This window comes from Larus michahellis, unplaced genomic scaffold (genome assembly GCF_964199755.1).
Source record: "Larus michahellis unplaced genomic scaffold, bLarMic1.1 SCAFFOLD_34, whole genome shotgun sequence".
Classification (NCBI taxonomy): Eukaryota; Metazoa; Chordata; class Aves; order Charadriiformes; family Laridae; genus Larus; species Larus michahellis.
This window is the reverse complement of record NW_027436399.1, coordinates 354,373-424,589: the sequence shown is the minus strand read 5'-3', so window position 1 is coordinate 424,589 and position 70,217 is coordinate 354,373. Positions and strand designations below refer to the sequence as shown.

Sequence of the window (70,217 nt, the reverse complement as noted above, 5' to 3'; positions counted from 1 at the left end):
ACATCCAGCGATGGGGAGGAGATGGAGGGGGGCTTGAGGTAGGCAAACACGGCAGTGCTGAGAAACAGGGAGATGACAGACAGATGAGGGAGGCACGTGGAAAAGGCTTTACGTCGTCCCTGCTCAGAGGGGATCCTCAGCACGGCCCTGAAGATCTGCAAATACGACAGCACGATGAACACAAAACAACCAAAGCCTAAACAGACACTAACCACAAGAAGCCCAGCTTTCCTGAAGTAGTAGTCTGTGCAGGAGAGCTTGAGGATCTGGGGGATTTCACAGAAGAACTGGTCCAGGGCATTGCCCTGGCAGAGGGGTAGGGAAAATGTATTGGCCGTGTGCAGGAGAGCATAGAGAAACCCACTGCCCCAGGCAGCTGCTGCCATGTGGACACAAGCTCTGCTGCCCAGGAGGGTCCCGTAGTGCAGGGGTTTGCAGATGGCAACGTAGCGGTCATAGGACATGACAGTGAGAAGATAAAACTCTGCTGAAATGAAAAAGACAAACAGAAAGACCTGGGCAACACATCCTGCATAGGAGATGTCCCTGGTGTCCCACAGGGAATTGGCCAGAGATTTTGGGACAGTAGTGGAGATGGAGCCCAGGTCGAGGAGGGAGAGGTTGAGGAGGAAGAAGTACATGGGGGTGTGGAGGCGGTGGTCACAGGCGATGGCGGTGATGATGAGGCCATTGGCCAGGAGGGCAGCCAGGTAGATGCCCAGGAAGAGCCCGAAGTGCAAGAGCTGCAGCTCCCGTGTGTCTGCGAATGCCAGGAGGAGGAACTGGGTGATGGAGCTGCTGTTGGACATTTTTGTCCTCTGGACATGGGGACCTGTTCAAGGAGGAGACCAAAGTCTATTCAGTTTCTCAGAAAAACTTCTGAAAGTTCCTCTCCCCTTTCAAGCAGACCTTTGGCAGGTCCCTTTCATGAGCTGTGGTTGGTGCTGGCTGAGGGTGCCACTGGGAGCAGGGGGCTCTGCAGGATTCAGTCCTGCCTACAGCAATTGGTCGATAGGAAGACGGGGTGATCTTAGCCTATATCCACTTTTGATATCGAAGAGCTTTCCAGCATTGTCACTCCTAATTCACCCGACGGCAGAGCAAAGTTGAGGGGAATTTGCTTTGTGGACTTTGTTCCAGTTGTCACACAAGAGCTGAGGAGTTTTGGAGCATTCCTGCTGCACTCCAAGTGAAATCCTGTGGGTGTTGGCAGGCAAAGGGACTGTCCCTCAGTGAAGAGTGTGGAGAGCTGACCTGTCCCTCAGCCCTGCTCCCAGCTGCCCTGGGCAGGCACCTTTTTGAGCTGGAGGACAGTAACACCCAGGTGTTCCCCCCAGAAGACCAGGACACTGCTGAGAGCAGAGGAATCTCATCTCTCCCCTCCCAGCCAGGGACACAGAGGCCTCATTGCAGCTGCCGACCTACAGCCGTCCCGTGGCATCTCCTTGGCCTTAGCGCTGTGGTGTCTTTTCTGTCAGGTACTTAGAAAACACAGAGATGCCATGGGAGAGTTGTGACCTTCTGGAGGGCAGCCTGCAGCTCAGCAGGGCCCCCTCAGGGAAAGAGCCAAATGTCTTTAAGATGGGGTGTCCTAAAAGGTCTTTTCCAGTCAGGCACACTCTGGTGCCTGGCTCCAAAGTCCGCGAGGGGATTTGGCTGCTTTTCCTCCATGGAAACATCTGCATGGCAGGACCCAAGTGCTTGTGTCTCAGCTGAAGCTGAATCCCCATCTCCCTCTGTGTTGGTTGAGCTGTTGGGAAGGAAAGCGATGGCCGAGTGTTTGTGACGCTGAGAGTGGGGGGCTGCACTGTGTGGGAGAGGAGACCTGGGAGCTGCTGCAGGAAAGGTGCTTGCACTGCAGCGGATGGCAGGGGGGTGCCCGAATCCCCCCTCCCCTCACGTTTCTGGGATCTCCTCCCTCTCCCTCTCTGACAAGGTTTCTGCTGCCTGGAGCTGTCTCTGCTGGGAACCACTTCTCTGTGCCCAGGTCTCCTCCTTTGCAGTGCTCACAGAAAGAGAACTCCATCCCACCTGCGATGTGCTCAGCTCTGCCCTGCAAACACCTCCTGGCAGCAGGGAACTGCTCCAGGGCATCTCTGCCTGCACAGGGGCAAAGGGGCGGCTCAGAGAACTCAAAGGGAGTGGGCGACCCCGTGCCTTCGCAAGAGTGGGAAAATAAAGTCCCATCTCCCACTGTCCACCCAGCCAAACAAGGTGACTCATCTCAAAGCACAGACTCCTTCCCTTTCAGGTAATCCCCACTTTGACCAGCCTCTTGAAAAGTTTCCTTGGAAATGCCCTGGCAGTGATCCCCCAGGGTGCAGGGACCGTCTGCGGAAGGACAGCCCTGGGCTCCTCTGGCTGCACACCCAGGTTGGTACCCCTGCAGTCATCCCAAAGACAAGGAAACCACCGTGCCCCGACCTACTGAAGTGCAGCAGGGAAGCCCTGCTCCAGAGCACGTCCTCCTCCTCTACTTGGGAATCTCTGAGAATCCTCCTGCCAGGTCCTGCAGGCTGCGGGATGAACCAGGTCTAGGATGTCCTCCAGAGAACACCAAACTCAGTGCCCTGCAGCCAGAGACTTACCATATAGAGGGCTGTGAAGATTCCTCCCGCAGTGAGAGCTCAGCTATCCCCCCGCTCCTAGAGTGCCTTTAACATCTCTGCCTTGCTCCTCTCCCCTTGGCACCTGCAGGCAGTGCCCTCAGCCCTGCTGCGCTTTGGGCAGAGCTGTCTCTGCAGTGCTGTGGAAGGAGTGCTGCCCGCTTGCCATGAGCTCCCTCTGTCCCAGGAGCCCAGCCCAGCTCAGCAGCAGAGGAGCAGCCCAAGGCAGCCCTTTCTCTGCCCACTTTGGCCTCCCTTCAGGTGTCCCTGGGGCTTCGGGAGAACCTGCTGGGAAACAGGCTGAAGTCAGCACTGAGGTTCCCTCCCTCAGCTGGGCAGAGACACTTCTTTCCAGCTGTGTCGTTTCTATTACCAGAGACAGAGTTAGGCATGAGAATAGCCTTTCCTTGTCTCACCATTAGACAGGACACCCAGACAGCTCTTTACCCCTGGTGAGTGCAGTGATGTAGCTGAATCATTTGAGGCATCTCATCCTGGGTTTGAAGTCCTGGGCTAGGAGAGGACTCCCTCTTGTTCCTTCCACAAACCCACAGGAGGTGGGATTCTTCTTGCCTCAGTTCAGGTGTGCACAAATACAGGCAGCTGTATGGGAGCTCCTTGTCTCAGCTCTCAGGCTACTTCATGGAGATTGAGGGTGTTGTTCAGGTGGAAACACCTGGTGACACTGTGCAAGCTCTAATGCAGCAATGCTGAGAGACAAGGCAGCATCGGGGGGCACCATCCTGGAGCCTTGTGAGGAATTCCTTTGGCAGATGGAAATGACAGCAGGTGTTTACGTTTAAGACAACTAAAACCTTTCCTTTTCCTTATATCTACAGCAGCCTACAGAGGTCATCAGCTGAGCAAATGGACCTAAGTCCCTCTCTTTCTCTTCTCCATCAGCTGTAGTTCCTAGCTCTCCACTGACTGTAATGGCAGCTGTTTCACGGACATCCCTACATGGCTTAACCCAATTCAGGAAGCTTCTCAATGGCCAAACACAGGCCTGTGGTGCTAAGTGAGATGCCAGCGCTCTCCAGCACAGGCTGGCAGGGACCGCACAGGACCTATGGGAAAGCCATTGGTGTTCAGAGCAGATGCCTGAGGGACACCTCAGAGGGCACTGCAGGCCGATTTGGTTCCTTTGTGCAAGCCTATGTGGCATCTCAGGCACGTTCAGTTTCCGTTGATCAGCGACTGAAACCCACCACTGCAGTGAGGCACGGTCTCACCCATCTCCATTCAGCTGATGCAGAGAAGGTCATGAACAGGAAGCCTATCACACTGGGGTCTCAAATGATTTGGCTGCTCCCAAACTCTCCCAGTTCTTCTTTCAACAATCCTTTCCTGAGGCCCTTGATGAGACAGTCGACACAGGTGAATGATTTTCACAGTGTTCCTGGATCACAGCTTATCCACGCGCAAGGACATTTTGAGCAGCACCTTGTCATCCTGGAGATCAGCTTCACCTCCAGCACAGGTCTTCAGCAACACTACAGACAACAAAGCCTGCTTCTTCCAGGGCTACAGAGCCCAGCCTGGCTTTTCTGGTGTTGTAGGGAGCAGCGTTTCCTCATTTAGTGCCTTCACATTGTCGCCTGCCGTCGCATCCAGTATGTCTCTGGTCTCGAGCACAGCATTAGCAGGTGTGGGGTCTTGGGCACTTGGTACTGGGTTTGCCTGGGACAAGTCCAAGCTTGGCCCCAGTGCTCCAGCTCAGGTGCTGCAGACCAAATGTGCACCAGTGCCCTCAGCCTGGGGCACAGACAGGAGGAGCTGGAGTCCCATGTGCCATCCTAGAGTTTGTACGTTGGTGGAATAAGTGGCAAGGGGTGGTGGGACAGCTCACAGTGGTGCTGCCATGGTGCATAGGGGCTTTTCAGGAGAGACGGGCCAGGAAGATGAGGAGGGAGATGCCCTCCATGTGCAGGAGCTTGTTCTATGTGTGGAGCTCCTCTACGGGATGCGCAGCAGGTTGCGTGAGCCCTTGTGAGTGAGGGTCAGAGGAGAGGCCTGTTAGTGTGACACCCTCGTGGGAGACAAAGCACCTGCAATCGGGGTAAGGAAGTGGAGAAAGGTTTGCTTAAGCGAGCCATGGAAGTCCTCAGATCCATGACCCCAAGTGCTATTGGAGACTTTAATGACCCTCACTGGCAGGTGAGCATGGCAGGATGCATACTGTCCAGCTGGTGTTGGGGTCTCTTTGGACAACTTCTTTGCACAGGCGCAGACCAACAAAGGTGATGCTCACTCCAATCCAGTCCTTGCAAAAGAGGAAGTGCTGATCAGGGATGCGAAAACCAGTGTCAGCTTTGGCTGTAGGGACCATGAAATACCGGGAGAAGATTTTAGCCTCTTCAGGGGACTTTCAGTGGTAGGCCCATGGGCAGCAGTATTCAAAGGCAGCAGAGCTCGGTACAGTTGGTCTTTCAGAGAAGCATCTTCCAAGCATAAGAACTGTCGACATCCATAAGCCGGAAAACAACCAGACATTTCAGGAGAGCAGCTTGGCTAAGGAAGGAATGTGGATGCAAGGACTGAAGCAGGAATTTAGACATAGGGATGGCTTTAGAGGAGCCAAAGCTTCCCTAGTGTTGACCCTTGCAAGAGCTTCGAGGACATCAAGAGGATCTCTTAGTACTTCCAGAAGAATTCAAGAAAAAAAACAAAGATTATGTGTGACCACTGGAGAATTTAGTAAGAACAGGTGTAGAGAAATATGAGATACTGTATCCCCCTTGCCTTAGTCTTCCCCAGCAAGGTCTCTCAGCCCTTCGCTCCTCAAGGCAGGAGTCTGGAAGAAAATAACCAGCAGTGAGTGTGGATCAATTCAGGTGTCACTTGAGCAAACATAGTCCTTACCAGTCAATGGGACTGGAGGCGCAGGCTCCCAAGGACCTGAGCGAGCAGGACGGTGTCACTGTGAGTGCCTTCTCCATCATCTTTGAAAGGTCACAGAGTCTGAGGGAACTCCCTGATTACTGTAAGAACCCAAACATTGCATGCACCTTGCAAAAAGGCCCAAAGGATGAGCAGGGTGACAGAAGGCTGTGCCCCCCTGTGACACCCCTTTCTGGGTGTCTGAAAGAGAAGGTGATTTACCCTGGATTTACCCAAGGTAGCTTCTTCCTGGCCATCCTTTTTACGTTTTCTGAAGAAAGGAGAGGATTTCTGGGCAAGGAAGAGCAATGATTGTCTTCTACCTGGAAGTCAGCAAGGCTTTCAGCATCATCCCCCACAATGTTCAATGTCAGCACACTATGGTCTGCATGGATGGATAAATAGATGGGTAAAAACCAGCTGGACAGGAGGGCTGTCGTGGTTTGGGGCAGATTGGCCAATGGTGAGATGACAGATGCTCTCCCCCACCTCTCACTCCAAGGAGACACAGAAAAGAGAGAAAAAGATTTATGAGTTTAGAAAAAAATGGTTACTGTAATAAAAAAGTAATAGTTCATTAAATAGTTACATTAATGAAATATTAATAATAAAATATAAAGGAAATAATGAAATAGATACAATGTATACCAAACCGTTTCAAGCTCCCAGGGAGATGTCAATGGCAGGCACTGGGGAAGTCAAGGACTGGACTCAGCAGCAGATAGGAACTGGATATCGGATATAGATTCAGGAACACACAGATCAGGACCAAAGGCAGACAAACAGGGTCCTCCTCAGACATCAGTCACTGAACAAAGAGAGCCATTGAAGAAAAGAGCCGACCTTTTGATCCCTCAGCTTTTACACTGAGCATGGGAGATGGGATGGAACACTCAGGAGATGGGATGGAACCATGGTAATGCTGGCCTCCTTTGTGGTATCTCTGCAATAAAAGGGAGTTTCCTGATTGCCATGGGTGAAAATAGGCCTTTTCTTCCCAAACTGGAGTGCAGAACACACTCGGGGAACTGAAGGCTGAAAGGCCTTGATGTTGTGCTTGGGTGCTGAATGGACTTGGGGGATGGATGAGGGCACCCCTCATGTCTCATCATGATGAGAAGTCATGACATGAGATGTCAAAACTGGCTCATAAGTCATGACTGACTCGCCCCAGAATTCCCTCTTGATTGCCGGTACATCAACATTCAGGGACGGAGCACCAGCCACGTCCCTTGCCTTTGGGGATTCACAAAGTCCAAGCCTGATGGTGAAGTCGTCACTCACAGGAGCGATGGGTGGCCCCATTGAGGCCATCGTTCCTCTTCAGGAACAGCAGGGAAAGCTCTGGATGACGAAGGATGCCAGGACATGCCCCAGAAAGAGAAGATCAGTGCTAATCCTGACACCTGAGTGCAAAGAAATAGCTGCACCTCAACAAAATAAATTACAAAAAATCCCAAACTAAACCCAGAGAACAGCATCCGCCACCAGCACCGTTTCAGTGGTAGTTCCAACCGCTGCAGAGCTGCAGCTGACGGCCCTGCTGTCCCTGTCGCAGGAATGCAACTGACAGCAGTTACCAAGGCCCTTTGGGAAGACTGCACTGGGTGTCACCTTCTCTGAAGAGGACCTGCTGCTTCCCTCTGGCTGCCATTAGCAGCAGAGCCCTCTGGTTCTCCAGCCCACACTTTGCCCCCTTGGACACAGGAGGGACCGGCTTTCAGCTGCTGCTTTAACAGCTGCCTTTGCTGTGCTTCTTTTCTGTCTCTCTTCCTACCGCATCCGTCAGGATGGGCTTCTTCTCATTCCAGACAGAGCCCAAAGCCTCAGAGTACACTGCCACCCCCTACTTAACCACCCTGGGATCTGTTGAAGAAATAACAATTAGCAAATAGGAACTCTACCCATAGTGCGTATCTGGCCAGCCTATAAAGCTGTAACAGCTCATCCTAAAGCTCCGAAGGCATAGACCAGACGATACTTTGATCCCACATCTACCTCCTGTATGATCTGTCCTGAAGGTCAAATCATCGTTACCTTTGGAAGAGGATGGAAGTTGAGGAGAAGTGGGCAGTAAAATATGAATGGTTGGGAAAAAGCAGCCAAGCAAGTGGCAAAGGAAGGAGCCGAGTGTTCCCAGGGCCAGCTCAGCCCAAGGAGCTTTGGCTGGCCCGCTCTTGAGGATGCCAAGCCCTGGCCAGGTGAGCTCACAAGCAGTGGGTGGGTGCCGCATCACTGCCCCTTTGTGACAGGGGCCACCCCCAGACACACGGGGACACACTGTGGCCCCTCAGCAACCACAGCGCGGTCACCTCCTGCAGCCACCAGCCGGCAGCTGTTGGGCTGCCCCAGGCACTGCTGGCCAAGGCCTGCTCATCTGCCCACAGAGCTCCCGCCTCTGCCTGGAGCCGCACCAGCCCCAGGCATAAAAACCTGCCCAGGGCTGTCAGCGAGCCCCTTCACAGCTTTGGCTGGCACAGTCGGGGGGGCTAAGGACTTCTTTTCCACTCTTCCCAGGTACAGGACTGCGTCTGTGAGACTCCTGCAGCAAAGCACAAGTTCGTTTCCAATGAATTTTATTTACCCCCCAAGATACAGCCACAGGCTGACCCTGAACTAGTGCTACTAAAGCACCACCTTGAGCAACTGCACTGGGTGCACCTCGGGTGGCTGCCAGGCCCCCACCCAGCTGCTCTCCCACCCTGCTGCTCCAATAGCCATTTGTGGGTGGCTTTTTAGCATCTCGTTTTACCCCACGACCTGCCTGGAGGGCAATGAGTGTTGCCTCTGCCCCAAGAAGGCAGCTGGTTGCTATTCCTGCCCACCTTGAGCTCGCCAGTTGGGCCCCTGCACCGCCTGCGTCCTCTAGTTTTCCCCACTCTTGCTCGGGGCAGTGAGTTCCTCCTGCTCAGCTCAGGGCAGGGAGTTTGCCTCCTGCCCCACTTGGGGCATTCAGTTTTGTCCCTGTCCTGCTCAGGGCATCTCGTTGTGCCACAGCCCAGGCCCCCACCCCACTCGGAGGGGCCATTATTGTCCTGGCCACAGCGAGACCACTGGGGCTCCAGCGCCATTTGCCTGGGATCAGCCATTGGCCAAGTGCTGCCCTGAATTGTCACATCACAACCACGCTTTTGCTTCCCAGCCTCCCCTAGCACCGCTCCTCCAGCTGGCATCTGACATTGAAAAAAGAGCCTGAGCCCTGTGATCCCTCAGCTTTTATACTGAGCAAGATGCCGGTGGGATGGAGTACTCTGTTAGTCAGCTTTGGGTCACCTCTCCTGTGCGCTCCTCCCCAAAGGTGCCACCCCTCTGCGCTTCTCCCTTCCGACCCTCCGTGCCCTGCCATGTTTAACCCACCACAGTCATCCTTCCCAACTCTCCTGCCACCAACAGTGCTAACAGGGTGGGATTCCTCAAGGGCTCCCCCAGCTTGGCATCATCTACAAAGGAGGTGAAAGTGCATTGTCTGCCATCATACGGAGAGATAATAATGTTCCATAGTAGTTGTCAAGGGCTGGTCTTTGATGGATGCCACTAGTAAGTGGGTTCCAGAAGGACTTTGTACCACAGATGATGTCCCTCCGTCATTACTCAGACAGCTTTCCACCAACCACATCGTCCACTTCTTCAGCCCGGCTGTCAACAACCTGGCTATAAGGAGACTACAGGAGACCTGTAGTCAAAGGCCTTGCTAAAGTCCGGGTACACAACATCCCCTTCTTTTCCCTCCCACATGTCTTCTGCCATCCCTTTCTTGTCCTTCAAATGTCTGCAGATGGCTGCAGGAGGACTTGTCATATCCCCTTCCCTGGTGAGGCTGGCCAGTCTGTCATTGTCCCAATCCTCCTTCCTGCCCTTTTGGAACACTGGGTTCATGTCCGCATTTTCCAAGGCCCCAGGAACCTCTCTGACGGCTCTGGCCTTTCCAAGGTGTTGGAGAGAGATGTCACAATGACACTGGCCAGCCTTCCCCATCTCCCTGACACCAAAAGTCTTCTCACTGTGGAAAACTTCCAGAGGCGTCACTTTCCAAGGAGTGCCCAGGACACAATACTTAACTTGTCCAGGCCCTCAGGGCCACTTCAGAAGAGTGATTTCTTCCTACAAGCCCACGACTCCAACGGGATCTCTCTGCAGCCGACAGCTTTCCTAAGCTGTTTCTGTCAGTTCCTCCCAACCCCCATCCTTCCTTCTCCTCAGGCTGTAGATGAGAGGATCGAGCAGGGGTGAGGTGCGTGTTGAAACAGGGCTTTGTTAAACTCTCTCAGGAGGGCTGTTCTGGGCATCCCACTGACAGTGGTGGGGGTGCCGCAGAAAGGAGTGGCTCCAGGGAGGGCAGAGGAGCCGGTGGAGAAGGCCTTCTGCCTGCCCATGCTGGGCAGGAGAGCTGTGCCCAAGTGCAGCTCTGCTGCACGCACAGGATTCCAGCATGAACAGGAAGGGGAAGAATGGGTCTAAAAAGAGGTTATGAAAACAAAATCCATGAGGGTCATGGTTTCACATCAGGAGAGTTTCAGCATTGGTGCAAACAGCCCAGCCCACCTATTTCTGAAGACATTTGCTTCTCTGTCAGGTGCTTATAAAAATAGTGAAGGACGTTCAGAGAGGTGAAACATGGAGAGTGTGTGCCTCTCACTGCATTCCTACTCCCTAGACGTGCTCTGTGCTCTGTGAGAGGTGAGAAATGCCATCTTCTAGAGGGCAATGCCGCTCACGCCTGCAGAACCCTTTCGGACTGCACAGGGGAGATGCTCCACAGAGGTGCTTCTGTCACACCGTGTCATCAAAGGGACAGGCCATGAAGAGAGGGGAGGGTGAGGTAGCACACAGGCTGTTCCTGGAGACACACACGGCACTGTCAGGGCGCTGGCAGGGCTGTTCAGAGACACGAGTCCTTCCCTGGCACGGGCAGAGGCCCTGCAGCAGACTCCATGGCCTCCTGTTGCCACTCCCAGACGCCGGCAGCACCTCAGCCCCGCGCTGTGTCTCCCTGCTCGGCACCTCTCTGAGATGCCCCACGGCGTGAGGAATGGACACAGGGACCTGGGGTCAAGGAAGCCCATCCCAGTGCTGCATTCAGGGGGTTTCCCAGGGGACGTTACTCTCCAATGAAGGGACACTGCCTGTCCCACAGCACTTTCGGGCATTTCTAAGAACAGCTGCTGGTGTTTGTGCTCTCTCGGGTTCATGTCCCCACATGCACACGGTGTGCATGCCGAAATCTCCTCTGAACCATGCAAACAGGGACTTCTGATCTCGTTATTCGGTGTCTCTCCACAGGCAGACAAACATCCTCTCTGGGCTTGCGTAGGCGTCCAGTTCTGCAAATGGTGGTTTCAGGTGCCTGTTCTGTGACGATTGCCCTGGGACAGCTTCCCCGGGGTGTCCAGCAAACAAAGGCACAGACCAGACCCCGCTCTGCTGGTCCTTCAGTTCTGTCCCTGGAGGTGTGGCTGTGCAAGGACACTGTTGTGTGTGCCCTCACCCTGCACACGCACACTCTTTACCTCTTTACTGGGCATCCCTCACCAGGGCACGTTTGAAGGAACGCTCTTGACAGCAACTGTGGAAGAAGACCTGATCCTTCCTGCGCTGCCCTGAGCAGATCCCCTTTCATGGCGGAAACTCTGTTATGCAGACGAGCTTTTTCTCAGAGGTGCCCATTGCTTCTCCTTGCCTGTGATCACAGAGCTGCTACACAGCAGCACCATGACCAAGCTGCCAGAGCACTCAGGCCTTAGATCAACACAGGGGCTCAGAAGGCGAGTGTGGAAGTGAAAATAGAGCAGCCCCGCAAAGAACAAGTGCTGGTGCTCTGCAAGTACTGGGATTCTTTCCCCTCCTCCTCGGCGCTCAGGCTCTACCCCTGCAGCTCCAGAAAAGGCCTGAGAAGAAGGATTTTGGGCATGACTCTGTGAGTCTCAGAAATTTGGATAGATAGGTAGTAAAAAAAAAAAATCTCAAATAATGACATTTATTTGAGGACAAAAGTATATAATTTTTAAAAAAAAAAAAGTAAGAAAAAGCCAAAAACCCTCAACCAAACCTAACACACAGTTACCTAACCCCTAACCAAAGCTACAGAAGACGGGCTTGGCGTATAATGAATTACATTATGAGTGATTTGCAGGAGACAGTTTATTGCTGCAGAAAATAACCTGGTCATTAATTTCCAGAGGGCATCCTTGAGCTCCTGGTTCCTCATGCTGTAGATGAGGGGGTTCACGGCTGGAGGCACCACGGAGTACAGCACAGCCACCACCACATCCAGGGATGGGGAGGAGATGGAGGGGGGCTTCAGGTAGGCAAACACGGCAGTGCTGACAAACAGGGAGACCACGGCCAGGTGAGGGAGGCACGTGGAAAAGGCTTTGTGCCGTCCCTGCTCAGAGGGGATCCTCAGCACGGCCCTGAAGATCTGCACATAGGACAGCACGATGAACACAAAACACAGAAAAGCTAAAAAACATGCTAATACAAGAAGCCCAACTTCCCTGAGGTAGGAGTCTGAGCAGGAGAGCTTGAGGATCTGGGGGATTTCACAGAAGAACTGGTCCAGGGCATTGCCTTGGCAGAGGGGCAGGGAAAATGTATTGGCCGTTTGCAGCAGAGCATGGAGAAACCCACTGCCCCAGGCAGCTGCTGCCATGTGGACACAAGCTCTGCTGCCCAGGAGGGTCCCGTAGTGCAGGGGTTTGCAGATGGCAACGTAGCGGTCATAGGACATGACAGTGAGAAGATAAAACTCTGCTGCAGCACAGAAAAAGAAAAAAAAGACCTGTGTAACACATCCTTTGTAGGAAATGGCCCTGGTGTCCCACAGGGAATTGGCCATGGATTTGGGGACAGTGGTGGAGATGGAGCCCAGGTCAAGAACAGAGAGGTTGAGGAGGAAGAAGTACATGGGGGTGTGGAGGCGGTGGTCACAGGCGATGGCGGTGATGATGAGGCCGTTGGCCAGGAGGGCAGCCAGGTAGATGCCCAGGAAGAGCCCGAAGTGCAAGAGCTGCAGCTCCCGTGTGTCTGCGAATGCCAGGAGGAGGAACTGGGTGATGGAGCTGCTGTTGGACATTTGGTGCCTCTGGGTGTGGAGCACTGAACAAGGAGGAAAGCACAGTGAGAAGTTAGGGGAGACTTTTCTGAGAAAAATCAACACCAGTTCTCATACCTCACACTCTGCACTGCTTTTCCATTTCTATCAGATCTTCATTCAGCTCTGTGGCTGGAGCTCTGGTTGGTTCTGTCCAGGTGTGCCAGGAGGAGCGGGACCTCTGCCCGCCGGATGCCCAGGAGTCAGCCCTGCTCTGCAGCAGCAGATGCGTGGGAATGGGGTGGGCAGTCCTGGTGTCCCAATTTCTCAGATAAACCTCTCTTCATGAAAAAAGGGCTTGTCAGTCTCTGCACTCCCATTGCCATGAAACCACAGTTGCAAGAGTGTTGGAGAGAGGTTCTTATACAGCTCTCTCCCCTCTCAGCAGGAGGTTCTCTTGGATTTCAGAAACCCTCACCATTTCTGCTGTGTTCAGGGACAGCAAAGGGCGTCCTGCCAGGCGAGGGGATTTTCTGAGGGTTAGTGCAGAGCGAGGGGAGCTGGTCTGTCCCTCTGTCTTGTTCCCAGCTGCCCTCTGCTTGTGCCTTTCTGAGACAGAGGGGAATCACACTCACATGTAGACCTGAAAAGACACCAGGCGCTGCTGAGAGCAGAGAAACCCACTGCCGAGAGCTCAGCGTCTCACCCTCTCTCAAGGTCTCAGCACCCCACTTCTCGCCAAGGACACACATGGCTCGTTTCACAAACCCAGCAGCCTTTCCTTGGTCGTAGCGTCTCTGCGCTTCTCCACTGGGCATTCAGGTAACAGCAGGATGCTCCAGGACAGACTGGCATCCTGGAGGGCAGCGCAGTGCTTGGAAGGACACCCCAAGGAGATACCCAAGTGTCCTAGTGATGGTATCTCAGAAGGGGAGAGTCAGCTCATTCCCCAGCCACATAGACTACTTTGCCCACAGCCCCACGGGTTAGAGGAGAGCTTGGACACTTCATTCCCATGGAGACACTTGCTCAGGGGAAGGGGTCTGCATTGGAGGGGATCCTACAGAGTTTTCTGAATCCTTCCTCCCACAGCATTTCTGGTTTCTCTTTCCTCTCATTCCCTGATCATAGCTCTGCTGCCGGGAGATTTTCCTCCTGGGAGGTGTTTCCCTGTCCCATGTCTTTTCCCCGTCAGCTCTCACAGACCCCATCCCAACCCCTGTGCGCTCCCCTTGGCCCCACAGAAACCTGCCTGTTTGCCAGGCACTGGCCGGGTTCATGTTCCTGTTTGCAGGTGGAAAAGGGCAGGTCAGAACAACCCCGATGGGTCCAGCAGAGCTGATGCTGGTGCTGCCCATGGGCAGAGGAGTGGCTGAGGGCACTCCAGGAGGTTCCTGGCAGACCTGCTGATCACTCAAAGCTACAGCTCAGGAGTCTCACTGACTTCTTCCAACTTGAGAGCTCCCTATACATGTATCCCTTGTTCTACCTCCCCACCCTCTCACTAGGAAAATAAAAACACAAACGCAGGAAAGCTCCTTATCTGTAACGTAATTCCTGCCTTGAGCTTTCCCTCAAACAATCCCTTGGGAAATGTCCTGGGGGTGAACTGCAGCTGAGAGCAGCCCTGCCCCACGCAGCACCCCCTTGACAGCAGGACACTCTCCTGCCAGGAGTTGCCTCTTCCCCCCACAGCTTCTCCCCACACTGCTGGTGGGAGCTCCTCAGGTAAACGGAGAGCTGATCCTGACAGGAGATAAGTCCCTGCCACGGCACAAAGCACCCTTGGGTGAAGGGACCCTGCTCTGAAGGACAGCCCTGGGCACCCCTGGCTGCACACCCACCTTCACACTGCAGCCATCCCCGGGTGAAGGCAGCTGATGTGCCCTGTCCCTTTGACAGAGCCACAGGGAAGCCCTGCTCCAAAGCAAGTCCTTTTCCTCTACGCTGGAGAAACGGTGAGAGACCTCCTGATAGATCCCAGAGGCTGTGGGATGTGCCAGCTTTGGGAGATCATTCCAGGAACCGCAGCTGCATTGCCCTGCAGCCAGAGACTTACCCTGTTCAGGGCTGTGAAGATCTTTCTCCAAGTGAGCTCTCCTCTCTCCTCCCACCCCAGACTGCCTTTACACTCTCTGCCTCCCTCCTCTGCCCTCGCTGCCTGCAGGCAGTGCCCTCAGCCCTGCTGCGCTTGGCAGAGGAGCTGCTCCTGGGCAGAGCTGTCTCTCTGCAGCGCTGCCCGCTTGCCATCAGCTCCCTCCATGCCAGGAGCCCAGCCCAGCTCAGCAGCAGAGGACCAGCCCAAGGCAGCCCTTTCTCTGCCCCCTCGGGGCTCCCTCCAGGTCTCCCTGGGGCTCCAGGGGAACCTGCTGGGAAACAGGATGAAGTCACCACTGATGTTCCCTCCCTCAGCTGGGCAGAGACACTTCTTTCCAGAACTTTTAATTCTCCTCTCAAAGTTACATCGAAATATCACCTTTTTTGGTCTTATTATTAGATAACCGCAAGCTCTGCTGGAGCCGTTCATAGAGACAGGGCATCGTCTCAGGGATCCTGAATGAGCCTGGTGGGAAAGCCCTTTGGCCAAGTGAAATGACAGCTGATGCCTAAACAAGGGCCATAAGAATCTTCTCCTCTTTGTGTTCATGGCAGTTTTTAGAGGAATTCCTATGTACAACTGCCGTCCTGGCCATAGGGAGAGCTTGGTCTCTCTCTTTTCCATCAGCTCAATTTACCAGATCTCCAGTGCCTCTAATGGCATCGCAGAGAGTGCAGCTGGGTGTCTGTTCCCTTCACTGGTGCCTTCAGTCAGAGGCATCAGTCATCCGGTGTCATCAGAGAGGCGAGGGCTGTCCCTTCTCCACACAACAGCTGCAGGCATTGCATGGACATGGAGCACGTCACACGGGGATCTTTACTCACTGCCCTGATGATACAATCAACGCAAACACCAATAATTTTCACAGTGTCCCTGGATACATCTTGTCCTCAAGGGCAGCATCCTCCAGATCCAGCAGTGGTCCATATCAAGACTCAACTGAAACTCAAATAGGAATTCCAGGGCACCGAGATGAGCTTTAGGTAATTCAGGAACAGTTAAACGAAGAAAAGGGAATAATGTAGGAGCACTGTCGAATTTAGTAGGAGTAGGACTAGACCTGAGATATTCAATGTCCTCTTTGCCTCAGTTACCAGCAGCGAGGTCTCCCAGGCCTTGGTGCTTTGAGGCAGGACTCTGGAGGAGAACAACCAGCAGTGGGTGGGGATCAAGCCAAGGGTTACTGGAGCAAACTACAGCCTTACCAGTCCACGGGTCCAGAGGTTTGCATCCAGGGGTGCTGAGAGAGTGATTTTTCACTAGGAAGTGTTGGTCTGTTATGACCCCAGTAAGAAAGGCACTCCCACTTCATAATGTATGTTTTGAAACGCTGTTCATGTGGTCTAGCACTGTACGGAGAGTATCCCAGGGGCAATCCTATGACATTTTAGATGGTGGGAACTCCAGGATGTGTGCATTAAATGGGCCTTTGAACTGAACACAGCACACCATGCAGACCCCATCCACAGAAGACAGTCTCCTGTTTTTCAAGCTACTGTAGGATTTTCTTACAGGGAACAACACTATTCACCATCTCTACACTCAAACAGAAAGGAAGTTTCCATGAGAATCTCCTGCTGCAGGGTCGCATACAGGCAAGGCCTCGCAGGAGGCGTAATGTCCGGCAGAGAGTGGGACCTGTCTGCGGGCTCTTGCGTGACAACATGCTGCTGAGGTTGTCCTGCAGCCAAGGGACCTGTGCAGCACAGCACGGGTGTGAAGGCCACGCTGTACGTGCAGCACAGCCCAGCCCAGCACAAACTGCTCGATGGACAATGGTTGTTCTGGTCAGGATCGGTGCTCAGGTTTCCCTGTGAGGAGTCTGCGCTCCACCCTGGTGCCACAGCTGAGCTGCTGCCGCCCAATTGTGCCCTTCCAGGAGGATCCCCGTGTCTTGTCCCAGCCCTGTGATGATTTTGGATTCAATGAGATGTGGTGGCACAGCTTGCTGAGCTGTGGTGCTGCAATGGAAGGACACGGGCTCTGCTGGAAGGAGAGGCAGGGAGGATGAGGATGGGGGGATGCCGCCTGTGTGAAGGAGCAGCTCAGATCTATGGAGCTCCTCTATGAGATGGGCAATAGGGTGAGTAGTTTGTGTGAGTGAGGATGGGAAGAGAAGCCAGTAAGGGTGACCCTGTCTTGGCAGTTATAAACTACGTGATCAGGCACAGTAGGCAGAACAAGTCTTAAATAGGAACGCAAAGAAGTCTCCAGGTAAATGAGGAGATTCCTGTGGGGAACAGTAATTGCCCAGGCATTCACTGGCCAGGCAGAGAAACAAGGTGCCAGCAGCCTGGAGCATCATGAGACGACTTCTTAGCAGAGCTGCCTGGTGGGCCAGGAAGGGCGATGCTCACCTAGACCTGGTCCTGGCCAACAAGGAACAGCTGGTCAGGGATGTGACAATTAGTGTCAGCCTTGCTGGAGTGACCAGGAAATAGCGGGGTCCCAGAGGCCAAAGAGGAGTGAGGAAGGCCAGCAGAGGAACACACCTGGGTGGCTCCAGAGGAGAAGACTTTGATGTACTCGGGGGACTGATACAAGCGGTTCCATGGCAAGCAGTTTTGAAGGGGGAAGGAGCTCGGGAAATCATATAGGCATTAAAGGACGGCCTCCTCCAAGCACAGGAATGATGTCTTGGAATACCATGAAGAGAAACATCTCAGGAGGCTGCTGGTATAAACGGACTGGGCTGCAGGGCAAAAAGGCAGCACACAGGAGGTGGAAGGCGGGGAAGCTGCAGAGGAGGCATTTAGAAACCTGGCCCCAGGATGTCGGGAGGATGCCAAAGCCAAAGCTCCCAGAGGCTTGAGAGTTGCAGGGATGGGTGGAGGAAGCAAAATGAGCTGACAGAGGCTCAGAGGGTCATGTGGAATGAGTCACACTCTGCCTGGAGGCCTGTAACAAGTGGGCACTGCAGAGGTTTGCATGTTGACTGCGTGCCTCAGCCTAGGAGATGGGGATTCCCCCTGCTGGGGGTGGCTGTGCCAGTCCATCCACATGGGTCTAGATGGGGCAGACTCTTCCCGAAGACATTTCTGTTACCCAAATGTGTTGGGATTAATGCAGAAACGACTCTTCAAAACCAAGCATTTAAATAATTTGTTCTCTTTGCTTGGACATCCTTTCATTTTGACTGCACTCCTGAAATGTCTCTAATGAGCCAAAGAATTGAAGACTAAACAAAATTTGTGCCCAGACGTGGCTCCTTCTTGTATTTTCTGTGATAATGAGCCCTCTGGTGCCGAGTTCCTGAAGTGCAGATCCTGAAAGATTGACTAGTCCTCTCGAGAAGTAAAAGCACCTAACCTCCAGGTTTCTGAGGGTGTTATCAGACCCTGCTGAAGTCCCTCACTGCAGAGACCATGGAGGGAAGGAGCAGACAAAGTTCCTGTCCCTGTGGTGTGGTGAAGCAGGAAGTCGGAGACACATGGGCCGGGAAGAAATTTAAATGTGGAAATCACTGTGAAAGGCCTCGATGTGCCTCACCAAACAGGATGGCCAAGCCTGGACGCCCATCCCCTGGGGAGGGATGTCCGTTGCCTCTTGAGATGCTCTGGGCTCTGTTTGGGTGATGTGGCAGTGATGAGGTGCCAGGTGCAGGTCAGCAGTAGGAACCTCCCAGGCTCTGGGGAGGGTGGGTGAGGAGGCAACAAGGCGCTGGAGCTGTAAGGACTTGGTGTCCTCTCATTGAGCTCAGTGGAAGAGACAGAAGCCACAGCTGAGCAGACAAGGGTCTCCGTTCTCTTGGGGTGTCAAAGCCCCACCAAGGCCCTTGGCCATCCCCAAAACACAGCTACGCTCTCCTGTGCCTGGGTCTGCTCCCTTGCTTCCAACACCAAGCTGTGGGTTTCTGAGGATTTTCCAGTGCCTGTGAGCTCCCCACAACCCATCCCTTTTCTTCCAAAGCCTTGCTAATGCTCACTTATTACGCAAGATTTCCAAGCCCCAGAGTTCCTGGAATCCCGTATGTAGCTCCACATCCCAGCACCAAACAGCACATCCCCCTTCTTCTTCTGCCTCAGGATCAAAACTCAACTTAGCTCACTGTTGCATGACACCCCCTGATATTTCCTTTCTTCTTTCTGCCTTTAAGTCCCTCACTGCTGCCCTTACACTGCTCTCTCCCTGTGCAAGCAAGGTCAGCTCCTTGGGCACGGCTACCCCAAGCCGTGGGCATTCCCCATTTGCCAGGCTGAGGCATGCACACAAGCTGGAAACAGCTGTTCTCATCCCTGGTTTGCACCCTCCCTCCACCATCAGGAGGTGCCTAATGGCAATAACTCTCTGGGCTTTGGACCTGGTTATCTTAGTTTGCCCTTTTGAGAGGCCTGGTTGACAGAGTCCCCTGGGAGGCAGTCCTGAAGGGCAAAAGAAGTCCAGGAAGGCAGGACGTTTTTCAAGAAGGAACTTTTAAAGGCGCAGGATCAGGCCATCCCCATGTGCCTAAACACGAGCTGGTGGGGAAGAAGACTGGCCTGGCCGAACAGAGAGCTTTGTCTCAAACTCAGGGGAAAAAAGGAGATTATGACATTTTGAAGAAGGGGGAGGCAACTCAGGAGAACTACAAGGATGTTGTGAGGTTATGCAGGGAAAAAATTAGAAAGGCCAATGCCCAACTAGGTCTTTACCTGGCTAATGTCATAACAGACACTAAAACATGTTTCTATGATTACATTAGAAACACAAAGAGAGCTAAGGAGAATCCCCATCCTTTATTGGATATGGCGGAAAACATAGTGACAAAGGATGAGGAAAAGGCTGAGGTACTTAATACCTTCTTTGCCTCCGTCTTTACTAGTAAGACCAGCAGTTCTCTGGGTACTCAGCCCCTGAGCGGGAAGACAGGGATGGGGAGCAGCATGAAGCCCCCATAATCCAAAGGGAATAGTGAGGGACCTGCTACAGCACTTAGACATACACAAATCTATGGGGCCAGATGGGTTCCACCCACAGGTACTGAGGGAGCTGTCGGAGATGCTCACCAAGCCGCTTTCCATCATTTATCAGCAGTCCTGGCAAAGCGGGGAGGTGCCAGTTAAGTGGAGGTTAGTAAAGGTGACGCCCATCAACATAAACGGCCAGAAGGAGGATCCTGGGAACTACCGCCCTGTCAGTCTGACCTCGGTGCTGGGGAAGATCATGGAACAGATCATCCTGAGTGCCATCATGTGGCACATGAGGACAACCAGGTGATCAGGCCCCGTCAGCATGGGTTCATGAAAGTCAGGTCCTGCTTGACAAACCTGATCTCCTTCTATGAGAAGGTGACCCACTCAGTGGATGAGGGAAAGGCTGTGGATGTTCTTTACCTGGACTTTAGAAAAGCCTTTGACAGCATTTCCCAAAGCATTCTCCCTGAGAAACTGGCTGCCCGTGGCTTGGACGGGAGTACTCTATGCCAGGTGAAAACCTGGCTGGATGGCTGAGCCAAAGAGTGGCCAAAGTGGTGGTGAACAAAGTTTAATGCAGGTGGCAGCTGGTCACAAGTGGTTTTCCCCAGGGCCTACAACTGGGGCCAGTTCCTTTTAATGTCTTTATTAATGATCTGGATGAGGGGATCGAGTGCACCCTCAATAAGGTTGCAGACAACACCAAGTTGGTTGGCAGTGTCGACCTGCTTGAGGGTAGAAAGGCTTTGCAGAGGGATCTGGACAGGCTGGATCGATGGGCAGAGGCCAGTGGCCTGAGGTTCAACACAGCCAAGTGCCAGGTCCTACCCTTGGGTCACGAAAACCCAATGCAGCACTACAGGCTTGGAAGTGGCGAGGTGGCTGTTGGTGTCTTCTCCCAAGTAACGAGTTACATGACAAGAGGAAATGGCCAGGAGTTGTGCCAGGGAAGATTTAGATTGGATAGTAGGAAAAAAATTTCTTCACTGAAAGGTTTGTCAAGCACTGGAATACTTTTATTTTCAGCCAAATCAAAGGGATTTGGTTGGTATCAGACAGACAAGTTTAAACGCATGGGGGATGGAGGGCCCTGGGGACAGCCCAGTCCAAAAATCCAACCCCAAAAAATCTAGCCCAAAAAGAAAAACCCAACAACAAAAACCCCCAACACAAAAAAAAACCCAACCCAAAACACCCCAAAATCCACTCCAAACAACTAAAAATCCCAGGGTTCAAAAAGCCCAACCCCAAAAATCCAGTCCCCAAAACCAAAATCTAATCAAAAAACCATAAACCGAACCCCCAAAAACCCAATCCCAAGAAACCCAATCAAAAAAACCCAACCCAAAATTCAACCCAAACAACCCGAAAAATCCAACCCGAAAAATCCAACGTGAAAAATCAAACCCCAAAAATCAAACCCCAAAAATCCAACCTGAAAAACCCAAAATGCAACCCAAAATATCACTCAAAAAACATAAAATCCACCCCAAAAAATCCAAGCCCAAAAAATCCAAGCCAAAAAAGGTAAAGCCCAAAAATTCCAAAATCCAAGCCAAAATCCAACCATTAAAAAAAACCCCACTCCAACTTCAAACCCAAACGACCCAAAATCCCAGGGCTCAAGGCCAGCTTGGACGGCGTTGGAGGAACCTGACCTGCTTGAACATGTCCCTGCCGATGGCAGCCCCACCACTGCGGGCAGCACATCAGCGGTTGCCATGCCACCACCGCCAGACACTCAGCGCTGGCCCTGTCACTGTCATGTCACAATGGCTGCCTGACACACCCATGCAGGGGTAAAAATCAAACCCAAAAAACCCAACCCCAAAATCCAACCCAAAAAATCAAACCCAAAAAAGTCCAAAACCCAACTCCAAACAACCCAATCCCCAAAAAACCCAACCCAAAATTCAACCCAACCTACTGCAAAAATCCAATCCAAAAAGTCCAACCCCAAAAATCCAACCCAAAAACCCAAAATCCAACCCAAAATCTAACTGAAAAAAACCCCAAATCCACCCCAAAAAATCCAAGCCCAAAAAACCCAAGCCCAAACATCCAACCCAAAAAAATCCAAAATCCAATCCAAAATCCAACCCAACAAAACAAAATCCACCCCAACATCCAACCCAACCCACCCAAAATCCCAGGGGTCAAGGCCAGCTTGGACGGCGTTGGAGGAACCTGATCTGCTTGAACATGTCCCTGCCAATGGCAGCCCCACCACTGCGGGCAGCACATCAGCGGTTGCCATGCCACCACCGCCAGACACTCAGCGCTGGCCCTGCCGCCCTCATGTCACAATGGCTGCCTGACACGCCCGCACAGGGGTAAAAATCAAACCCCAAAATTCCAACCGACAAACCCATAATCAAACCCAAAATCCAACCCCAAAACGTGAACCCCAAAAAACAACTTAAATAAATGAAAAAAACAACCCCAAAAATCCAACAGGAAAGATCCAACAAAAAGAATCCAGTCCAGGAAACTCAACATCCAATCCAAAAGCCAAATCAAAAAACCCAAAATCCACCCCAAACTCCAACCCAACCAACCCAGAATCCCGGGGCACAAGGCCAGGTTGGACTAACAGCGTTCTGACCTGTATCAGGAACAGTGTGGCCAGCAGGACTAGAGAAGTGACCGTCCCCATGTACTGGGCACTGGTGAGGCCCCAGCTCGAGTGCTGTGTCCAGTTTTGCGCCCCTCACCACAAAAATACACTGAGGGGCTGGAGCAGGTCCAGAGAAGAGCAGTGAAGCTGGTGAGGAGTCTGGAGAACAAGTCTGATGAGGAGCAGCTGAGGGAGCTGGGGCTGTTTAGCCTGGAGAAAAGGAGGCTGAGGGGAGACCTTCTCGCTCTCTGCAACTCCCTGAAAGGAGGGTGTACAGAGATGGGGGTCGGTCTCTTCTCCCAAGAAACAAGCAACAGGAGAAGAGGAAACGGCCGCAAGATGCCCCAGCAGAGGTTTAGACTGGATATTAGGAAAAATCTTTCCCTTCCTCCCTCCGCGTCAGACAGGCGGTCGTCACCAGCACGGAGGTGACGTGGACCCTTCTGCTGCTCACAGGTTTGGGGGGGACACTGAGGAGATGGGGAGAGCACCTTGGGGTGTGGGGACACTGCGGGGAGGGGGACACACGTGCCACATTCAGCCCCCTGACTTCCCCGTGTGGGAGCGCAGAGGAGGGGCAGGTGTACAACCTGCAGCTGACCCTATCCCTGACCCCAGTGTCATCCCTGTAGGTGCCATGTCCCCATCGCTGTCCCCACAGGTGTCCTGGCCACACCACTGTCCCCAGCCCTGTCTCTGTCCCTCCAGGTCTCTTGTCCCCCTCCCTGTCCCCACAGGTGCCCTATGCCCAGGGCTGTGGGGACAGCGGCCGCCTGCTCGGCTGGTTCCATGGCAGCGTCAGTTTAGTCCCCCCAGGCTCAGTTGTGTTTTGTAAAGTCTCCTTTCAAGAGCACAAAAACGCATTTTTTGTTTCCAAAGCTTCTATTTCAGGCTCCAAAAAGGCATTTTTAAGATTAAGCCAGTCAGTTTTAGGGTCCAAGATGCATCTTGGATGTCAAAACCCTCATTTTTATGGTCCAAACTCCTCTTTTAGGGACCAAATTATCATGCTTTTGAACCCAAAGCCTCATTTTTAGGTACAAACCCTCATTTACAAGTTCCAAAGCCCATTTTAAGATTCAAAGACCCATTGTCAAGCTCTAAACAAGCATTTTTAGGATCCAGCCAGTCATTTTTAGAGTCCAAGCCACATCTTGACTGTCCCAAGCGAGAGCGCGTGGCCCACACGCGTGTCCAGACGGGCCTCCAGGTGGGCCCCGGGGTGGCTGGGCAGCAGCTGGGCAGCGGCGTGGCAACATGACGATGTGCAGTGCGGTGTCGCGGCAACGTGACGATGCAACAATGTGCGTCTGCTCTCGAGAGCCGCTTGCTGGGAGACTGGCTGTGGTGGCCGCAGCTGGGTGCCTCTGGAGCGAGAGGTGCCATCGCTCTGTCTACCCGTCTTTTAATTACCTCCAGGGATGGTGCCTCAGCCACTTCCCTGTGCAGCCTGTTCCAATGCCTGAAAAACATTTCAGGGGAAAGATTGTTCCTAATATCCAGTCTAAACCTCTGCTGGGGCAACTCGCAGCCATTTCCTCTTCTCCTGTTGCTTGTTTCTTGGGAGAAGAGACCGACCCCCACCTCTGTACACCCTCCTTTCAGGGAGTTGTAGAGAGCGAGAAGGTCTCCCCTCAGCCTCCTTTTCTCCAGGCTAAACAGCCCCAGCTCCCTCAGCTGCTCCTCATCAGACTTGTTCTCCAGACTCCTCACCAGCTTCATTGCTCTTCTCTGGACCTGCTCCAGCCCCTCAATGTCTTTTTTGTGGTGGGGGGTGCAAAACTGGACACGGCAATCAAGGTGGGCCAAGTGCAAGGTCCTACACTTGGGTCAGGACAACCCTCGTTACCAATACAGGCTGGGGGATGACTTGATAGAGAGCAGCCCTGTGGGAAAGGACTTGGGGGTCCTGGTGGATGAAAAGCTGGACATGAGCTAACAATGTGCTCATATAAGGCTCCGGGGAGACCTTATAGCGGCCTTCCAGTACCTGAAGGGGCCCTGTCAGAAAGCTGTTGCAAGGCTGTTTGCAAGGGCATGTAGCCTTAGGACGAGGGACAATGGTTTTAAACTAGAGCAGGGCAGGTTTAGATTAGAGTTTAGGAAGAAGTTCTTTCCACTGAGGGTGGTGAGACAGTGGCACAGGTTGCCCAGAGACGGGCTGGAGGCCCCATCCCTGGAGACATTCAAGGCCAGGTTTGATGAGCCTCTGAGCAACCTGATCTAGTTGTCGGTGTCCCTGCTCACTGCAGGGGGGTTGGACTAGATGACCTTTCAAGGTCCCTTCCAACCCCACACATTCCATCATTCTCTTATTCCATGATTTGTCCAAAAGCTTGTTGCTGCTCAGGGCCCCCTTTAGGCAGATTTGTGTGTTCAAAAGACCATTTGATTTTCTTTGTCTCTTTGCTTCTCTCTGCGAATCGAGGGAGCTCGTGACGTGAGTGTAAGCCTCACTGCCTGCAAAGAACAATTATGGACAAAGAAAGAAAGTCCAGGACAGGGAATCTTTTGGGAAGTCTTGGGATCTGTGATTTAACAAAAATTATGTTTTCCGTTGGTCTAAGGTTAGCCACTGTAGGAAGCAGATTTCGGTGGGGGTAATGTGGACTTTACACATTGCAGAGGAATGTCTCATTTTTTTACTGAACTATGCATTCCTTTGTTTCCATTTGTTGGCAAGTGACAAACACCCTTCTGTGTCCGTGTGCTGCTCGTTCTCCAAGTAACCCAGGTGGGAACCGGTGCCAATGCGCTGAACCGCGCAGCTTCAGTGGAGGAAGCTCAGATTTGAACAGGGCTGCTGTAAGTCCCAGGGGGCTGATGAGAGAACTGCTGGGTTGGGGGCAGGATGAAGACTGGCCATAGGTTGTGGAACACAAAGGGTCTTGATTTTCATATCTGTTCAGACTGCATTAGCAGACGCTCAGGATCAGTATCACGTAGAGACTGCTGATTTCCATTCATGTATAAGCAGAAAAATAAAGTAGGAAAAAGAAAAAAGAAATCCTTTCTTCTTGTTGTTTAGTAATCATATTATTTCACTTTGATTACATTCCTGAAACTTCTCTAATTAAGCACATGAGAATTGAAGACTTTAAGGAAAAATATGCCCAGAGACTTGACTTGTTAGGGCGTTTTGCATGTTAATGAGCCCTCTGGTGCCAAGTGCCTGAACTGCAGATCCTGAAAGACTGAACAAGCCTCAAGACAAGTAAAAGTCAGCAGCAAACCTCCAAGAGTTTCCCAGAGTCCTTGGAGGCTGGTGAAGCAGGAAGTCAGAGGTGCTGCTTCGAGGTGGAAAATCAAACGTGGCATGTGGTTGTGAAAGCCCTTGATGTGTGTCACCAAGCAGGACAGCCAAGCCCTGACCCCATCTGCTGGGAAAGGGGATCCGTCAACTCACGGGATGCTCACACCTCAAGCCCTGCTCCCCCGGACACTGCTTCAAGGCTTCTAACAGAGATGCAGACTGCTGCATTGGACATATGTATGTTTATATTTTTTTTAATAGGTACTGATACTCCTTGGGAAATCAAACAAACTCCTGAAGGAGTATTGAAGGATTCTTGATATGGTCAGGGCTGTATAAGGGCACATGTAAAGCATCCCTGCACCTGATGCGAATTAATTTGGTGGCCATGGACGCTCTGATGCACACACAAGATGCCGGTGTGACCAGGAAGGGGAAGACTGGATCTAAACAGCACGTTTCCAAAGCTGAGAGCATGAGCGTCATGGTTTCACTGCAGGAGAGCTCCAGCCTTGGGGCAAAATCACAAAAGTGGTCTAGTACATCAGGGCCAGCAAATGTGTCTGGGACAAGAAGGAAATGATTACTGCAGATGACAGAAATCCCCCCAGCCAAGGTGCAGCTGTCTTCTAGCGACAACCCTTCCAGTTCAGGAGTCTTGCAGAGAGCAGGGGGTGGCACAGAGCCAAGTACTGGTCATAGCATGTGGCCACCAGCAGGAGCCACTCTGTACCTGCCAAAGGTGCAGGAAATAGCCCTAAGAGCGCTGTGAGCAGAGATGGTGCTGTGCCCAGTGGGAGGACGGTCAGGGTGGCGGAGCTGTAGCAGGTTTCCAGGTTTTCCACCAGCAGCCCTGACCTACTTGAAGATGTCCCTGCCGATGGCGGCCCCACCACTGTGGGCAGCACATCAGCGGTTGCCATGCCACCACCGCCAGACAATCAGCGCTGGCCCTGCTGCCGCAATGTCACAATGGCTGCCTGACACGCCCGCGAAAAGGGAAAAATCAAGGCCAAAAACTAAACCAAAAAAAAAACCCTAAAATGCAACCCAAAAAAATCAAGCCCAAAATAATCCAAAACCCAACCTGAACAAACCCAAAATCAAAACACCCAAAAGCAAAAAAAGCAACATGAAAAAACCACAACACCAAAAAACCCAACCCAAAATTCAACCCAACCAACTCCAAAAAAACAATGCCAAAAATCCAAAATCCAACTCGAAAAACAACAATACAGGCAAAAAATACAACCCAAAAAATACAACCCTAAAAAAACAACTCAAAACAACCCAAATCCAACCCAACCGACCCAAAATCCCAGGGGTCAAGGCCCAGTTGGACGGCGTTGGAGGAACCTGACCTGCTTGAACACGTCCCTTCTCATGGCAGCCCCACCACTGCGGGCAGCACATCAGCGGTTGCCATGCCACCACCGCCAGACACTCAGCACTGGCCCTGCCACTGTCATGTCACAATGGCTGCCTGACACGCCCATGCAGGGGTAAAAATCAAACCCCAAAAACCCAACCCCAAAACCCAACCCAAAAAATTGAACCCAAAAAAGTCCAAAACCCAACTCCAAACAACCCAATACCCCCCAAAAAGAACCCAAAATTCAACCCAACCAACCACAAAATTCCAATCCAAAAAGTCCAACCCCAAAAATCCAACCCAAAAAACCAAAATCCAACCCAAAATCTAACTGAAAAAAAACCAAATCTACCCAAAAAAATCCAACCCCAAACATCCAACCCAAAAAAATCCAAAATCCAATCCAAAATCCAAACCCAACAAAACAAAATCCACCCCAACATCCAACCCAACCCACCCAAAATCCCAGGGCTCAAGGCCAGCTTGGACGGCGTTGGAGGAACCTGACCTGCTTGAACATGTCCCTGCCGATGGCAGCCCCACCACTGCGGGCAGCACATCAGCGGTTGCCATGCCACCACCGCCAGACACTCAGCGCTGGCCCTGCCGCCCTCATGTCACAATGGCTGCCTGACACGCCCGCACAGGGGTAAAAATCAAACCCCAAAATTCCAACCGACAAACCCATAATCAAACCCAAAATCCAACCCCAAAACGTGAACCCCAAAAAACAACTTAAATAAATGAAAAAAACAACCCCAAAAATCCAACAGGAAAGATCCAACAAAAAGAATCCAGTCCAGGAAACTCAACATCCAATCCAAAAGCCAAATCAAAAAACCCAAAATCCACCCCAAACTCCAACCCAACCAACCCAGAATCCCGGGGCACAAGGCCAGGTTGGACTAACAGCGTTCTGACCTGTATCAGGAACAGTGTGGCCAGCAGGACTAGAGAAGTGACCATCCCCCTGTACTGGGCACTGGTGAGGCCCCAGCTCGAGTGCTGTGTCCAGTTTTGCACCTCACCACAAAAAAGACATTGAGGGGCTGGAGCAGGTCCAGAGAAGAGCAATGAAGCTGGTGAGGAGTCTGGAGAACAAGTCTGATGAGGAGCAGCTGAGGGAGCTGGGGCTGTTTAGCCTGGAGAAAAGGAGGCTGAGGGGAGACCTTCTCGCTCTCTGCAACTCCCTGAAAGGAGGGTGTACAGAGGTGGGGGTCGGTCTCTTCTCCCAAGAAACAAGCAACAGGAGAAGAGGAAACGGCCGCCAGTTGCCCCAGCAGAGGTTTAGACTGGATATTAGGAAAATCTTTCCCCTGAAAGGTTTTTCAGGCATTGGAACAGGCTGCACAGGGAAGTGGCTGAGGCACCATCCCTGGAGGTAATTAAAAGACGGGTAGACAGAGCGATGGCACCTCTCGCTCCAGAGGCACCCAGCTGCGGCCACCACAGCCAGTCTCCCAGCAAGCGGCTCGAGAGAGCAGACGCACATTGTTGCATCGTCACGTTGCCGCGACACCGCACTGCACATCGTCATGTTGCCACGCCGCTGCCCGGCTGCTGCCCAGCCACCCCGGGGCCCACCTGGAGGCCCGTCTGGACACATGTGTGGGCCACTTGCTCTCGCTTGGGACAGTCAAGATGTGGCTTGGTCTCTAAAAATGACAGGCTGGATCCTAAAAATGCTTGTGTAGAGCTTGACAATGGGTCTTTGAATCTTAAAATGGGCTTTGGAACTTGTAAATGAGGGTTTGTACCCTAAAAATGAAGCTTTGGGATCAAAAGCATGATAATCTGGTCCCTAAAAGAGGGGGTTGGACCATAAAAATTAAGGTTTTGACATCCAAGATGCATCTTGGACCCTAAAACTGACTGGCTTAATCCTACAAATGCCTTTTTGGAGCCTGAAATAGAAGCTTTGGAAACAAAAAATGTGTTTTTGTACTCTTGAAAGGAGACTTTACAAAACAGAACTGAGCCTGGGGGCCCCTCCCCAGCCCACAGTGGTGTCGATAGTGTCCCCATATCTCACTGTGACGTGGAGGTGGACAAAACTGATGCTGCCATCGAACCATCCCCCAGCCCAACTCAGCCTCTCAGACCTGGACAGGACTACTTCAAATCTCTGCAACCCAAATCTCTCCCGTTGTTTCTCATGCTTTTACCCCAAGACCTTTCTTCCCATCACTTCCGCACACTGTGGAGTCTCTTGTTTATCTGGTCCTCTCTCACACAGCCTTGCTGAAAAATTTTCTCTAAGTCGTGATCCCACTTGTATCACCTCATGTTATGTACAGCTCCAGCCCCCTTCTGCAGAGCTCTATGGACTGGGCAGGTTTCCTTTTTTTCCTGCTCATTCACCTTCACTCTCTGTTTTTGCTGTATTCATACCAGTTGTTGTCTGAAGCAACACATTTATCTCCTCACAACTTCACCTCTTTCCAGTTGCAGGCTGAGACATTTCCCTCATCCATCATGAGATGTCAGTCATGACTCAGCTATGTCTTTAAAAAGTGGAGAAACTGAAAAATGAGATTTAGCTGCTCAAAGGGAAACTGCTAAACTCGTGGAAGGGGAATGAAAAACAAACCCCAAAAACCCAGGGAAGCAGAAAGGAAGCCAAATCAATCTGGGTTTACCTCAACAGCACAGCAACAGAAAAGGCTTCTCCGCACCTCCACCTCTCTGCGTTCAAACCTGGGCCTGTGCCCCACGTTATCCCCATGTTAGACAAAGTTTGCCCCGAGAGGCTGAACTCACACTGTTTGTTCTGTCTGCATGATGGTTCACATCCAGAAGGGGCCTGGAGACAAAGCTTGTATTTGAGCTGCGTGCATGAGAAGGAAAAAAGGACGGGGTCACGTCACTACACTGCAAATCTCTGTATTTGTGCAGATTCATTTCGCCCCAATGCCTAAAACCTGGTTGAGTGATTCTTACCCCAGCTGCCTTGGGTGGCTGTGTGGCCAATAGCACAAATAACCCCTTCCAGCGGGAAGTATCTCCTGCCCTTGCGTGAGGTTAATGCACTCCCTGATTTCTCTGAAGCCCTACATGTAACCCAACAGCCTCCAGTCTCTCCTTTTGGGTTCCCAAGAAATTCAGGATTAAGACAATAATATCATCTCCCACCAGGACCGAAAGACCAAAGTCAGAAAGGCTGTGAGGAATCAGTGCTATGGCTTGGAGTAGCCATGGACAGGGCCAGGCGCTGCAGGGTGATTTCCTCCTCTCAAAGCTGTAGAATGGCAAATATGGAGAGAGGTCAGTAGAGCTACTCCAAGCGGTCACTGCATGAGAAATATGCCGTCCACAGCCTGGATATCTGGGTAACTTGGCTCTTGTCAGAGTCGATGGAGAAATAATGAGTATAGTCTATCAGAACTGAAAAATGGTTCATGTGACCCAAGGGTCTGACTTGGGTGACACACAGTAGTGCCTCCAGATGATGAGGAAGCAGAAGGCAGCTGCTCAGTCCCTGAGGGTGATATCAGTGTGCTAGTCTGTCCATCCCAGTTGTGCTCCCACGATGTTCAAATTTGTGTTGGTTTTTTTTTTCTGTTTTTGTTTTTTTTGTATTTTTTTTTTTCTGATGCTGTTACCATGAGATCCATTTTTAAAAAGGGTAGAAAGGAGGACCCTGCGAACTACGGCCCTGTCAGCCTCACCTCTGTGCCTGGCAAGATCATGGAACAGATCCTCCTAGAGGCTATGCTAAGGCACATGGAGGACAGCAAGGTGATTCGAGACAGCCAGCATGGCGTCACCAAGGGCAAGTCCTGCCTGACCAATCTAGTGGCCTTCTACAATGGAGTGACCACATCAGTCGACAGCGGAAGAGCTACAGATGTTGTATATCGGGGCTTCGTAGGGCCTTTGAAACGGTCCCCCACAACATCCTTCTCTCTAAATTGGAGAGATATGGATTGAATGGATGGACTGTTCAGTGGATGTGGAATTGGTTGGATGATGGCATCCAGAGGGTAGTGGTCAATGGCTTGACGTTTGCAAGGGTATGTAGCAATAGGAAGAGGGGCAATGGTTTTAAACTAGAGCAGGGTAGGTTTAGATTAGACATTAGGAAGAAGTTCTTTCCACTGAGGGTGGTGAGACACTGGCCCAGGTTGCCCAGACAGGTGGTGGAGGCCCCATCCCTGGAGACATTCAAGGCCAGGCTGGATGAGGCTCTGAGCAACCTGATCTAGTTGAAGATGTCCCTGCTCACTGCAGGGGGCTTGGACTAGATAACCTTTCAAGGTCCTTTCCAACCCAATACATTCTATCATGGGTCCCTCCAACCTCCTCTAAAGGCAGTACACTCGGGGTGGGCAAGTGGTTGGGATGGGCCATAGATGGGACAGCTTTACTGAATTGACCAAAGGGATATTCCATGCAATGTGGCAACATTCTCAGCCATAAAAGCTGAGAGAAAGGAATTGGGAGGACATTCACTATTAACACATTTGTCTTCCATAAAAACCGCTACATGTACCAAATCCTTGCCTCCCAGGAGGTGACTTGACATTGTCTGCTGATGGGAAATAGAGAAAAAATCTTCCTTGGTTTGCCTTTTCTTCTGCATGTGGCCTTTGCTTTTAAGCTTTTTCTTTTTTTTTTTTTTAATGTCTTTTATTAGATGATTTTTCCCTCCTTCTACTTACTTTTATTTTGACCCATTATTTTTTTCACCTTATTTTGTCTTCGTCTCTTGCTGAGAATCACACAGGCTGTTCCTGGCATCACACCCAGCACTGTCAGGGCTCTGGCAGGGCTGTTCAGAGACACGAGTCCTTCCCTGGCACGGGCAGAGGCCCTGCAGCAGACTCCATGGCCTCCTGTTGCCACTCCCAGAGGCCGGCAGCACCTCAGCCCCGCGCTGTGTCTCCCTGCTCGGCACCTCTCTGAGATGCCCCACGGCGTGAGGAATGGACACAGGGACCTGGGGTCAAGGAAGCCCATCCCAGTGCTGCATTCAGGGGGTTTCCCAGGGGACGTTACTCTCCAAGTGAAGTGACCTCCAGACACTGTTTGCCCCACAGGCCTTCATTGAAGCCCTGGGAATAGCTGATGGTGTTTGGGCTTACTCGGGTTCATCTCACCCCACGCACACGACGTGCATGCTTGCATCTGGTTCCTACAATACAAACATGGACTTCTTCAGAAGACCAACCAACCTCCCCAAGCTGGGGCGAGAGGCCAGTGGTGGTTGTTACTGGATAAGTTGTAAGCATGACCCTAGGGCATCTTACCCCTAGTGTCCATCACCGCCAGGGACAGAGAAGAACCTGCTCTGCTGGTCCTTCCTGTCTTTCCCAGGAGCCCTGGCTGGGCGAGGGACCTGCTGCTTGTCCCCAGCCTGCACACTCACACAGTTAAGCTGCACACAGGTGTTTTCGATTGCGGGGCGCTTTCCTGGGCATTTCCTTGACAGCAACTTTGGAAGAAGGCCTGAGCCTTCAGGCACCGCCCTGCGGCAATGCCACGGTGTGACGGAGGAGCTGTTGGGGAGGCCAGCTCTGCCGGAGAAGCGCCCAGTGCCTGTCCCTGCCTGTGGGGACAGGACAGCACACAGCAGGAGTATGAGCTGCCAGAGCACTCGGTCCTTACAGCAACACCTGCGCTCAGCAGGAGAGTGTGGAAACAGAAAGAGAATAAGTCTGAAAAGAGCAAGGCTGGTGCTCCCTGACAGTGCTGCTGTGCTGAGACCCTTTCCCCTCCACCTCTGCTCACAGGCACAGCCCTGCAGCTCCAGAGCAGGTCCCAAAGGAAGGATCTTGGGCAAACAAGTCGCTAGAAGATTCTTTCTTTTGTTTAAAGACACAGAGAGCACTGGTCCTCTTTTACAATGTCTGTGGGATTCACAAGTTAAGGTAGATGCATAGTTAAAAACAGCAAAAATGATGACACTTCTTTGTGGACAGCATTATACAAAGAAAACCAATGCCAAAATCACAAACTCAAACCAAAACTAACAAAAGCTACAGAAGATGGGCTTGCCCTGTAACAAGCTACATTCTGAGTGGTTTCCAAAACAAGACCGAAGAAGTTTATTGCTTCTGAAAATCATCTGGTCATCAGTTTCCACAGGGCATCCTTGAGCTCCTGGTTCCTCATGCTGTAGATGAGGGGGTTCACTGCTGGAGGCACCACGGAGTACAGCACAGCCAGCACCAGATCAAGAACTGGGGAGGAGATGGAGGGGGGCTTCAGGTAGGCAAACATGGCAGTGCTGATAAAGAGGGAGACCACGGCCAGGTGAGGGAGGCACGTGGAAAAGGCTTTGTGCCGTCCCTGCTCAGAGGGGATCCTCAGCACGGCCCTGAAGATCTGCACATAGGACAGCACGATGAAAACAAAACAACCAAATGCTAAACAGACACTAACCACAAGAAGCCCAACTTCCCTGAGGGAGTCTGAGTGTGAGCAGGAGAGCTTGAGGATCTGGGGGATTTCACAGAAGAACTGGTCCAGGGCATTGCCCTGGCAGAGGGGCAGGGAAAATGTATTGGCCGTGTGCAGGAGAGCATAGAGAAACCCACTGCCCCAGGCAGCTGCTGCCATGTGGACACAAGCTCTGCTGCCCAGGAGGGCCCCGTAGTGCAGGGGTTTGCAGATGGCAACGTAGCGGTCATAGGCCATAATGGTGAGAAGACAATACTCTGCTGCAAGAAAGAAGACAAAGAACAAGAGCTGTGCAGCACATCCTGCATAGGAGATGTCCCTGGTGTCCCAGAGGGAATTGGCCATGGCTTTGGGGACAGTGGTGGAGATGGAGCCCAGGTCGAGGAGGGAGAGGTTGAGGAGGAAGAAGTACATGGGAGTGTGGAGACAGTGGTCACAGGCGATGGTGGTGATGATGAGGCCGTTGCTGAGGAGGGCAGCCAGGTAGATGCCCAGGAAGGTCCAGAAGTGCAAGAGCTGCAGCTCCCGCGTGTCTGCAAATGCCAGGAGGAGGAACTGGGTGATGGAGCTGCCATTCGACATTTTCTGCCCCTGGGCTTGGAGACCTGTTAATGGAAAGAAAAGCAGTGAGAAGTTAGGGAAGATTTCTCTCAAACTAAAGTATTCAATTGGTCTTAGAAATCCACCAAACTGGCTCTCGCCTTTCAGGAAGACCTTTTGCAGGTCCTTTTTGTACACTCTGGTTGGTGCTGGCTGACAGTCCACCAGAGAGCTGAGATCTCTGCAGGATTCAGTCCTGCCCTACAGCCATGGGTAAAAAGGAACACGGGGTGATCTCAGATTCAATCCACTCCTGGCATCAAAGGGCTTTTCAGCATTGTCACCCGACTGCAGGGCAGAGCTCAGGGCACCTTGTTGTTTTTCTTGTTCTGTTGTAGTTTCCCCACCACACCTGAGGAATGTTTTTAAGGCAGAAATCCCTGGCATTTCTGCTGTGCTGCAAGTGAAACCTTGTGGGTCCTGCCAAGAGAGTCAGGACAATTCTCCTGCCAAGAGAGTCAGGACAGGGAGACACAGTCAGACACTCAAGGATTTCTCCTCTTTGGTGGTTGGGCTGCTGGGAAGGACACTCAGGACTTAAAACCCGGGATAGTCAGGGGTGGAGGACTCTACTGTGTGGGGAGAGGAGACCACGGAATGTCTCCAGGGAAGGCACCTGCACTGCAGGGGATGGCAGGGAGGGCCTGGAATCCCCTCTCCCATGACCTTTCCTGCAGTAGCTCCCTTTCACTCTCTGCCCATGTCTCTGCCCCCCGGAGCTGTCTCTGCCTGGGGCTGTGTCATTGTCCCCAGGTCTCCTCCCTTTCAGTGCTCAGAGAACCCACCACACCTGCTGTGTGCTCAGCTCTGCCCTCAGGGCAAGCACCTGCAAGCGCTAACAAGCAGCTTAGAAAAGTTCCTGCTAGAACCAGGGTATCATTGCCTTCTCCAGAACGGAGAAGTAAAATCCTCTCTCTCACAACCCATCCAGCAAAGAAGGAGTGGAAAACTCCAAGCAGGGACCCTGTTTCTTTCAGGTAAATGCTGCCTCTCTGTACTTCTCCAAAAGGACCCTCTGCAAATGTCCTGGGGGTGATCTGGAGCTGGGAGGAAACACGACCCATGCAGCACCCTCACGACTGCAGAAGGACCCTGCCGTGACACGACTGGGGTCACTCCTTCCACCCACAGCTTCTCCCCGCAGCGCCATGGGGAGCTCCCCGGGCAGGCTGAGAGCTGACCCTGGCAGGCAGCAGAGTCCCTGGCCCAGCACACAGTTCCCTGGGACACGGGGACCCTGCTCTGAAGGACAGCCCTGAGCACCCCTGCACGCACACCCACCTTCACAGCCCGGCAGCCGTCCCTCGGAGAAGGCAGCCGACATGCCCTGTGCCTTTGGTGATGTGGTAGGGGTGCCCTGCTCTCGAGCACATCCTTCTCAACACCGACGGAGCCTTGAGAGCCTTCCTGACAGATCACATTAGCCATGGGCTGTGCCAGCTTTAGGAGACTGCTCCAGGGAGCCTCTCTGCATTATACTGCAGCAGAGACACAGCATGCCCTGTCCCTCTGACGGTGCAGCAGGGAAGCCCTGCTCCACACGTTGTCCTTCTCCTCGAAACTAGAGAAACTGTGAGAGTGGTACTTGCAGATCCCGTAGGCTGGGGGTTGTTCCAGCTTCTGGAGATCCCTCCAGCAGCTGCAGATTCAATGCCCTGCAGCCAGAGACTGTGCAAAGGCTGTGAGGATTTCTCCCAGTGAGCTCTCAGCACTCTCCCACCCCAGGCTGCCTTTAAGATCCGCTGGCCTCACACGTCTCCCCTCGCTGCCTGCAGGCAGTGCCCTCAGCCCTGCTGCCCTTTGCAGAGGAGCTGCTCCTGGGCAGAGCTGTCTCTCTGCAGCGCTGCCCGCTTGCCACGAGCTCCCTCCATCCCAGGAGCCCAGCCCAGCTCAGACGCAGAGGACCAGCCCGAGACATCACTTTGCCTCCTCGGAGCTCCCTGGAGGTGTCCCTGTGCCTCCAGGGGAACCTGCTGGGAAAGAGACTGAAGTAATACTGTGTGGTCTCTCTTGCACCTCTGGAGAGACGCTTCTTTCCAGCCGGGTAATTTCTGCTATCAGAGAGAGCTGCGCACGAGAAAGGTCTTGTTCCTTCTGGTATGAGACAGGAAACCTGGACAGTGCCAGATCTCCTTTGCCCCCGCTGAGCGAAGGCAGTCGGCTTCGTCAATTGAGGCATCTCCTCCTTGGTTTGTAGTCCTGGGTGTGAAGTGGACTCAGCTCTCACTTAGGGCTGCCACAATCCTACAGGAGGGGGGATTCCTCTTGCCTCTCTTCAGGTGGGCACAAAATAGGCACCTGCTGCATGGGAGCTGCTGGTCTCAGCTCCCAGCGTCATTCCTGGAGATGGAGGCCAGCAGTGAGCTCTTCAGACTCAAACACCTACTGACATTTCAGGTCTCAGACGTGGTCCAAGATACGTGCCGGTAACTGCAAGATCTAACGGAGCAGTTCATAGAGACAGGGCAGCATCTGGTGCCACCATCTTTGAGATTCACGAGGAATTCCTTTGGCCACCAGCACATGCCCACATTTCGGACAACTGAACTTTTCCCTACTCTTTCAACCCAGGGCAGCCTTCTGAGGTAGTCAGGGGACCAGACGTACTCATTGCCATTGACCTCATCCATCTTCTCCATCAGCCGTGTATACTAGATCCCCACTGACTGTAACGGCAGATGTCTCACGGACATCCCCACATCACCTAACCTAATTCAGGGCAGCTACTCAATGGCCATGGACAGGCCTGTTGTGCTACAGGAGGTGCCAGGGCTCTCCAGCACAACTGCAGGTGGCCGGCAGGGACTGCACAGGACCTACGGGAAAGGCATCGCCTTCAGAGTGTGTGCGAGACACACACTCCAGATGCCATGTCTCATAGATTCAGTTTCTGTTGGCCGGCAACTGAATCCCACGAGGGCAATGAGGCAGGGTCTGACCCACCTCCATCCAGTCGATGCAGAGCCGTTCAGGAACAGGAAGCACATCACACTGGGATCTCCACTCAGTTGCCTATTTAAGCAACACAAGGAACTCTCCAGAATAATGACCCCAGGTCTTATTGGAGACATTAATGGCCCTGACACCACTGGAAGGGGAACACAGCAGCATGCATACTGTCCAGCAGGTTTCTGGGTCTCTTGGGACAACATCTTTGCACAGGCGCAAGGTAGGCCAACAAAGGTGTTGCTGAGTCCAGTCAATTCAGAGGGAATTCTGATCAGGGGTGTGAAAATGTCAGCCTGGGCTGTAGCGACCATGAAATAGTGGGGTCTCAGCTCCCAAGGGGAGTGAGAAAAGACTGAAGCCAGACGACAGATGCTGGGTCTCTAGAGGAGAAATGGGGATGGCTTTAGGTAAGCTAGAGCTTCCCAAGAGTAGAGCCTTGCAAGGCAAGGGTTCGAGGGCACCAAGAGGAGAGGCCGCTGCTTCAGGAACAGTTAAAGAAGAAACAAAGAGAATGAGTGGCCACTGCTGGAATTTAGTAACAGCAGGTGTAGATGAATCTGAGATTCCCTGTGTCCTTCTTGCCTTGGTCTCCTCCAGCAAGCTCTCCCAGGCCTTTGTGCCTTGAGGCAGGACTCTGGAGGGAAAAAAAACCGTGGTGAATTTGGATAGAGTCAGGAGTTACTTGAGCAAACACAATCCTTACCAGTCTATGGGACTGGAGGGGTGGCATCCGAGGGAGCTGAGAGGGCAGGACGATGCCACAGTAAAGCCACTCTCCATCATCATTGAAAGCATCTGGAGTTTGCGGGAACTCCCTAACAACTGGCAGCACCCAAACGCTGCAGGCACTTTCTGCTGTGACCCTGCTTTGCGTAGAATGTTGGTCTATAGAAATCTTGCAAGGTCACTTCCAGCCTGAACGGAAAGTTCCCAGAACAGGCCAATGTCTGCCACCCTGAGACCTGGAATCTGCACTCTGCTCTTCGTCCTCACTCCCTCGGGAGCTGAGACTCCACTCTTTCTTCGCTACTAGAGCCAAGGCTGACAAGGATGACACAGGTTTTCTGATCCAGGTGAGCATCGCCTTGCTTGGCCCATCTGGCAGCTGTGCTAAAAAGCTGAGGCAAAGAGCCTCCAGACACCTAAAGGAGCATTTGCACTGTGCTCTCCTGGGAATGTCAGGGGGTGCTGGGCTGACTTTTGGCTGCCAGGTGCCCACCCAGCTTCACTCCCGCTCCCCCTCCTTCTCCACTCGCCTTGCTGTCTGCAGGGCTGTTTCTCTCCATGTGTCTCACTCCTCTCTCTTACCTGCTCTAGGTGACCCTGCTCTGGCAGGGGGGTTGGACTAGAAGATCTCCAGAGGTCCCTTCCAACCCTATGATTCTATGATTCCATGATTGCAAGATGCTGTTTAGCCTTGCTTCAATATGCTATCACAGAGGTGCCACGAGAATTGCTTACTGGCTCAGCTTTGGGCAGTGGCATGTCCCTTTTGGAGCCAGCTGGAAGTGGCTCTCTCTCACATGGAGTCACCTCTTGATCCCTTTTCTCCTAAGCCACCTCTGCAGCCCCCTCACCCCTACCCAAACCTAGCCATGTCAACGCAATACACAGGGTCATTGATGTCCCCGGTAAGACGTTAAGTCGTTGGTGAGCCCAAGACTTCCTCAGGTTGGTTAAATAAGAGTTGGTCCCCTTCCTCTCCTTCATTATAGGTTCTTTGTGTCAGAGCAGAGATGTGCTGGACCTCAGTCATGGCACCAGGGCCAAGCTCAGGCGTGCAACAAAGCCAGCTGTTACCAAGTGCTCCCCACCAAGTGGGAGAAGCACTCCCTGCATCTACTGGATTGAGATGGGACAGCACTTGCCTCACTGCAGTTGCTTGAAGGAAAGCACTGAACGCCTCAGAAGGTCTCTTGGGGTCTCTTACACGGCTGCTCTGAATGGGGATGATGTTCGCGCAAGTCCTGTGCTGTCCCTGCCGGCTGCACGCAGTTGTGCTGGAGAGCCCTGGCACCTCAGGCAGCTCCACAGGATGGAGTTAACCTTGAAATTGGGCAGCTGCCCTGAATTAGGTTGGGCATTGTAGGGGTGCCAGTGAGAACCCAGCCCTAACTGCCAATGGAGATCTGGTAAAGACAGCTGGTGGAGAAGAGAGAGAGACGTAGCTCTTCAGATGGCAATGACTGCATTTGCTCAGAGGAATAGCTCTATAGGCTGCCCTGTACATAGTGAGCAGGAACAGGCTTCATTGTCCTAAGCGTGGCCATCTGCTGTCACTTCAGCTGCCCAAAGCAATGCCCCAAGAGCCTCCAAAATGATGGCCCCAGACGCTGCCCTGTCCCTCTGAACTGCTCCACCAAAGTTTAGAGATACCTGCACATGTCTCGGGCCACCTCTGGCACTTCAAATGTGCACTGTGGTTTGCAGGGGTACAGGAGATTCCTCCCTTTCATTGTCTGGGTGTCCTGTCTCATAGGTGGAAAAGAAGAGGTCGTTCTGGGACCTAACTCTGCCTCTGATAGGGGAAATGATACTGCCGAAAAGGAATGTCCCCCCCAACAGCTGAGGGAGGAAACATCAGTCATGACTTCAGCTTGTTTCACAGCAGGTTCCCCTGGAGCCTCAGGGACATCTTTGATGGAGCCACAGCGAGCCGAGAAAGCGCCACCTGATTAGGTCAGAAGTCCTTGTTTGCATTGCATGGAGGAGACTCAAGCATGCACATCATGTGCATGTGGGGAGAGGAACCCGAGTTGAGCACAAGTGCCACCAGCTATTCCCAGAGCGTCCACAAAGGCCTGTGGGACACACTCTGTCTTCGGGTAACTTGACTTTGAGAGGAACGTCCTCTGGGAAACCACCTGGATGCCGCACTGGGATGTGCTTCCGTGAACCAGGGTCCCTATGTCCATACCTCATGCCATGAGGCATCTCAGATGGGCACCACACCACAGGGCTGAGGTGCCTCCCAGCATCTGGGAGTGGCAGCAGGAGGCCAGAGAGTCCCTACGCCTCTGCACGTGGAAGGGAAGGGCTCGCGGCTTTGAACACCCCTGTCAGAGCCCTGACAATTCTGCGTGTGACTTCAGGAACAACCCCACCGGCCCAATGAGATTTCTCTCACCCGCCTTCTCTCACCTAAAATTTTCCATGGCAAAAGGGGATTAGGACAATTTGTCATCATCAATGGCGTTTCCCCTAATGGGAATGGGCAACGTCCCCAACCTTCAGAAAAATCTCTTCCTCCTCCCTCCCATGACCTGCCCCATGATTGCAGTTGGGAACAGCCTCAGCATGGGGCTGCTGGTGGAAAACCTGGAAACCTGCTACAGCTCCGCCACCCTGACTGTCCTCCCACTGGGCACAGCACCATCTCTGCTCACAGCGCTCTTAGGGCTATTTCCTGCACCTTTGGCAGGTACAGAGTGGCTCCTGCTGGTGGCCACATGCTATGACCAGTACTTGGCTCTGTGCCACCCCCTGCTCTCTGCAAGACTCCTGAACTGGAAGGGTTGTCGCTAGAAGACAGCTGCACCTTGGCTGGGGGGATTTCTGTCATCTGCAGTAATCATTTCCTTCTTGTCCCAGACACATTTGCTGGCCCTGATGTACTAGACCACTTTTGTGATTTTGCCCCAAGGCTGGAGCTCTCCTGCAGTGACACCATGACGCTCATGCTCTCAGCTTTGGAAACGTGCTGTTTAGATCCAGTCTTCCCCTTCCTGGTCACACCGGCATCTTGTGTGTGCATCAGAGCTTCCATGGCCACCAAATTAATTCGCATCAGGTGCAGGGATGCTTTACATGTGCCCTTATACAGCCCTGACCATATCAAGAATCCTTCAGTACTCCTTCAGGAGTTTGTTTGATTTCCCAAGGAGTATCAGTACCTATTAAAAAAAATATAAACATACATATGTCCAATGCAGCAGTCTGCATCTCTGTTAGAAGCCTTGAAGCAGTGTCCGGGGGAGCAGGGCTTGAGGTGTGAGCATCCCGTGAGTTGACGGATCCCCTTTCCCAGCAGATGGGGTCAGGGCTTGGCTGTCCTGCTTGGTGACACACATCGAGGCTGGTCCTCTGCGTCTGAGCTGGGCTGGGCTCCTGGCATGGAGGGAGCTCGTGGCAAGCGGGCAGCGCTGCAGAGAGACGGCTCTGCCCAGGAGCAGCTCCTCTGCAAAGGGCAGCAGGGCTGAGGGCACTGCCTGCAGGCAGCGAGGGGAGACGTGTGAGGCCAGCGGATCTTAAAGGCAGCCTGGGGTGGGAGAGTGCTGAGAGCTCACTGGGAGAAATCCTCACAGCCTTTGCACAGTCTCTGGCTGCAGGGCATTGAATCTGCAGCTGCTGGAGGGATCTCCAGAAGCTGGAACAACCCAGAGCCTACGGGATCTGCAAGTACCACTCTCACAGCTTCTCTAGTTTCGAGGAGAAGGACAACGTGTGGAGCAGGGCTTCCCTGCTGCACCGTCAGAGGGACAGGGCATGCTGTGTCTCTGCTGCAGTATAATGCAGAGAGGCTCCCTGGAGCAGTCTCCTAAAGCTGGCATAGCCCATGGCTAATGTGATCTGTCAGGAAGGCTCTCAAGGCTCCGTCGGTGTTGAGAAGGATGTGCTCGAGAGCAGGGCACCCCTACCACATCACCAAAGGCACAGGGCATGTCGGCTGCCTTCTCCCAGGGACGGCTGCCGGGCTGTGAAGGTGGGTGTGCGTGCAGGGGTGCTCAGGGCTGTCCTTCAGAGCAGGGTCCCCGTGTCCCAGGGAACTGTGTGCTGGGCCAGGGACTCTGCTGCCTGCCAGGGTCAGCTCTCAGCCTGCCCGGGGAGCTCCCCATGGCGCTGCGGGGAGAAGCTGTGGGTGGAAGGAGTGACCCCAGTCGTGTCACGGCAGGGTCCTTCTGCAGTCGTGAGGGTGCTGCATGGGTCGTGTTTCCTCCCAGCTCCAGATCACCCCCAGGACATTTGCAGACGGTCCTTTTGGAGAAGGACTTCAAGGCTGCATTTACCTGAAAGAAATGGAGCCCATGTTTTGAATTTTCCACCTTTAGTGGGATGCATGGAGAGTGGGAGAAAGGAATTTCCTTTTCCATTTAGGATGGCACCTCCCCACCACCACACAGACATTCCCTGGAGACACTCCCTGGTCTCCTCTCCCACACCCTAGAGGAGAAATGTTCAAGTGTCTCCCTGTCCTGACTCTTTTTGAAGAAGAATTTTCACCTGTTCCCCTCTTGCCCCTGCTGTCCTTGTTCCTTCCCTTCTTCCACTGTGGTGGGGGGTGAGGATTCAGGTGCAGCTCAGACACTGATGCTGCACGTCCTGTCATGCAGGTGAATCCAGGGAGGAAAGCATCCAAATGCCTTTAATATTTTGGGCTCTGGGGACTGCAGTGTGTGGGGCCGAGAGTAAGCCACCCCATCTTTAGGCTAGTTGGCTCTTTCCCAGGAGTGTCCTGCTTGGCTGCACGCTGCCCTCCAGAAGGGCTCAGCTCTCCCGTGGCGTCCCTGTGTCGTCTAGCAGCCCCACGGAGTAGACATGTCAGTGCCAAGGCCGTGTAAATCCAGCTGGAGGGCTGAATGTAGGCAGCTGCAGTGAGCCCCCTGTGTCCCTGGCTGGGAGGGGAGAGCTGAGATCCTCCTGGGGTCCAGTGAGCTCAGGTGAGGGGCTGGGAGAGCTGCGCTTGTAAATGGGACTCCTCCGCTCTCAGCAGTGTCCAGGTTCTTCTCAGGGGAATGTCTGCTTGGGATCATCCTCCAGCTCAAAGAGGCAGCAGCACAGGGCAGCTGAGAGCAATTCCGATGGGCAAACTCGCTGTCCTCGCTCTGCACTGAGGGACAGTCCCCTTGGCTCGTAGGACCCACAAGGTTTCACTTGCAGCACAGCAGAAATGCCAGGGATTTCTGCCTTAAAAACACTCCTCAGGTGTGGTGGGGAAACTACAACAGAACACCACCAACAACAAGGTGCCCTGAGCTCTGCCCTGCAGTCGGGTGACAATGCTGAAAAGCCCTTTGATGCCAGGAGTGGATTTAATCTGAGATCACCCCGTGTTCCTTTTTACCCATGGCTGTAGGGCAGGACTGAATCCTGCAGAGATCTCAGCTCTCTGGTGGACTATCAGCCAGCACCAACCAGAGGGTACAAAAAGGACCTGCAAAAGGTCTTCCTGAAAGGCGAGAGCCAGTTTGGTGGGTTTCTAAGGCCAATTGAATACTTTAGTTTGAGAGAAATCTTCCCTAACTTCTCACAGCTTTTCTTTCCATTAACAGGTCTCCAAGCCCAGGGGCAGAAAATGTCGAATGGCAGCTCCATCACCCAGTTCCTCCTCCTGGCATTCGCAGACACGCGGGAGCTGCAGCTCTTGCACTTCTGGACCTTCCTGGGCATCTACCTGGCTGCCCTCCTGGCCAACGGCCTCATCATCACCACCATCGCCTGTGACCACCACCTCCACACCCCCATGTACTTCTTCCTCCTCAACCTTTCTGTTCTTGACCTGGGCTCCATCTCCACCACTGTCCCCAAAGCCATGGCCAATTCCCTCTGGGACACCAGGGACATCTCCTATGCAGGATGTGCTGCACAGCTCTTTTTCTTCATCTTCTTTCTTGCAGCAGAGTATTGTCTTCTCACCATTATGGCCTATGACCGCTACGTTGCCATCTGCAAACCCCTGCACTACAGGACCCTCCTGGGCAGCAGAGCTTGTGTCCACATGGCAGCAGCTGCCTGGGGCAGTGGGTTTCTCTATGCTCTCCTGCACACGGCCAATACATTTTCCCTGCCCCTCTGCCAGGGCAATGCCCTGGACCAGTTCTTCTGTGAAATCCCCCAGATCCTCAAGCTCTCCTGCTCACACTCCTACCTCAGGGAAGTTGGGCTTCTTGTGGTCAGTGCCTGTTTAACCTTCGGGTGCTTTGTTTTCATCGTGCTGTCCTATGTGCAGATCTTCAGGGCCGTGCTGAGGATCCCCTCTGAGCAGGGACGGCACAAAGCCTTCTCCACGTGCCTCCCTCACCTGGCCGTGGTCTCCCTGTTTCTCAGCACTGGAATATTTGCCTACCTGAAGCCCCCCTCCATCTCCTCCCCAGTTCTCGACCTGGTGGTGGCTGTGCTGTACTCAGTGGTGCCTCCAGCACTGAACCCCCTCATCTACAGCATGAGGAACCAGGAGCTCAAGGAGGCCATTCGGTATCTGATTTCATGGATTTTTTTCAAGAGGGAGAAATGTTCCACCTCTCTCCACAAATGACTCCTGTACTATTTGATTCCATCTGCTTTTTTGTGTGTTTTGTTATTGGCTTTGTGTTTTTAATGATTACATTTCTCATCATTGCTGTTGATATTGTCATTTATGGTTTCTATGCTCCTACACAAAGGTTTCACTTGTGTCACTACACCTGAGACATTTACGTCTTAGTTTCACCTGGTTCCCTTCTAAAAATGTATTTCACAGTGGCTCAGAGCTGGCCTCTTTCACAGAGTCTCTGTTAACAAAGCAAGATCTCCCTGGTGCAGTGCTTTAATGCTGGGGTCTTTCTCCAAACATGCCTGAGGAAATTCACCCCTGAAGGTCTTCCTCCTCCATGTGTCCAGGAATAAAAAGCTGACTGTCCGTTTGTTACATTTTAGAGATATTGGACTGGATTTAGGAGTCACCAGTCGGTGTCTGGTGAGAGGTAAGATCGTGGGTTTAACTGAGGGACGTACCCCAGCCCTTCACACAGATGACATAAAGGCCACCCATCCTGTGGGAGGGGAATCTGGAGCTGTCTGGAGAGGCTGGTGTTTCTCCAGGGACAGCATGTTCCTGGGGTTGTGCTGGGATGGCAGAGGTCAGAAGGATGGGGTGTGGGGCCTCAAGCAGAGGCCATGTGCAGACCTCCTCTGGGCACTCTCCCGTTCCTCCCCACCTGTCTACAGCAGGAATTCCCACAGAGGGACAGACACGTCCAGGTGTGGCCACACCACGGCTCACTGAAAGGGCATGAAAAGTCAAGCTGTCTGGGTAGCCCTCTCCTCCTAATCCATCCCTGTGTGCGGCTGGCCTTGTTCATGGTCAGCCTGCGCCACTGGCTCATGTGGTGTCCCTCATAATGCGTGGGCCCGTCTCCTCAGGGTCACTGCTCATCCTGTCACGTCCCACCTGGCACTGTAATACGGTGTTTTTCTTCCCCCTGATGCAGGACTGGCCACTTCTCTTTGTAAAACTTAAGCAGTTTCTTCTGGCTGACTCCCAGAATTTCCCAAGGTCCCCCTGGACTGAAGATCCATTTTGTTCGTTCTTCATGTTTGCGTGCAGGCAGCTCACCATGGTTGTGGTGATGCATCAGCACAAGATAACAGCACGAGGAGTTGCAGGGCACTACAGGGAATTAAAGACATTCCTAATTTTGTACTGTCCAGCAGAGGAATTGTCACAACAGCTATGTTAGTAACACCTTTGTGCCCTGTAGAGAGGGCACAAAGCAAGCAAATGTAGGGCCTGTGGGGAAAGAGAAGCTGGGCTGTTTGTAGAGGAATCTACGACAATGGTTAAAGAAAAGAACTTGGGAAGGGGAAAGAGGAAAAAGGAAAACCAAAAGTTCAACTCAGGATATGATGAAAGCGGTTTGGAGATACCCGATGAGCAGCATTGAGTCAATGCCTTGAGTGGGACAAAAAACCCACAACGGAGTGGACCAAAGTTATGTCTGCTTACTTCTGTGGTCATGGGCAACGTGAGCGCTCTCCCCCTCATCATGAAGGGAAGACCCGTGGTGGAAAGAAATGCACAGTCTCTCATCCTGGAAGGGGCCTTGGGAAGACTCCAGACCAAGACAATCCACAGTCTGTGGAGAAAGGGCAATGAGGATGGGGCTGTTTGCATGCTAGTTAGCGTTAGTGTTAGATGTCTACCTCTACAGATACACAGACAGCACGGATCCCTCCAGGAACTGGTCTCAGACCCTCCATCTCTCTAGAAGCTGGCCTCGGCATTCCCTCATCCCTCCAGTTCCCCCATGCACAGACAAGCACACACACACACAAACAAATGGCCCTCTCCAGCACAGAACCACGGAACCCTGGAGGCTGGAAGGCAGCCAGCTTCCACCTTCTCTGTGCTTCCTCTTCAGGCTTGATGTTACTCAGAGCTCCTTTCTCATGCATGCCAGCCTCCTGCCACCTTGGCATGACTTCCTGCATGTTGGCATGGACCATTCTGGATGACGAAGAGGTGATCCTTGACCACCAAAAAGCTCTCTGCAGGACCCACCTGGCCACAGACATCCTCTGATCCAAGGTTATCAAACTCTACCTCCCTAACTCTTATGCCCATCAGTCTTTATCGTATGAAAATGAATTGACTTTCTTAAGATATATATCTAGCTAGCTCCCTTTGTGTACTGATTTATCATGCTTGGGTAAGTGAGTTAAAGGAGGTGAGCTCATCACAAGGACCAGAAGAACAGCCCTGCCCTCAAAATAAGGACTTCTCAGAATCATTCAGCTGTCCATGAAGGATAAAAGATACCCCTGGAGAACCGAGATAATGCCAGTATCCTCGTCCCTCTTACACACCTTTGAAACTCTCCCAGTGTCCAGCATCACAGACAAGTAATGAGCAATAGACCAACTCCGGGGACGTCTGGATCAATAGACAAGCCGTGAGAAGGCTGATGGCTGATGGAGCTGCAGAGATATAGCTACTTTGTGCAGTTTTACTGTGATTAGTAATTGGTACTCCGTGTCTGTGTTAGTTAGTCATTAGTCAAATAATAAGGTACCTGAATGCTTGAATGGCATAAGAACCCTGTGTTTAACCGCATTTGAGGTACCCCAATTGAGCTCGGACACCTCATGCACATGACTAAATATTTACGCGTGCACCTCTGTGCTTTGTGTCCTAGCCTCTCTGCTCGGTCAGCACGGGCCACTTGCAAATTTTCATAACACAAGTGACTGATTGCCACTGCAGTGGGGCAAGGTCTCTCCCTTCTCCATGCAGTAGATGTGAGGCAGTTTAGAACACAAGACACACCACACCAGGGTCTCCGCTCATGTGTTGCACTCTCAAACTGCTGTTTTTTCTCTTGCCCAACATTTACTCGCCCTCTTCATAATACAGTCAAGGAACAGGCCAAAAAATCTCGTGGGGGACCTGTCAGCAGCACCTTGTCATTCATGGAGATCACCTTCACCTTTGTCAAAGGCCCTTGAGGGCTGCAGAGACACCACTGACAAAACCCCTCTTTCTTGCCAGGGCCGCCCTTCCCAGCCCTGTTTCTCTCTGTTCTTGCAGACAGCAGGCTTTGCTCACCATCAACATCCAATTTCAGCTTTAAGCTTCCAGGTGCCGTCCACTTGACCGTGTCTCTGCTGTGAAGCAAAGCCTTTGCACATAGAATCATAGAATCATAGAATCATAGAATCATAGGGTTGGAAGGGACCTCTGGAGATCATCTAGTCCAACCCCCCTGCCAGAGCAGGGTCACCTAGAGCAGGTTACACAGGAACACGTCCAGGTGGGTTTTGAATGTCTCCAGAGTTGGAGACTCCACCACCTCTCTGGGCAGCCTGTTCCAGTGCTCTGCCACCCTCAGGGTAAAGAAGTTCCTCCTCATGTTTAGGTGGAACTTCCTATGTTCAAGTTTGTGCCCATTGCCTCTTGTCCTGTCCCCAGGCACCACTGAAAAGAGCCTGGCCAGAAGGTCTTCACTGCTTGGTACCAGGTTTCCTTTAAGAGACGTCCGAGCTTGGCCTGGAGCTACACCTGAGGTGCCACAGCCCAGATGTGCACCAAAACTCTCAGCCAGGGGAAGAGACAAGTTGAGAGAGAGCCTGTGCTTTTTGACTTTGACAGAGGAACTGCCAAGGCGTGGTGGGACAAGGCACACAGCTTGGGGTGCTGCAATGGATGGCTACAGGCTTTTCAGGAGAGACAGGCTGGAAGGATCAGGAGTGGGGTTTCCTGAAAGTGAAGCCGTTAACTGGATGTATGGCGCAACTCCTTGGGGCAGGTGAAGAGTTTGGTGAGCCTTTGTGGGGGAGGGGGAGAGGAGAGGCCAGTAGAAGTGTCCTGTCATGGTGGGAGATAAGGAACCCACAGTCAGGATGAGGAAGAGGGTATAGTCTTTCTGAAGGATCCCAGGGAAGCGTCTGGCTGTACGAGCCTGGGTCTCGCTGGGGACTGCCATGATACTGGCAGCTTCTGAAAGAGGAGCACAGCAGCACGTACAGTCCGGGTGGTTTCTGGAGTGTCTTAGGACAACGTCTTAGCACAGCTGCCAGATGGGCCAACAAAAATAATGCCAACCTTGATGTGATACCTGCAATGCAGGAAGAGCTGGTCAGAGACGTGAAGATTGGCTGTCGTGACCCTGACGTAGTGGGGTCCCAGCACTCCAGGGGAGTGAGGAAGCAGAACAGAAGACTGCAGACGCTGGACCTCAGAGGTCCTTTTGCCTTTGGCCTACGCTGAGGAGTTTTCGTGGGGATCCAATGGTCAGGAGCACTGAAGGTGGCACAAAGCTCTGTACAGCTGGTCTTCAAGGACAGCATCCTCCAAGAAGAACATTGGCCTGTATCAAAACTCAGTTTGAAACCTGAAAGTAAATTCAGGGGAATCATAACGAGATTTCCAACTTCAGGAATTTTTCCAGAAGAAAACAAAGATATTAGTTGGACACTGCTGTATTGAGTTGGAGTAGGGAGAGAGAGTTCCGAGATACTCTATGTCTTTTTTGCCTCAGACTTCCCCAGCAAGGTCTCTCAGGGCTTTGTGCCTTGGGACAAGACTCTGGACAAGAACAGCCAATGGTGGACAGGAATGAAATCAGGATCTACTTGAGCAAACTCAACCACTACCAGTACATGGGAATGGACGGGTTACATCCAGAGGTGCTGGAAAGTAAAAGAATGTCACAGTGAGGCCACTCTCCATCATCTTGGAAAGGTCCTGGAGACTGGCGGGACTCCCTGACATCTGGCAAAAAGTAAATGCTGCATGCATCTTTCAAAAGGGTCCAGAGAAGGAGGTGGGGAGCTAAAGGCTGCTTAGCTTCCCTTTAGATGAGGAACATGTCCTAGAGCATGTTCTCTCGCACTGCATTTCTGGGTGCCTGAAGGAGACGGTGCCTGGATGAACTCAGGGAACATGTACACCGGTTACGGTTTGGCACTTGGAGGGCCATGGTGTTATGCCATTGTACGCCCCATAAAGATTTGGCCACCTCAAAAAAAGGGACAATAGGAGGGAAGTGCTAGCAGGTGGGACCATTGCTTGACTGCAAAGAGATAAAGGCAGGATCTATCCAACGTATCCAACCTTCATTGCGCCCAGCCTCTTTTAGATAGGAGATATAGATGTGAAATATATTAAAATAAACATGTCCTCGGAACACAGTTTGGGATCTGTGCTTGACAGGAAAATGTGTTTTCTATTGGTCTAAGGCCATCCAGAATGGAAAGTGAACTTCAGGGCAGGGAATGGGGACGTGACATACAGCTGAGGCATGTCTTCTCTGTATTGAACTCTGCCTGCCTTTGATTTCCTTTGTTGGCCATTAGGAAACACCGTTCTGTGTCAGCTCGTTTTCAAGGTAAAGCAGGTGGGAACCGGTGCCAAGGAGTGGAAACACGCAGCTACGGACTGGAGTGGAGAAAGCTCAGGTTTGAACAGGCTGCTGTAAGTCCTGGTTGCCAGATGAGAGACATGGTGAGATTGGGACAAAGCCTGTCCATGGAGTGTTTGCAATAAAGGGTCTTGCCTTAAAGGGTCTTGAGGCTCCATTAGCAGAAATTCAGGATCAATATGAACTGGAGATTGCTGGCATCATTTATTGTGTGAGAAGAAAAAATAAAGAAAAAAATAAGAAGGAAGCAATCCTTTCTTATGGTTGTTTAGTATTGAAATGTATTCATCTGAGAACTCTCTAATTAAGCACAGAAGAACTGAGGAATCCAGGAAGTCTATGCACAGACACTTGGCTGGTTATGGCATTTGGTATGGAAATGAGTCCTCTCCGGCCAAGATCCTGTAGACCCTCAAACACTGGGCAAGCCTCTAGAGAAGTAAAACTCAGCAGCAAAACCCCAAGATGGTGAGGGTGTTACCAGGCCCCGCTGGTGCCCATCACTGGAGACACCATGGAGGGAACGACCGGACAAGATTCCTGTCCCCGGGGACCGGTGAAGCAGAAAGTCAGACGCACTGGTTATAGGTGGAAAATCAAATGTGGAGGTGGCTCTGAAAACCTTTGATGCATTTCATCAATGGGGACAGCCACGCCCTGTCCCCTGTCCCTTGGGGATTTGCCAGAGCCTGTGAGATTCCAACAGTTCAGCCACCTTCTTCCAAAGCCCTGATAATGTTCCCCTCGCACAGAAGATGCCTTAGCCCCCCGACTTGCTTGAACCTTCTGCTGGAAGTTCCAATATGAACTGGTGCCAAAGGCAGCCAAGTGGTGTGCTACATCTGACATTGCCAATGCATTCTTCTTTTTCAATCCCTTTGGCAGCAGGGTGCAGGCCACAGTTTGCTTTCACGTGGTGTCCAATGCACCTGGAATGCCCCCAGGGACAGGACAAGAGGTACTTGAACATAAGAAGTTCCATCTAAACATGAGGAGGAACTTCTTGACTTTGAGGGTGGCAGAGCACTGGAACAGGCTGCCCGGAGACGTGGTGGACTCTCCTTCTCTGGAGACATTCAAAACCCGCCTGGACGCATTCCTGTGCAATGTGCTCTAGATGAACCTGCTCTGGCAGGGGGGTTGAACTACGTGATCTCCAGAGGTCCCTTCCAACCCCTACCATTCTGTGATTCTGTAATCGACTGTCCTACAGTTTGCCATGGACTAATCCAAACTGCACTGGAACAGCGTGATACTCTTGAACATCTACAATACATCCATGATCTCATCATGTGGGGCAACAAGGCAGAAGTGTTTGAGAAGGGAAAAAGAGCAATTGAGATTCTTCTGAAAGCTGGTTTTGCCATAAAAGAAGCAAGGTCAAGGGACTTGCAGAGAAGATTCAGTTCTTGGGAATAAAATGGCAGGATGGATGCCATCATGTCCCTATGGATGCGGTCAACAAGATTGCAACTATGTCTCCACCAGCTAAGAAGAAGGAAGCACAAGCTTTCTTAGGCCTTGTGGGATGCTGGAGAATGCATATTCCAGGTTGTAATCAGCTTGTGAGCCCTCTCTATGGAGTAACCTGAAAGAAGATGTATTCTGAGTGCGTGTGGAGATAGCTCGTGTGGTAGCTCTTGGGTCTGTCCAGACAGGACCAGCCGTGCGTAATGGTCTCTACAGTGCAGCTGGGGCACGTGGTCTCACCTGGAGCCTCTGGCAGAAATCATCGGGAGAAACCTGAGGTCAACCTCTAGGCTTTGGAGATGAGGGTATTGAGGATTGAAGCCCTCAACACCCCAACCGAAAAAGGGATCCTGACAGTGTATGAGGGAGTTTGAACCACTTCAGAAGTTGTTGATAGGCAAGCACGGCTCCTCCTGGCACAGCAGTTGCCTGTGCTACACTGGATATCCCCTCCACACATCACACGACTGACGCTACATGGACTAAGCGGGTAGTGCTGATCACACAGTGAGCTCGACCAGGGAAACCAACCCTCCAGGAATCCTTGAAGAGATTATGGACTGTCCAGAGGGCATAGATTTTGGAGCATGTCATGAGTAGGTTTCTCATGCCCAGGTGGCACCCTCATACAATGAGTTGTCATCTACTGATGAAAGGTGTTATGCTCTGTTCACTGAAGATCCTGTCGTGTTGTAGGAAACCATCGGAAGCTGTGGTGTGGAGTCCCACATGAAAAGTTGCTGAAGCCACGGAAGGAGAAAGGGTGTCAAGGCAGTTTGCAGAAGTGAAAGCCATCCAACTGGCCCTAGAGACTGCTGAAGAAGAAGAGTGGCCAGTACTCTCTACTCTGGGGGTGACCAGAGCAAAATTAGGGGCAGAGGGGAGGGCATCAAGACTGCCTTGCAACCGTCAGCTCCAGGTGAGCTTTGCCTTTCCTAGAAACATAGTTGTGCAACACAGACAATAAATGCCAAGTACTTTTCTGTAACCCGTCCTTACTTTCACCTCCTGAACACCTGCTTTGTGGCCCACACCAGTGCCCTCTCCATACACAGCCCCAGCCCCACGCTCGGTCCCACTGTGCAGGAGCCCCGTGGGATGCATCGGTTCAGGGGTGGGGAGAGATCACCAGGGCAAAATGCCCTGAGAGCCCTCAGTGCTCAGTCCATGTCTGCCCTCCTGCACTGACAGCACCCTCAGTGCCTGACCGCTTCCCAGCCCCAGCCATGTCCCACACGGAGGGTCGCAGACAGTCCTGCTGTGGGGTCAACCAAGGTGTGGGCAAGTAGAGAGACTGGGCACGGTGGGGTGTTCCCCCGACAAAGGCGCTGAGACCAGCAAACCTCACCCATTACCTGGGGCGAGTGGCAGGTGCTGGCAATGGCCTATGGGACATGCTGGGGTGATGAATGTCCCGGACACCTTCCTGGTCTGTTCATGCCACCAAGGGCACACAGCAGCCTCCTTTCTCCTGCACCTACGTGTCTCCGCTCCCTTCATGGACACCTGGCTCTGCACTGCACACCCACGGGAGCGTGTCCTCACCCTGCATGGTCACACCGCCCAGCTAATGCTCTTTGGTTTTTTTCTCTCCCGGTCACTTTGCAGTCCAGGCCAGCTCTCCTCACCTCCCTCGCCCTCACCCAGCTGAACCCAGACCAGCAGAGCAGCCCATTCTGGGCTGGCCCCATGGCAGAGCCCACCACAGGGTGAAGCAACACTTGGGGAACTCACCCCACAGCCCCTCCACAGGGCTCAGCAGCTGCTGGGGGGCAGAGAGGGGTCTCTGCTTCCCCATGAGCCCCTGGGCTGGAGGCTGAACACAGCAGGAGGAAAAGGAGGTTAGGGAAACTTCGTGATCCCTGGTCTCAAGTCCAGGAGATCCCCACCACAGACTGCCTGAGCTCCCCCGGTTCCAGCCCCTCTCCCCAGGCCAGATCAAGCACCCTGGCCCAGCGACAGAGCAGCCTGCCCCAGGCGTGTGCCTGCAGAAAGAGTTTCTCTTTCTCACGGATTCCTCCCTGCAGGCAAACAAATGCTCCCTTGCTCTTCTCCAGAGACACCCCTTCTCCCCAGAGAGCCTTTCCCCAGGTGAGTGTGTCTCTGCTGGCCTGGCTGGCCGTTCACGGTTGCCTCCTCATGCGCCCTGCAGGGCTCCGAGCTGGCGGTGCTGCTCTGTAGAGGGAGGGGGCTGCGGTGCCCTGTGGCCATGGCGTGACCCTGCACTGGCCGGGCTGGTCATAGTGCCGAGCAGCCCCAGCCGTACGATGTTCACGCTTGCTGAGCCCTTTTGCATCTTCCTTCATGGCTCAATAGCCAAGGATGGGGCTGGGCAGGATTCAACCCAACCAACTCGAAATTTCTAACCCAAAAAATCCAACCCAAAAAACCCCAAATCCAACCCAAAATCTAACTGAAAAAAAAAACCCAAATCCACCCCAAAAAATCCAAGCCCAAAAAATCCAACCCCAAACATCCAACCCAAAAAAATCCAAAATCCAGTCCAAAATCCAACACAACAAAACAAAATCCACCCCAACATCCAACCCAACCCACCCAAAATCCCAGGGCTCAAGGCCAGCTTGGACGGGGTTGGAGGAACCTGACCTGCTTGAACCACTGCGGGCAGCACATCAGCGGTTGCCATGCCACCACCGCCAGACACTCAGCGCTGGCCCTGCCGCCCTCATGTCACAATGGCTGCCTGACACGCCCGCACAGGGGTGAAAATCCAAACCCAATAATCCAATCCAAAATCCAACCCAAAAATTTGAACCCAAAAAAGTCTAAAACCCGAACCCAAAAAAACCCAACCCCAAAAAACCCAGCCTGAAATCCAACACAGTATCACAGAATCTTCATGGTTGGAAAGGACCTTTGAGATCATCGAGTCCAACCAAACAACCTACAGTCTCTGCCACTAGAGCATGCCCTGAAGTGACACATCTAGATGTTTCTTAAATAGCTCTAAAGATGGTGAGTCAGCCACCTCCCTGGGCAGGCTGTTCCAGTGCCTGACCACTCTTTCAGTAAAGTCATTCTTCCTAATATCTAACCTAAACCTCCCCTGCCGCAACTTCAGACCATTTCCTCTGGTCCTGTCATTATTCCCCTGGGAGAAGAGGCCAACACCCACCTCTCTCCACCCTCCTTTCAGGGAGTTGTAGAGGGCAATGAGGTCTCCCCTCAGCCTCCTCTTCTCCAAGCTAAACATGCCCAGCTCCCTCAGCCTCTCCTCACATGCCCTGGTCTCCAGACCCCTCACCAGCCTGGTCACTCTCCTCTGGACACGCTCCAGCACCTCAATGTCCCTCTTGTACAGAGGGGCCCAGAACTGAGCACAGCACTCGAGGTGAGGCCTCACCAGTGCCGAGCACAGAGGCACCATCACTTCCCTGCTCCTGCTGGCCACGCTATTCCTGATACAAGCCAGAATGCTGTTGGCCCTCTTGGCCACCTGGGCACACTGCTGGCTCATGTGAAGCTGGCCGTCCACCAGCACCCGCAGGTCCTTTTCTGCCGGGCAGCTTTCCAGCCACTCTGCCCCAAGCCTGTAGCGTTGCTTGGGGTTGTTGTGACCAAAATGCAGGACCCGGCACTTGGCCTTATTAAACCTCATACAGTTGGCCTTGGCCCATCGATCCAGCCTGTCCAGGTCCCTCTGGAGAGCCTTCCTACCCTCAAGCAGATCAACACTCCCACCTAGTTTGGTGTCGTCTGCAAACTTACTGAGGGTGCACTCAATCCCCTCATCCACATCATCGATAAAGATATGAAACAACACTGGCCCCAAAACTGAGCCCTGAGGGACACCACTGGTGACCGGCCGCCAAGAGGATTTCACCCCATTAATCACAACTCTCTGGGCACGGCCATCCAGCCAGTTTTTAACCCAGCGAAGAGTACACTTGTCTATGCCAGGATTCGCCAGCTTCTCCAGGAGAATGCTGTGGGGGACGGTGTCAAAGGCCTTACCAAAGCCCAGATAGACAACGTCCACAGCCTTCCCCGCATCCAGAAGGCGGGTGACGTGGTCATAGAAAGAGATCAGGTTGGTTAAGCAGGACCTTCCCTTCCTAAACCCCTGCTGGCTGGCCCCGATCCCTTGGCTGCCCTGCACTTGCCGTGAGAGCTCACTCATGATGATCCTCTCCATGATCTTTCCTGGTACCGAGGTCAGGCTGACAGGCCTGTAGTTCCCCGGATCCTCCTTCCGACCCTTCTTGCAGATGGGCAACACATTAGCCCCCCTCCAGTCATCTGGTACCTGCGCTGTTGACCAGGATTGTTGATAAATGATGGAGAGTGGCTTGGTGAGCTCTCCCGCCAGCTCCCTGAGTACTCTTGGGTGAATCCCATCCGGCCCCATAGACTTATGTGCGTCTAGGTGCAGAAGCAGACCATTGACTACTTCCTCCTGGATTATGGGTGGGTTGTTCTGCTCTCCATCCTTATCTGCCAGCTCAGGAGGCTGAACACCATGGGGTGTTTTTTGTTGTCCTTAATATTAGTGGCCAAGTTGAGCTCCAGCTGGGCTTTTGCCTTCCTAATTTTCTCTCTGTATAACCTAAGGAGATCTCTGTACTCCTCCTGAGTTGCCTGTCTCTTCTTCCAAAAGGGGTAAACCCTCCTTTTATTCCTAAGTCCCATGCGAAGTTCCTTATTCATCCAGACTGGCCATTTTCCCTGCCCTTTAGACTTGCGACACTTGGGGACAGCCTGCTCCTGGGCCTGTAAGATTTCCTTCTTGAAGAGCGTCCAGCCTTCCTGGACCCCTTTGCCCTTCAGGACTGTCTCCCACGGGACTCTCTCAACCAGTGTCCTGAACAAGTCAAAGTCCGCCCTCCAGAAGTCCAAGGTGGAGGTTTCACTAACCCCCCTCCTTACATTGCTACGTATTGAAAACTTGACCATTTCATGATCACTAAACCCAAGACAACCTCCGACCACCACATCTCCCACTAGTCCTTCTCTGTTTGTGAGCAGTAGGTCTAGCAAGGCACCTCCCCTGGTAGGCTCACCTACCAGTTGTGTCAGGAAGTTCTCTTCCATGCACTCGAGGAACCTCCTAGCCTGCCTGCTCTCTGCTGTGTTATATTTCCAGCAGATACCTGGCAGGTTGAAGTCCCCGACCAGAACAAGAGCTGGCGATTGCGGGACATCAGCCAGCCGCTTATAGAATACCTCATCCGTCTCCTCATCCTGGTTGGGTGGTCTATAGCATACTCCCAGCACAAGATCTCCCTTATTTGCCTTCCCCTTCATCCTTACCCATAAACACTCGACTTTACCATCACTGGAATCTAGCTCTATACAATCAAAACATTCCCTGGTGTACAGAGCCACACCCCCGCCTCTCCTTCCTTGCCAATCCCTTCTGAAGAGCTTATAGCCATTCATTGCAGCATTCCAGTCGTGACAGTCATCCCACCACGTTTCCGTGATGGCGACTACATCAGAGATGGCTTAGCTCATCCCGTTTGTTGCCCATGCTGCGTGCATTCGTGTAGATGCACTTCCGCTGGACTACCAGTTTCACCCCCATCCTTGGCCCTTTATCCCTAGGCTCATTACTAGTGGGCCTGGTTTTATCCCCTTCCCCCTTCGATACGAGTTTAAAGCCCTGTCCATGAGCCTTGCTAACTCTTGGCCTAGTCCCCTTTACCCCTTTTGGGACAGGGTTTTCCCATTCTTAGCAAGCAGGCCCGGTGTCCTGTAGATTAAACTATGATCACTGAACCCAAAACCTTACTCGTCGCACCAGTTTTGGAGCCAGGTGTTGATCTGTCTGATTTTCTTGTTTACACATTCATCAGTCCCCAAAACTGGAAGGGCAGAGGAGAACGCAATTTGTACTCCTGAACCCTTGACAAGCCATCCCAAGGCCCTGAAATCTTTCTTTATTGCCCTCAGACAAGATAAATGCCTTGTCTGGGTGGCCGTGTGCCCCCTAATGCAGCCCTGTGTGCAGCTAGTCCAGTTCACGGTCCGCATGTACCACTGGCTAAAGTTGCATCCCTCGTAATGCCCAGGCCCTTCTCCTCAGGGTCAGTCCTCGGCCAGTCAGGCCACAGCATGCCCTCATCTGTGGGGTGATCCTGCCCTCAGGAAAGGTCTGACCACTTCTCCTTGTAAAACTGTGTGAGTTTTCCATTTGCTGAATCCCAGAGTTTATCAGGGTCCCCCAGGAATGAAGCTCCATTGGGCCAGTCGTTCATGTGTGCCTGCAGATGGCTCTCCCTGACATGTGCTGCCTCTGACAAGATAACAGCATGAGGAATGGCAGGACACTACAGATAATCAAAGGAGGCACTTGATCAATGCCATTGTTCACCAAGGTACACATTCCCATGGTGAGAAGCTCGGAAACATGAAATGAAAGTACAAAGGAAGCCAAACTAGGACCATGGAGGAAAGGGTAAATAGAGGTGGGCTATTTGCATGGGAGGGTACAGGGATGGTCAAGGGGAAAAACTTTTCAGTGGGAAAAGAGGGAAAAAGAAACGGTGAAACAATGAAAGGATCAGGGCTGTTTGTGGGGACCTGCCAAGCAGCCCTGCATCTGAGCAACCATGCCTGGAGTGCGACAAGAAAGTCCCTGATCGTCTGACCACACTTTCTGGTTGACTTCCATGGTCACCAGGAACCTGACTGATTTCCCTCCCCTCATGAAGAAAAATGGTGGATTGAAATGCAGAATCATTCATGCTGGAAGGAAGCTGAGGAGATCTCTAGACCACCCTCCTGCCCACAGCAGGGTCAGCTACGGGGTCAGACCAGGTTGCTCAGGGCTTCCTTCATTTTGGGCTTGCAAAGCTCCAAGGATGGAGATGACACAAGCTCTCTGGGAAATCTTCTCCAGTGTTTGACTGTCTTGACAGGGAGAAAGTTTTGCTCATTTGTTTCAGCTGATGCCATTGGCCCTCATCCTCCCATCATGCACAAGAGTGAAGAGCCTTTGTCATGGTGACAGCCAAGAAGATGTGGGAAGGCTGATATTAGGTCTCCCCAAAGCCTTCTCTTCTCCAGGCTTTGCACCTCTGCAGCAAAGGTGGCCAATGGCTTTCTGGGCTGCACTAGGAAGAGCACTGCCAGCAGGTCGGTGGAGGTGATCCTTCCTCTCTACTCAGCCCTGCTACAATTTGTCTTGCCCATTTCCCTCGGTGTTTGCTACCCGACTACCTTCACTTAGAGGTGGTGGTAGGGCTTCAGGTTAGTGGCTGTAAATAGGGTAAAGGCCTCTCATGAATGTTTTCACAGTCAGTGTCACAGAAGTCTAAACATCCTCTGAACAGACCTTACCTCTTCAAACCTTCCAACCCCTACTGTTCTGCGATGCTGATTCTTTGATTCCATTGTCATTGCCCAGAGGGGCTACCACAGATGTAGACTGCTCCAGGGCAGGTATTTATATTTAGGCCGATCAATGATGTTGTTGCTTTAATGTTTTCTTGTTGTGGTATATGCTGCTGTTGTTAGGGAAATCACACAAACACTTGAAGGACAATGGAAGGGCTACCACCTTAGTGGCCCTCCAGTGAGCTGGCTCCTGTTTGCCATTGTCTCACTGTCACTGGGCAGGGTGTGGTGTAAAAGGTGCTGAGCAGAGGCAGGACAATCACTTCTCCTGGCTGTGCTCCTGCTCATACAGCCTCAGATGCTGTTGGCCGCCTTTGCTGCTGGCTCTTGTTTGGCCTGATAAAACTCAAGGAGCGCCAGGGCCATTTCCACAGAGCTGCTGCCCAGCCACGCAAAGTGATCCAAAACGGATCAGAGCAGCCCTGCTCTGACATCAGCCTGGTCTCTCAACATCCTTGGATTCATCCTGTCTGGTCCAATGGACGACCAAAGGTTGACCTTACCTATGGAGCCCCTGACTTGATCTGCCTCCACTGCTGGATTTCGCGTGGGGTTCTGCCTCTTAGGCACGTGGAACCGGGAGACCTTGCTGGTGAAGACGCAGGCCAAGAGTACCTCGTACCTATCTACACCTACTCTCTGCAAATTCAGCCGTGACCACACATTATCTTTGTTTATTCTTTAGCTGTTCCTGAAGGAGTAACTGCTCATTGTTGTGCCCTTCAAATCCCTTGCAAGTGTCAACTCTACGGGAGCTTTGGTTTTCCAAAACCAACCATATTCCTCAATTCCTCCTTTCTTTTCATCCTTGCAGCCACCTCTTCATGCTTCTTTTATTCTATGGAGCTTCCCCATGAGTGTCTTGTTTCCCCCAGCTCTTCTTCTGGTAGCTCTGCTTGTTGTCCTGACTATGGGTATGACCACACTCTCGCACTTGAAAAGTCTGCCAAAGTCTGCTCCTCTGAGGTCTGTCATCTGCATTCTTCTATTCTCCTCCTCCTTGGGAGGTGAGACCCCACTATTTCATGGTCACAACACCCAAGGCTAGCACTGTTTTTTTCATGAAAAAACAACATTTCCACTAGTTGAAAATATCCATTGTGTTGACATCCTTTGATTCAGGCAGACTGCGATAATTATTGGCATGCCCAAAACTGGGCAGAGAAGGTCCTCACAAAGTTCAGCAAAGGGAAAAGCAAGCCCTGGACCCAGGGAGAGATAGTCCCCTGCACCAGTACAGGTTGGGGGCTGAGTGACTGAGAGCTTCTCAACACTTTGGCATAGAAGGACCTTTGTGTTCTGATAGACAAGCAGCTGACCGAGAGCCAGCAGTGTGCCCTTGCAGCAAAGCAGGCCGACAGCCTCCTGGGTGCGTTAGGGAGAGCGGTGCCAGCAGGTCGCGGGAAGCGATCCTTCCTCTCTACTCAACACTGGTGACGCACTTCTGTGGTGGTCAATAATTTTCATTTACTTCCTTAACTGTTCCTCAACTTCATTAACTGTTCTGTAACTCCCCATCCTTGTGCCCTTGAAGTCCAGGGGAGCTCTGGCTTTTCTAAAACCTCCCTTATTTCTCAATTCCTTGTTTGCCCAAGATCCTTCCTTTGGGCCCTGCTCTGGAGCTGCAGGGCTGTGCCTGTGAGCAGAGGTGGAGGGGAAAGGGTCTCAGCACAGCAGCACTGTCAGGGAGCACCAGCCTTGCTCTTTTCAGACTTATTCTCTGTCTGTTTCCACACTCTCCTGCTGAGCGCAGGTGTTGCTGTAAGGACCGAGTGCTCTGGCAGCTCATACTCCTGCTGTGTGCTGTCCTGTCCCCACAGGCAGGGACAGGCCCTGGGCGCTTCTCCGGCAGAGCTGGCCTCCCCAACAGCTCCTCCATCACCGTCACACCGTGGCATTGCCGCAGGGCGGTGCCTGAAGGCTCAGGCCTTCTTCCAAAGTTGCTCTCAAGGAAATGCCCAGGAAAGCGCCCCGCAATCAAAAACACCTGTGTGCAGCTTAACTGTGTGAGTGTGCAGGGGGGGACAAGCAGCAGGTCCCTCGCCCAGCCAGGGCTCCTGGGAAAGACACGAAGGACCAGCAGAGCAGGTTCTTCTCTGTCCCTGGCTGTGATGGACACTAGGGGTAAGATGCCCTAGGGTCATGCTTACAACTTATCCAGTAACAAACACCACTGGCCTCTCGCCCCAGCTTGGGGAGGTTGGTTGGTCTTCTGAAGAAGTCCATGTTTGTATTGTAGGAACCAGATGCAAGCATGCACACCGTGTGCGTGGGGTGAGATGAACCCGAGTAAGCCCAAACACCATCAGCTATTCCCAGGGCTTCAATGAAGGCCTGTGGGGCAGACAGTGTCTGGAGGTCACTTCACTTGGAGAGTAACGTCCCCTGGGAAACCCCCTGAATGCAGCACTGGGATGGGCTTCCTTGACCCCAGGTCCCTGTGTCCATTCCTCACGCCGTGGGGCATCTCAGAGAGGTGCCGAGCAGGGAGACACAGCGCGGGGCTGAGGTGCTGCCGGCCTCTGGGAGTGGCAACAGGAGGCCATGGAGTCTGCTGCAGGGCCTCTGCCCGTGCCAGGGAAGGACTCGTGTCTCTGAACAGCCCTGCCAGCGCCCTGACAGTGCTGGGTGTGACACCAGGAACAGCCTGTGTGCTTCTCAGCAAGAGACGAGGACGAAATAAGGTGAAAAAACTAATGGGTCAAAATAAAAGTAAGTAGAAGGAGGGAAAAATCATCTAATAAAAGACATTAAAAAAAAAAAAAAGAAAAAGCTTAAAAGCAAAGGCCACATGCAGAAGAAAAGGCAAACCGAGGAAGACTTTTTTCTCTATTTCCCATCAGCAGACAATGTCAAGTCACCTCCTGGGAGGCAAGGATTCAGTACATGTAGCGGTTTTTATGGAAGACAAATGTGTTAATAGCGAATGTCCTCCCAATTCCTTTCTCTCAGCTTTTATGGCTGAGAATGTTGCCACATTGCATGGAATATCCCTTTGGTCAATTCAGTAAAGCTGTCCCATCTATGGCCCATCCCAATCACTTGCCCACCCCGAGTGTACTGCCTTTAGAGGAGGTTGGAGAGACCCATGATAGAATGTATTGGGTTGGAAAGGACCTTGAAAGATTATCTAGTCCAAGCGCCCTGCAGTGAGCAGGGACATCTTCAACTAGATCAGGTTGCTCAGGGCCTCATCCAGCCTGGCCTTGAATGTCTCCAGGGATGGGGCCTCCACCCCCTCTCTGGGCAACCTGGGCCAGCGTCTCACCACCCTCAGTGGAAAGAACTTCTTCCTAATGTCTAATCTAAACCTGCCCTGCTCTAGTTTAACCCATTGCCCCTCTTCCTATTGCTACATACCCTTGCAAATGTCGAGCCATTGACCACTACCCTCTGGATGCCATCATCCAACCAATTCCACATCCACTGAACAGTCCATCCATTCAATCCATATCTCTTCAATTTAGAGAGAAGGATGTTGTGGGGGACCGTTTCAAAGGCCCTACGAAGCCCCGATATACAACATCTGTAGCTCTTCCGCTGTCGACTGATGTGGTCACTCCATTGTAGAAGGCCACTAGATTGGTCAGGCAGGACTTGCCCTTGGTGACACCATGCTGGCTGTCTTGAATCACCTTGCTGTCCTCCATGTGCCTTAGCATAGCCTCTAGGAGGATCTGTTCCATGACCTTGCCAGGCACAGAGGTGAGGCTGACAGGGCCGTAGTTCGCAGGGTCCTCCTTTCTACCCTTTTTAAAAATGGATCTCATGGTAACAGCATCAGAAAAAAAAAATCCGAAAAAAACAAAACAGAAAAAAAACAACAACACAAATTTGAACATCGTGGGAGCACAACTGGGATGGCCAGACTAGCACACTGATATCACCCTCAGGGACTGAGCAGCTGCCTTCTGCTTCCTCATCATCTGGAGGCACTACTGTGTGTCACCCAAGTCAGACCCTTGGGTCACATGAACCATTTTTCAGTTCTGATAGACTATACTCATTATTTCTCCATCGACTCTGACAAGAGCCGAGTTACCCAGATATCCAGGCTGTGGACGGCATATTTCTCATGCAGTGACCGCTTGGAGTAGCTCTACTGACCTCTCTCCATATTTGCCATTCTACAGCTTTGAGAGGAGGAAATCACCCTGCAGCGCCTGGCCCTGTCCATGGCTACTCCAAGCCATGGCACTGATTCCTCACAGCCTTTCTGACTTTGGTCTTTCGGTCCTGGTGGGAGATGATATTATTGTCTTAATCCTAATTTTGTTGGGTAACCCAAAAGGAGAGACTGGAAGCTGTTGGGTTATATGTAGGGCTTCAGAGAAATCAGGGAGTGCATTAACCTCACGCAAGGGCAGGAGATACTTCGCTGGAAGGGGTTATTTGTGCTATTGGCCACACAGCCACCCAAGGCAGCTGGGGTAAGAATCACTCAACCAGGTTTTAGGCATTGGGGTGAAATGAATCTGCACAAATACAGAGATTTGCAGTGTAGTGACGTGACCCCGTCCTTTTTTCCTTCTCATGCACGCAGCTCAAATACAAGCTTTGTCTCCAGGCCCCTTCTGGATGTGAACCATCATGCAGACAACAGAAACAGTGTGAGTTCAGCCTCTCGGGGCAAACTTTGTCTAACATGGGGATAACGTGGGGCACAGGCCCAGGTTTGAACGCGGAGAGGTGGAGGTGCGGAGAAGCCTTTTCTGTTGCTGCGCCGTTGAGGTAAACCCAGATTGAATTGGCTTCTTTTCTGCTTCCCTGGGTTTTTTGGGGTTTGTTTTTTATTCCCCTTCCATGAGTTTAGCAGTTTCCCTTTGAGCAGCTAAATCTCATTTTTCAGTTTCTCCACTTTTTAAAGACATAGATGAGTCATGCCTGACATCTCATGATGGCTGAGGGAAATGTCTCAGCCTGCAACTGGAAATAGGTGAAGTTGTGAGGAGATAAATGTGTTGCTTCAGACAACAACTGGTATGAATACTGCAAAAACAGAGAGTGAAGGTGAATGAGCAGGAAAAAAAGGAAACCTGCCCAGTCCATAGAGCTCTGCAGAAGGGGGCTGGAGCTGTACATAACATGAGGTGATACAAGTGGGATCACGACTTAGAGAAAATTTTTCAGCAAGGCTGTGTGAGAGAGGACCAGATAAACAAGAGACTCCACAGTGTGTGGAAGTGATGGGAAGAAAGGTCTTGGGGTAAAAGCGTGAGAAACAACGGGAGAGATTTGGGTTGCAGAGATTTGAAGTAGTCCTGTCCAGGTCTGAGAGGCTGAGTTTCAGAGACAAGGGAAAATAGAGAAACTCTCAAGCATGTTTTGGAATTCGTGGTACTATCACTAACAACAGAGAGGACGTTGCTGCAAGGCAACTCTTATTCTTCATGATGATGCACTAAAGCTCTTTTATTTCCTTCCCAACACTTACTATTACTTGTCAAAGTAGCTGTAATTTTCAGTAATTAGCCTCTGGCACGAAGTTCTCAGGACAGTGTTTTTGCTCTCGCTGCTATCTCTTTGTCACCATTTAAAGATTACGCCTCGTAGACAGAATTGCCCTGAATTCATGCCCGCTTTGTGTATTTTCTCCCTGGTTCCAGTAAGAGGTGGAGGGTGGGAATAGGGAAGTTGGTCCAGGCCAAGGTACAGATCCCAGATTTCTGGAAAGGCACAAAGGAAGGCAAATTGTTCATGTGGTGGTGTGACCATCATCCACTGCTCCTGACCCCTGGAGTACCCTGACACAACACCGTGACCTGCATTTCCAGTCTGCTGAGTCCTAACTGTGCAGCAGAGATCCTAGAAGCTCTGAACTGCCTTCGTCTGCCCTGCGTTTCAGCACGTCAAATGAAAGTAACTGAGTCAAAGAGCTGGTTTTGAGCTTCTTCACAGCCTAAAGCACCGCATGGGTAAGGAGACTGGCCAGGAAATGTAAATAATCAAAGGTAGGATGAGACACCTACAGAGCACAAGACAATGCCACCCTGAATTGTCCCAGGAGCTGAAGAAACCCTCACCTGTAGCTGACTCTCTTCTCCCAAGGAACACTGCAAGGCACAGGCTCATGGAAGGGTTTTTGGGAAAGGGGTTGATGGGGGATCCTCTGGTCCAGCCTCTCACCAAAAGGTAGGGTTGTCAATCCCCAGGTCAGGTTGGGTGACATTCTGGGGAGCTGAAAACCTCCAAAGATGGAGATAACAGAGAGTCGATGGGTGTCCTGCTGCAGGGCAACGTCCGCCTAGTCCGTGTTTCCTAATGCTCAGTATAAATCTCCATGGAGGATGCTTGCCGCTGTTGCCTCTGCCAAACGTCTGCCACAGCAGAAGAGTTTGCCTCCACCTTCCTCTCTCGAGGAAGATGTCACCTGCTCTTAGACTGCCCTGTGCCTCCCCTTCAGCAGACTGAAGAGGCCCAGTTGTCTCAGCCTCTCCACACAGCTCATGTGCTTCAGGCCCCTAACCCCATCCTCACAGACTTCCTCTGGACTTTCTCCAGTTTCTCCATCCTCCTTTCACAATGGGATCCATATATGGCATCCACCATAACTCCCACACCCTTCTCCCCAGGACACTCCTCAGCCCGTCGGGTCACAGCCTGTCCCAGTGCACGGGCTTTGTTCTGCCCCCAGTGCACACCTTGCCCCCTTTGCCTTATGAAACTTCAGGAGGTTTCGTTTGGCCAAGTCCCCAAGTGCGTCAAGGGCCCTCTGGACTGAAAGGCCAAATCATCAACATTTCAGGTTTTTTGGACAGTGCCTCAAACCAGATAAGCATATGGGGAATTGCAAGATGCTACAGGTCATGAAAGAGAATGATTTGCTTAGTGGAGTTGGCACCCGAGTTTGAAAATCAGCCCACCAACCACCTCAGATATACCCCAAGGTTGTAAGAAAAAAGAAAAGCATGGCCAAAGGGGAATGGATGAACAAGGAAGCCGATCATTTTGGAGGGTATTTCGATAAAAAGAGAGAAGCAAATGTGGTTTCAAAGAATGAAAAGGATGTGGTCAGGGCTGTTTGGGGGCACCTCTGAAGCACCCTGGCACCTGATGTGAATTACTTCTGTGGTCAGAGACAACCTAAGAGCTTTCCCTAATTTGAAAAAATGAAGGGGAAGAAAGGACAGTCATATTTAGGCTAGAAGGGTCCTCGGGAGGTGTCTCGAGCAGCCTCCTGCAGGGCCAGACCAGTTACTGAGGGCTTTCTCCAAACACATCTTGGTCACTTTCTAGAAGAGATCCAGTGCACGCTCCCTGGGAAACAGCTTCCAGCACTTGACTATCCTTATGCGGGAAAAGTTTCTCCCTGTATCTACCCTGACCCTCTCTTTTGTCATCCCGTTGCCTCTTGTCTTTGTGTCTTGTACCATGGACGTGAGCCTGACTCAGACTTCAGAATGAACAAGCCCAGCTCTCTCAGCTTCTTCTCACAAAACATGTGCTCCAGCCCTGACCACCTTTGTGGGCCTCCAGGGAACTTTCTCCACTGTACCAATTTCTCTCTGTAATTGGGGGGTGTGTGTGTGTGTGTGTGTGTGTGATAAACCAAAGAAATAACCTGGATGTGGTGTAACAAGTCCTGAGCAGAAGGGGATCATCACTTCCACTGTCTGTGCTCCTGCTCCTACAGCCCCGAATGCTTTTGGCCTCCCTTGCCGATGGCTCATGTTGTCCCAATGAAACCCAAGGACCACCAAAGTCTTTCCTGCAGAGCTGCTATCCAGCCATGCAGCCCCATGCCCTCTGCCATTGCACAGGATGAGTGCACCTCAAGGGGAGGACTTTGGCGTTGTCATTATTGGATACTGTGTGCTTCCTTTTGGCCCAGCCTTCCAGCCTGTCTTTGTCCTTTGGGTGGAAGCCTTGAGCTCCAGCATAGCGTTTGTTCTCCTCCATATGCTGTCATCTACAACTGTTATGGAAAAGCACTCTCTCGTCTCCTCTGGGTCGTTATAAACACATTAAACAGGGCAGGTTGCAGGATAGACCCCTGCAGAACCTTACAATCTACAGGCCTCCAGGCAGTGTAACACGCATTGACCATGTCCCTCCGAGCCCGCCTGTACAGATGGTTTTAGCTATCCATTAGCCATCCATGCAGGCCATAACACCCTAGCTTGGGCATAAGAGCGTTCTGTGGGACAATGCTGAAAACTTTGCTGGCTTCCAGGTCAAAGATAACTACGTCTCTCCTTGCACCTAACAGTCATGTCCTTTCTTCACATAAAGCAAGTAGGATGGCCAGGCACAGTCTCCCCTGGGTAAATCCTGTCACCTTCTCTTTCAGCCATGAAAGAATTGTGACCTGAGGGGACCTGCTCTGGAGCACAGCCTTTCACTCCCCTGCTCACCCATGGGGCATTTCTGAAAGGTGCATGCAATATTTGGCTGCCGCCAGTCATCAGGGAGTGCCCCCAGTTTCCAAGATGATGGAAGTGGCCTCTCCGTGACATCAGCCTGCTCTCTCAGCTCCCTGGGATGCCACCCATCCTGTCCTAGAGACTGGTGAGGATGGCGCTTGCTCAAGTGACTCCTGACTTGATGCCCATCCACCGCTGGTTGTTCTCCTCCAGGGTCCTGCCTCAAGTCACAGAGGCCTGGGAGACCTTGCAGGGAAAGATCGAGGCAAAGAGGACATAGACAATCTCAGATCTGTCTACACCTGCTCTCATGAAACTCAGCAGTGGCCACACACTATCTTTGTTTCCTCTTTAACTGTTCCTGATGTTTTAAGCATGCACCATGGTGCCCTTGAATTGCCTCTCAAGTTTAGCCTGAGTTTCCATCCTTGCTATGCCTGGAGGATGCTGTCCTTGGACACCAGCTGTACTGAGCTGTGCCACCATGTCTGGGCAGTGTATCCCATCCCTGACAGAGGTCTGCCTCCATCAGCAATCGCTCCAGCTCATCCTGTCTGTGCCCCTGGCTGAGGGCATTGCTGCACATTTGGGCTGAAGCACCCCAGCTGTGGCACCAGGCAAGCTCCTACTTGCCTTAAGGAAACCTGGTACCAAGTGTCCAAGACCCCGTGTGGGCAGAGACTTTGCTTCAGAGCAGAGATGTGGGACCGACATAAGACAAGTGAATGTCTTTCTAGCCCTGGGACTACAGACTCAGGGTGAAATGTCCTAATTCACTCAATGGAATCATCCCCCGAGCTTGGAAAAATGAGATCCTTCCCTTTCACCCTTCTGGTGTCTACTATTGGGACAAGAAGAGGTGATTCTCCTACCAACTCTTTTCTAATAAAAGCAATGCCACAGGACATAAGTCTCTCTCCAGCTGAGGGAGGGAACGTCAGCGATTACATCAGCAGGTTCCCCTGGAGCCCCAGGGAGACCTGGAGGGAGCCCCGAGGGGGCAGAGAAAGGGCTGCCTTGGGCTGGTCCTCTGCTGCTGAGCTGGGCTGGGCTCCTGGCATGGAGGGAGCTGATGGCAAGCGGGCAGCGCTGCAGAGAGACAGCTCTGCCCAGGAGCAGCTCCTCTGCCAAGTGCAGCAGGGCTGAGGGCACTGCCTGCAGGCAGCGAGGGCAGAGGAGGGAGGCAGAGAGTGTAAAGGCAGTCTGGGGTGGGAGGAGAGAGGAGAGCTCACTTGGAGAAAGATCTTCACAGCCCTGAACAGGGTAAGTCTCTGGCTGCAGGGCAATGCAGCTGCGGTTCCTGGAATGATCTCCCAAAGCTGGCACATCCCACAGCCTCTGGGATCTATCAGGAGGTCTCTCACCGTTTCTCCAGCGTAGAGGAAAAGGACTTGCTTTGGAGCAGGGCTTCCCTGTGGCTCTGTCAAAGGGACAGGGCACATCAGCTGCCTTCACCCGGGGATGGTTGCAGAGTGAAGGTGGGTGTGCAGCCAGGGGTGCCCAGGGCTGTCCTTCAGAGCAGGGTCCCTTCACCCAAGGGTGCTTTGTGCCGTGGCAGGGACTTATCTCCTGTCAGGATCAGCTCTCCGTTTACCTGAGGAGCTCCCACCAGCAGTGTGGGGAGAAGCTGTGGGGGGAAGAGGCAACTCCTGGCAGGAGAGTGTCCTGCTGTCAAGGGGGTGCTGCGTGGGGCAGGGCTGCTCTCAGCTGCAGTTCACCCCCAGGACATTTCCCAAGGGATTGTTTGAGGGAAAGCTCAAGGCAGGAATTACGTTACAGATAAGGAGCTTTCCTGCGTTTGTGTTTTTATTTTCCTAGTGAGAGGGTGGGGAGGTAGAACAAGGGATACATGTATAGGGAGCTCTCAAGTTGGAAGAAGTCAGTGAGACTCCTGAGCTGTAGCTTTGAGTGATCAGCAGGTCTGCCAGGAACCTCCTGGAGTGCCCTCAGCCACTCCTCTGCCCACGGGCAGCACCAGCATCAGCTCTGCTGGACCCATCGGGGTTGTTCTGACCTGCCCTTTTCCACCTGCAAACAGGAACATGAACCCGGCCAGTGCCCGGCAAACAGGCAGGTTTCTGTGGGGCCAAGGGGAGCGCACAGGGGTTGGGATGGGGTCTGTGAGAGCTGACGGGGAAAAGACATGGGACAGGGAAACACCTCCCAGGAGGAAAATCTCCCGGCAGCAGAGCTATGATCAGGGAATGAGAGGAAAGAGAAACCAGAAATGCTGTGGGAGGAAGGATTCAGAAAACTCTGTAGGATCCCCTCCAATGCAGACCCCTTCCCCTGAGCAAGTGTCTCCATGGGAATGAAGTGTCCAAGCTCTCCTCTAACCCGTGGGGCTGTGGGCAAAGTAGTCTATGTGGCTGGGGAATGAGCTGACTCTCCCCTTCTGAGATACCATCACTAGGACACTTGGGTGTCTCCTTGGGGTGTCCTTCCAAGCACTGCGCTGCCCTCCAGGATGCCAGTCTGTCCTGGAGCATCCTGGTGTTACCTGAATGCCCAGTGGAGAAGCGCAGAGACGCTACGACCAAGGAAACGCTGCTGGGTTTGTGAAACAAGCCATGTGTGTCCTTGGTGAGAAGTGGGGTGCTGAGACCTTGAGAGAGGGTGAGACGCTGAGCTCTCGGCAGGGGGTTTCTCTGCTCTCAGCAGCGCCTGGTGTCTTTTCAGGTCTACATGTGAGTGTGATTCCCCTCTGTCTCAGAAAGGCACAAGCAGAGGGCAGCTGGGAACAAGACAGAGGGACAGACCAGCTCCCCTCGCTCTGCACTAACGCTCAGACAATCCCCTCGCCTGGCAGGACTCCCTTTGCTGTCCCTGAACGCAGCAGAAATGGTGAGGGTTTCTGAAATCCAAGAGAATCTCCTGCTGAGATGGGAGAGAGCTGTATGAGAACCTCTCTCCAACACTCTTGCAACTGTGGTTTCATGGCAATGGGAGTGCAGAGACTGACAAGCCCTTTTTTCATGAGGAGAGGTTTATCTGAGAAATTGGGACACCAGGACTGCCCACCCCATTCCCACGAATCTGCTGCTGCAGAGCAGGGCTGACTCCTGGGCATCCGGCGGGCAGAGGTCCCGCTCCTCCTGGCACACCTGGACAGAACCAACCAGAGCTCCAGCCACAGAGCTGAATGAAGATCTGATAGAAATGGAAAAGCAGTGCAGAGTGTGAGGTATGAGAACTGGTGTTGATTTTGCCCTGAGAAGTCTCCCCTAACTTCTCACTGTGCTTTCCTCCTTGTTCAGTGCTCCACACCCAGAGGCACCAAATGTCCAACAGCAGCTCCATCACCCAGTTCCTCCTCCTGGCATTCGCAGACACACGGGAGCTGCAGCTCTTGCACTTCGGGCTCTTCCTGGGCATCTACCTGGCTGCCCTCCTGGCCAACGGCCTCATCATCACGGCCATCACCTGTGACCACCACCTCCACACCCCCATGTACTTCTTCCTCCTCAACCTCTCCCTCCTCGACCTGGGCTCCATCTCCACCACTGTCCCCAAATCCATGGCCAATTCCCTGTGGGGCACCAGGGACATTTCCTACAAAGGATGTGTTACACAGGTGTTTTTTTTCTTTTTCTGTGCTGCAGCAGAGTTTTATCTTCTCACTGTCATGGCCTATGACCGCTACGTTGCCATCTGCAAACCCCTGCACTACGGGACCCTCCTGGGCAGCAGAGCTTGTGTCCACATGGCAGCA

At 52.4% G+C, this 70,217-nt stretch overlaps 4 protein-coding genes across 4 annotated transcripts in view; 2 read left to right on the top strand and 2 right to left on the bottom strand.

Annotated features, from left to right (window-relative positions):
• Positions 1 to 11,125: 11,125 nt before the first annotated feature.
• LOC141737372 (olfactory receptor 14J1-like) lies at positions 11,126 to 12,558 on the bottom strand. The gene has a single exon (XM_074572059.1). The coding sequence runs from the start codon at positions 12,556 to 12,558 to the stop codon at positions 11,548 to 11,550; it is 1,011 nt and encodes a 336-aa protein (XP_074428160.1). The 3' UTR covers positions 11,126 to 11,547.
• A 20,253-nt stretch (positions 12,559 to 32,811) lies between these two features.
• LOC141737301 (olfactory receptor 14J1-like) lies at positions 32,812 to 33,387 on the bottom strand. The gene has a single exon (XM_074571979.1). The coding sequence runs from the start codon at positions 33,385 to 33,387 to the stop codon at positions 32,812 to 32,814; it is 576 nt and encodes a 191-aa protein (XP_074428080.1).
• A 9,604-nt stretch (positions 33,388 to 42,991) lies between these two features.
• LOC141737300 (olfactory receptor 14A16-like) lies at positions 42,992 to 43,951 on the top strand. Its single transcript, XM_074571978.1, has one exon. The coding sequence runs from the start codon at positions 42,992 to 42,994 to the stop codon at positions 43,949 to 43,951; it is 960 nt and encodes a 319-aa protein (XP_074428079.1).
• A 25,834-nt stretch (positions 43,952 to 69,785) lies between these two features.
• The window catches only part of LOC141737371 (olfactory receptor 14A16-like), a 1,429-nt gene continuing 997 nt past the window's right edge, over positions 69,786 to 70,217 (top strand). The window contains exon 1 of the mRNA XM_074572058.1: positions 69,786 to 70,217. This exon is cut by the window's right edge and continues 997 nt beyond it. Coding sequence (XP_074428159.1) covers positions 69,786 to 70,217 — 432 coding nt within the window.

Coding starts and splice junctions, on each gene's coding strand:
- LOC141737372 (XM_074572059.1), bottom strand. CDS start 12,558: ATGTCCAACAGCAGCTCCATCACCCAGTTCCTCCTCCTGGCATTCGCA.
- LOC141737301 (XM_074571979.1), bottom strand. CDS start 33,387: ATGGCCTATGACCGCTACGTTGCCATCTGCAAACCCCTGCACTACGGG.
- LOC141737300 (XM_074571978.1), top strand. CDS start 42,992: ATGTCGAATGGCAGCTCCATCACCCAGTTCCTCCTCCTGGCATTCGCA.